The 57,746-nt window shown below is 38.4% G+C and overlaps 6 protein-coding genes and 1 long non-coding RNA gene across 14 annotated transcripts; 4 read left to right on the top strand and 3 right to left on the bottom strand.

Moving 5' to 3' along the window:
- Positions 1-6,040: 6,040 nt before the first annotated feature.
- Positions 6,041-7,764, top strand: LOC103981583 (adenylate isopentenyltransferase-like). The gene has a single exon (XM_009398334.3). The coding sequence runs from the start codon at positions 6,447-6,449 to the stop codon at positions 7,581-7,583; it is 1,137 nt and encodes a 378-aa protein (XP_009396609.2). The 5' UTR covers positions 6,041-6,446; the 3' UTR covers positions 7,584-7,764.
- A 4,567-nt stretch (positions 7,765-12,331) lies between these two features.
- Positions 12,332-18,551, bottom strand: LOC103980798 (universal stress protein A-like protein). The gene is made up of 4 exons (XM_009397301.3): positions 18,295-18,551; positions 18,013-18,104; positions 15,093-15,211; positions 12,332-12,652 (listed from the first exon to the last, which is right to left on the bottom strand). Exons 1-4 carry the CDS (start codon positions 18,488-18,490, stop codon positions 12,574-12,576), a joined length of 486 nt encoding a protein of 161 aa, XP_009395576.2. The 5' UTR covers positions 18,491-18,551; the 3' UTR covers positions 12,332-12,573.
- Positions 18,552-19,763: 1,212 nt separating this feature from the next.
- On the bottom strand, positions 19,764-31,611 carry LOC103980796 (uncharacterized). Of its 4 annotated transcripts, XR_010485824.1 has the most exons (13): positions 31,423-31,611; positions 29,662-29,854; positions 29,451-29,536; positions 28,775-28,859; positions 27,433-27,511; positions 27,062-27,189; positions 26,842-26,928; positions 26,588-26,700; positions 24,427-24,557; positions 24,180-24,293; positions 21,965-22,177; positions 21,661-21,742; positions 19,822-20,060 (listed from the first exon to the last, which is right to left on the bottom strand). XR_010485824.1 is itself a non-coding variant. In XM_009397298.3 (11 exons), the coding sequence occupies exons 1-10, from the start codon at positions 31,485-31,487 to the stop codon at positions 24,181-24,183; spliced, it is 1,080 nt and encodes a 359-aa protein (XP_009395573.1). In that variant the 5' UTR covers positions 31,488-31,611; the 3' UTR covers positions 19,764-20,060; position 24,180. The 4 variants fall into 4 exon arrangements, 2 of the variants coding, with proteins under 2 accessions (XP_009395573.1, XP_064959158.1); XR_010485823.1 differs by lacking the exon at positions 21,965-22,177 and having other exon boundaries at positions 19,764-20,060; XM_009397298.3 differs by lacking the exons at positions 21,661-21,742; positions 21,965-22,177 and having other exon boundaries at positions 19,764-20,060.
- A 307-nt stretch (positions 31,612-31,918) lies between these two features.
- LOC135609634 (uncharacterized) lies at positions 31,919-39,794 on the top strand. 2 transcript variants are annotated; one of them, XR_010485822.1, is made up of 6 exons: positions 31,919-36,232; positions 36,349-36,414; positions 38,060-38,161; positions 38,552-38,671; positions 38,746-38,890; positions 39,293-39,794. It is a non-coding gene; the product is annotated as an uncharacterized LOC135609634 (long non-coding RNA). The 2 variants fall into 2 exon arrangements; XR_010485821.1 differs by lacking the exon at positions 38,552-38,671 and having other exon boundaries at positions 39,293-39,793.
- Positions 39,795-41,017: 1,223 nt separating this feature from the next.
- Positions 41,018-42,047, bottom strand: LOC103980794 (zinc finger protein GIS3-like). Its single transcript, XM_009397296.3, has one exon. It carries the CDS (start codon positions 41,809-41,811, stop codon positions 41,107-41,109), a length of 705 nt encoding a protein of 234 aa, XP_009395571.2. The 5' UTR covers positions 41,812-42,047; the 3' UTR covers positions 41,018-41,106.
- Positions 42,048-44,810: 2,763 nt separating this feature from the next.
- LOC103980793 (uncharacterized) lies at positions 44,811-51,418 on the top strand. Of its 4 annotated transcripts, none has more exons than XM_065103085.1 (9): positions 44,811-44,984; positions 45,183-45,249; positions 45,620-45,706; positions 47,666-47,713; positions 47,780-47,826; positions 48,448-48,514; positions 48,598-48,641; positions 50,119-50,176; positions 51,043-51,418. In XM_065103085.1, the coding sequence occupies exons 3-9, from the start codon at positions 45,644-45,646 to the stop codon at positions 51,091-51,093; spliced, it is 378 nt and encodes a 125-aa protein (XP_064959157.1). In that variant the 5' UTR covers positions 44,811-44,984; positions 45,183-45,249; positions 45,620-45,643; the 3' UTR covers positions 51,094-51,418. The 4 variants fall into 4 exon arrangements, with proteins under 4 accessions (XP_064959157.1, XP_009395568.1, XP_009395570.1 ...); XM_009397295.3 differs by having other exon boundaries at positions 44,818-44,963; positions 45,039-45,249; XM_009397293.3 differs by lacking the exon at positions 45,183-45,249 and having other exon boundaries at positions 44,812-44,984.
- Positions 51,419-52,532: 1,114 nt separating this feature from the next.
- On the top strand, positions 52,533-55,776 carry LOC103980792 (AP-3 complex subunit delta). The gene has a single exon (XM_009397292.3). The coding sequence runs from the start codon at positions 52,640-52,642 to the stop codon at positions 55,523-55,525; it is 2,886 nt and encodes a 961-aa protein (XP_009395567.2). The 5' UTR covers positions 52,533-52,639; the 3' UTR covers positions 55,526-55,776.
- Positions 55,777-57,746: the final 1,970 nt, after the last annotated feature.

The following is a 57,746-nucleotide window of genomic DNA, read 5'->3' as shown; positions in this document are numbered from 1 at the left end:
GGCAAAGGACGTGTGCATAAACAATCTCACATGCTCCTCGGTACGATAGTGATAGCTCGAATGCGACAGTACACCATTAGGTGGGAATTATATTTCTAATATTTATTATATCTATATAAGTAATTGAATCGAATCAAACTCGAATCAACGGAGGCCAAATAATGAATCGAGGGAACAACTCGAAGAAGAACATAGTAGTAACATCCAAAAGATCACCTTCCTATTTCTCGGCTCAACCCACCCTTCAAATTTTTTGCTCTTCTTCAGCCCACAAATTTAACCCATGCAACTCCCTTGTTATGTAAGTTTCTCCTTGGCAAACGGTAGGTAGGTAATAAAGGCAAAATTCGATCCTAAAATCTTATCATTAATTATTATTTAAGCTAATTAACATTCTTTATAAAATTTGCTATTTGATATTTCATGGTAGAAAATCTTTAGCTTTTGTTTGATGTTCTTTATTATTTTGTTTTCTCTTTGGAAGTCTGTTTTAGTTTTTGCTCATATCGTTCAATTTTCTTTTTATTCTTTTGTTTATCACTCTAGTTTCTCTTTTCTTTTGTCATTTTGGATCTTTTTCATAGGCTTTATATCATCATTTCAATTCCCTTCAAATGTGTGTTTTGTTGGGATATCATATATACAGAGATATCAATGTCAAAAGTAAATATAAGAAATGAGCACTTTAATTAAAATCGCCTCTATAAAAAAAAGTTACTTTATCGGTCAAAATATTATTAGGGATAATCACATCAAATTTTACAAATCAATTTAATTTTTCTTCTATTTTTATCGGAAGAAACTAAGGCTTTAAAAAGTAAATATTTTTTATATATGATTATAAAATATTATTTTAGGATTAGTTTTCTTTATAATTATATTTATAATTGATGGGATATAAAGCGAAATAACCTTTGTATATGAATAAATACTAGTAGACCATGATATACAACAGAATTAAATGAAATCATAACACCAAGATATACGTGGAAAACCAAAACGACAAAAGATAATCCAAGAATAATAAATATACAAATCTCAATCTCTTACCCTAAACCCTAGCAACAATCACAAGAGGACAATTGGGATACAAGGATCACGTCACTGTCCACGATATCTAAAACCTCCCTAAGTAATCACAGCAAGAGTCTATTGTAAATTTGATCTAACCTGAGATTAGAACACTACTAGATGATTAAGAACAGTCTCTCTGTGTTGTCCTTGTTTTCTTTCCTTTCTTTCTCTTATTTTTCTGTCTTTTCTTCTCCTGCTACGAAGATCACCACGTTGCTGTTCTTTTCTGCCCAAAAAACGCAGCCACCACACCCCACTTATATTGATCTAGGGTTAAGTTAAGAGGTGGTGTGAGCTGTGGGCTTATAAAGCCCACCATGGGCTGAACTTACTTTGGGCTTTCAGCCCAACAATAATAAGGTGTCCAAAGGACTTCCCTTCGTCTAAACCGAGAAAGAAACTCACCTCAACAGGATAAAGCTTGCTTGAGGTCAAACTCGATGAGCATACTCTATTAATAGTCTTCTCCAACTCATAAACCAATTCGGATGATCTCTCGCTCTCAGTGTCTGTCTGACGAAACCGAGATGTTAGGAAGTAAACTTCTTAGTACAAATGCACAATGTTTTTAGATCAAGTCGGTGTTGCAGATGTGTTGACATTAGTAGTTGGGTGTCTCCTTAGTCTAAACTAATACAGAAACTCCACAGGCGGTGGTGATGGTCAAACATGGAGTCTTGGTAGATAGCCAGATGCTTTCACCTGCTATCCATCTAAAGCTGGTTTCCATGTGCGAGACATCAGAATAAGAAAAGACAGACTGTGTTGTGATGGAATCGTTCGGCTCTTTCCTGGCTAAGTTTCCAGCCTCCTCCTCGTGCCGACGACTCCCATCTGGTGTAGGTGTGATCTCTGCGGAAATATTCTTTTATTATTATTATTATTATTTTAGATAAATTTCTTTAGATTTATCGTATGTCTGATCTTTATAATTATCACGTAATAATCTCTAATATATTTCTATGAATAATATCTTTCGCCTGACCGAAACATAGAATAGATGTTTGAATGTTCTTCGCAAGTCGGAAGGGCGGACCGGACTCGTCTCCGATACATGAGATGAGATGAGACGAGACGTACAATAAACAATCGGAAGACTGCCTCACCTATCAGACGAAAGCAACATGTACGCAGTTAGATCACACCTTCACTTAATGTTCTTAATTGCTGCTACCTATCACGACATAACATCATCCATTAATCCTCACGCTAAGAGGAAGATAATGTTCTTAGCGGATAACTTTTGGTATGTGTTCCCTTGTTTGATGAACGGATAAAAGGCAGCAGCAGTAGTGTACACTAAAGCTGAGACTGGCAGCATGCAAGTTTAACAATGAAAGAAGAGGCCAAACACATCACAAGTTAATGCCTTGATGCCATTACCACATTCCTACCTGCGATTAATCTAAGCTTTGGCAGTAGCGATTACAACCGGAGCTTGGTTGTTTAGTGGTAGGAGAAAGCAGGCGCACAGTCAGGTGTCCTCTTTTGTTTTGCCTCACTAGTGCTGCAGTAGTTTAGTAAGTTGTACATGTTTTAGGAAGAACAGAAGGATGTCCTATTCATGTCAAGAGTTTTCCAAAGAGGGTGAAGCGTTCATGGAACATACAACAAGAACATTAATTGTCCATATTCTACAGACACGCTTTCCAACATCAAGCAGGAGGAAAATGTCGTGCGTAGAACTTTGGCTGTTCCAAGCCAATTGTTTGGGGACAGGTGAACGAAGACCATCAGACGACAGCTGGATCTCTCTGGTCTTCGAAGCATATCCCAGTTTGAATGCACTGAAGAAGGTACACTCCTCCTTGTGGTGAGCTAAACTAGTGTAATTATATGGACCTCAATCCCGTCACCTCAGTCCCCTTTGAGCATCAAGGATGATACTTTTAAGCTCTCCCAAGTGAGGAGGACCCTCCCCTCGTCCGTAGAAGCAATAGAAAAGGGAACCCGTGGTGCTTATGATAAGAAACCTGGCACTAACCTCTGCTTTTTGTGCGTACTATGTTTCAGCCATCAAAGTCGCAATTGATTACTTGCCAAACTTTCCGATAGGAAGAGGCCAGTCTTCAAGAGAGGGAGTTCAGCTTGTGGGTACTGCGTGCACATTGTTACTTGTACTGAGCCTGCATGTGGATCATCATGGCAGCTGTTAGATATCAGTGTAGATATGGTGTGAATGATAATGTATCCTTTTCGGTCTGCACATCCTTGGAATGGATATGATGCAATGTCTTCTGTCTCTAGATACCAAAGAAGGTGATCATTTGGAGTTTCCTCAGGATCTCACCAACAAAAAGACACAACCAGTGGTCTGCAAACTGTAGTGAGACTCTCTAGCTTGTGTCATGTCTTTTGCCTTTCCTTCCGGGCTTAGATTCAAACTAGCAAGAATCGTCGTTAATGAACTATAATTTATTGTTATAAATATAGATAAAGGTACTTTCGATGCTTGTAAGATCTTTTAAAGTAGATTCAGAGAGAACCGAGAAAAAAAATTATCCAGAGTTTATGTGAGAAAGTAGAGAATCACAAGAATATTTCTTCTATCGAATTTCTGAAATTATTCTCTCCTACTTTCCTTCCTAGTTTACCATTATCTGCACCACCACCTAAAACCAGATGTGCTACTTTGATAGGAAGGATGGTGCAAAGTTGCTGTGGTTGAATACATCCTCCTGATCACATTGTAATTTCAGAACAGTGGCATTCTGCCAAAAAAATTTCTTGAAGCTTTCATGGTCAAGAGTAGGTGTAGAAATGAAAACAGAAGGAAGTGATGGGGATGTGGAGAACATGGATTTGGAGAATTTAGATTGAAAGTAGAGAGACTTCATAGATGCCATGAATCTGCAAGACACATCACAAGTGTCTTGTCTTACCTACTGCTATCCTTTTTCACTTTTTACTGGCATCTTGGTGTTTTGTAGGAAAAGTATACAAAAGTCTACCAATCTAGCTAAAACTCTGAGTTGACTATCTTGAAACACAACAACTTATCCCATCTTAATTTATATTTCTTGAAAATATTCTTATTTTATTTCTTCTTTATATATATATATATATATATATTATAGTATCTATTATAATTAAATATTGCTCAAGAATTTTACTAGAGAAAAATCGAAAGTCATTAGTTGCTTTGCTTATTTGAGTGAATGAAAGGCCAAAAAAAAAATATTTTTAATTAATATTTTGTATTCTAATTACATATATTATTGCCTCATGTTATCTACACCATATGAGTTCTATGCAAGACATATAACATGATTCATAAGATGTGATGGGACAGCTTGTTATACTTGGATTTTTATCTAAGATTATTTTAATTATATTTAAGTTAAAATTAGTGAAGAATATTTTTAGTGATTTAAATTTGAGGTGTGGCACATCTTAAGTGAAATAAATAAATATAGAAATAATTTGGGAATTGTCATTAATTATTTAAACCAAATAAGTTGTATTAAAAGTAATTTTTTAATTCCAATTCTAAAAGTAATGGTTTAGATTTCCCCATCAAACGTATCTATTTTGATTTGGAAAAGGTAGCCGTCGGTGCTTTGGGTAAATTAGAGAGAGAAAGAGAGAGACGGCACCATCTCGAAAGAAAGAGACTGCAATTAATGTCAAGGGTCACATTCTCATGGGGGGGGTTAAGGTAAATTAGAGAGAGAAAGAGAGAGAGAGAGAGAAAGAGAGAGACGGCACCATCTCGAAAGAAAGAGACTGCAATTAATGTCAAGGGTCACATTCTCATGGGGGTTAAGGTTAATTGCATTTGCGCAAGGAGATCCGAGACACTGATGCATGCATCAGTGTCTCGATGGGGTCATTCACGTATCATCAGCTCCTGAAAAGAAAGAAGGGACAATCCAATGCTCGGACTCAATGAAAAGATGCATGGAACCATGTGATGTGAAGGCCACTACTGCATGCAACCCTCATGGATGCATCCACGGCCCGACTTAAGTCACCAACCTCGATAAATGCCAAGAATCTAAACTACATTCTATCTCGTACACATACATAGTTTTGATCTTTCCAATACAATGATGATGACAATAAAAATTGATAATTCAAATCTTATTGAGGTCATTAACTTTTAGATATATGAGTTTTATAAGATCGATATTTAAATATATTAAGTTTTTATAACAGCTAGTTTTCTTGGTATTTAAAAAGAGAAATTTTGATACTATAATACGATTATTTATTTATAAATTGGATAATTATAGATAATCTCATTATTTGTATGCCTCAAGTCATTTACATTGATCTTCTCCGAATCGTATGCATTAAATTATCTTTTACTATCTAATTTAGTATCATATCGAAAGTCGAAAGTGAGAAAAGAACGAATTTAATATTATAAGCTTAATAAATGGTATTGGATCATATCTCATGATAAAGAAATTAAGAAAAAAAATATCTATGATTCAACATATTACAAGTTATAACAATTATAATGCTAAGTGACTGTAACTCTTTTCGTCATATATTTTAGGAAGAAAATCTTTGTATATATTAGTCGTCTAGATCTACTAAAAGTTTCTTTTCGTAAAAAAGTCACACCTTTGAGTGCGGATTTTCTTTTAGTAGTATTTTTGGTTTGGCACCTTCTATTTATTAATATAATAATTATTTTTTTTCTGAAAGAAAAGAAAATATGATTTTTTAAGTAGCAGTATAAAATTGTAGGTAGCTAAAACAAAGCACAAACCATATTCATGATTTGTGCATGCTCAACTCAAAAAGCCTTTTTGCTGGAGTGCTCAACACCATGATGAGGAGCGTAAATTTAGGCCCTGCATTAGCATGTGTGTGCCCCAAACTGGGCATGGAGGTGTCTTCTCCCTCCCCACGTCATTAAACTATTCTTTGGGTATGTTCTTCCTAGTACCTGCACTGCTTGGGATTTTGAGTTTTATGGAATGGAATGGAATGGAATGGAATGAATGAATCCAAGTATGTTTATGGGGATACAGAACACAAATATTTATCTTGGAGTGTCTGGCATGGTTAATGGCAATGATTAATTGGATTAAAATAACAAGGATGACTAATACCATGCCAAATAAAAAGGGCATCCCCTCCCACCCTGTGAGCCAAAACGGAGAGGATGAGGAGAGGGAGAGGGAGAGGGAGAGAGAGAAGCTGCAACAGCGTGAAACAGCATGGATGATTTGAGAGGATACCCAACTCGGTTGCCATTTCTATTTCCCAGCCTTGCCTTTCCTTTTGTGTGTCAACCCTGAAGGCCAACAACGCACCTGAAACTGTGGCATGCCACTCTTCTACCCCTCCACCCATTTCTTGAGCTCCATCGACACACAAATAGGTGGCCTTCGCCAAGTGCTTGCTTGCTGGGCTTTATGAGAATTCTAGTCCACAGCGGGGCCAGCGCAGCTCTTCTTCCTTGCCTTCTTCGGCCGGCGTCTGCGCCTTGCGGTCTCACGTCGGCCACTGTCGCAGCGGTGCCGCAGCAGAGCCGCCAGCACCATCTGAACATGTGTCGCAGGGGAGTGCTTCCTGAGCATTATTGCGTCGAGGGCAATGGTGATGCGTGGAAGGAGAGCGTGGTGGTCGTCATGGGCGCCACCGGAACGGGGAAGTCGAAGCTGTCCGTCGAGCTGGCCACGGTGTTCGACGGCGAGGTGGTGAACTCCGATAAGATTCAGGTGTATCGGGGCCTCGACATCACCACCAACAAGATGCCGCTCGGGGAGCGCTGTGGCGTGCCGCACCATTTGCTGGGGGAGCTCGACCCGGCGGCGGGCGAGCTCGACCCGGCTGGGTTCCGGGATATGGCGGCGCGCGCCATTGCTGGGATCGCTGGCCGAGGACGGATTCCGGTGGTGGCTGGCGGGTCCAACTCCTTCATACACGCCGCCATGGCGGGCAGGTACGACCCGCGGCAGAGCCCGTTCACGGCGGGGTGGCCGCGGCGGACGACGAGGAAGGAGGCGGGGGCGCTGCGGTACCGGTGCTGCTTCCTGTGGGTGGACGTGGACGCGGCGGCGCTGGCGGAGCAGCTCGACCGGCGGGTGGAGGAGATGGTTGCGGCGGGGATGGTGGAGGAGCTGGGGCGGTACTTCGCGGAGGAGGCAGAGGCGGAGGCGGGTAAGTCGAGGCACCCAGGGCTGGACAAGGCGATCGGGGTGTCCGAATTCCGGGAATACTTCCTGGGCGAGGGGCGGGGGACGGAGGCGGCATACGAGGCAGCGGTGGTGGCCATCAAGGCCAACACGAGGCGACTGGCGGAGCAACAGGCTCGGAAGATCGAGCAGCTGGTGGAGTTGGGGTGGCCGCTGCTGAGGCTGGACGCCACCCCGACCGTGTTGGCGCGGCTATCAGGGACAGCGGCGGCGGCGGCGGAGGCAGAGGCCGCGTGGGAGAAGCACGTGGCGGGCCCCAGCGCCGTCGCGGTGGAGCAGTTCCTGAATGGAGACGTCGAGGCGCATCACCACCACCATCACCACATCATACCTTCTCCTCTGCTTTATATTTGAGAGCTTCTGGTCACCCGGTCCCGGTGCTTCGTTTTACACGTTCACCTCCCTCCCTCCCTCCCTCCCTCCTGTCTCTGCTTTATTTTCTTTTTCCCTTTTTGTTTGTAATAGGTAAAAAGAACAAAATGAAAGTAAAGAACAATATAATGGAAATAGAAGCTGTGATTTTTATTTGCATTTATATTTTCTGTACTTTTTCTTTTTCATTATTATTTTTTTGTGACTCATGAGAGAGAGAGAGAGAGAGAGAGAGAGAGAGAGAGATACCATTGAGGGAGTTGAGGGTTCAGAGCAGAGCAGAGAAGAGCAGTGGTGTGAAGAGCAACCCAAACCCCACCCTGCTCAAGGACGTGTGGGCATTGGGGAATACTCCACATTCTTGATTTCTTCCTAATTCACAACTCACTCCTCTGCTTCTGAGTGCCAGGATCATCCAAACTCCACATCGAAAGCCAATCAGAAATGCTTCGAAGCTTTCATCCTCTGTTTCTTTGCATGCAATGCTCAATCTCCATATAGCTGACAGTGGGAAGCTGCGAGCCAACGTCTCATTCCTACATAACATCCACAACTGATCTACACAGCTGTTAGAGAGAGAGAGAGAGAGAGAGAGAGAGAGAGAGAGGGATGCGTGGCTCGTAGCTGATCTCCAGAGCTGGAATGGCAGCGGCAGAAGCATCATCATCGACAGTCCCATGCAACCAAGGACAGATTGGAATAACAGATCCTTTAGCTGCGTCCTCCATAGGATGATGCGAGAAGCTACAGAGCAGGGGCCGAAGGCGAGGTCTGGCGCTTGCGATTACGAGGAGGAGGAGGAGGAGGAGAAGGCACGTGAATGATTGGGAGGTCCCGTCGTCGAGGTGTTCAATGAAGTTCCCATCCATCGTTCTTCCCCTCCCTCGCCGATGGCTAGTGATGCGACGTGAACAGAGACGGCGACGTCGACGATGGACATGAACTCCTGGGTACGTGGCAAAAGGACGTCCCTGTGATCGGCATCACAGCATTCCACCGCGCCATGCGAGGGTGGAGATCGTTCTCTCCGTCATGGCATCACTCGAACCTGTTGGACTCAGTACAAGTCGTCGTCGTCTCCATCGATCGAATCAGACACGTATCAACAACTTTACACTATTCAGACATGCTGATCGTTAGCATACTATTTTGTATTGATAGATCGCATATTTGTATCCGTGCAAGAACGCCTTTTAATGTAGTCTAATAAGACGAAGAAACCTATTTATTGATACAGAGGAAATGACACAGACATTTGGGCATCGACAAGTTCTGACACTAAATCGGTGTTGATATTATGTGAACCTCAAATGTCAGCCCATAACGTAGTTCGTAAGACTATCCACTCGGTAATAATTTGGATAACTTTATGTAAATGATCTCATAAAAGACTTATCTACTTCATAATAGCTAAGCCTCTTTAAAAAGACAAACTATGTTCTTCACATGCTAATATAGTCAACTATTATTCATATTTGAGCGTTGATGATAGTTTTTGCATGTCGTACCATTACAACACCTACTTTACGACAAAAGTAGTGTCGAACTACGTTAGTTCCCTGACGTGTATTAATAGCTTATATGCAACAACAAAAATGATGTTAATAATGTTTAAATAATAATAATAATAGCTTATATGCAATAATAGTAGAGTAAAGTCATGAGTACGATATTCTTTTTGTGTCCTTGTCAAGGGAAGTCTTATCCACTGGACCAAGGTTTTTATTGTATGATGAGATTCATCCATTGTGACAAGTGATTGGAATCCAAGTGGACTCGTTTGTGTCGGATTGATCCTTAAGATCGAGTTTAGATTATTTTAGATCCATCTTAATTCCAAGGAAAATGAAATGAGCGTGGACCTTATGGATGGATCGCCATTGTCCTCGACCTCGCCATCACTATCATTCACAACTGTACATTAGATAGAGATGTATAGAGTAGTGTTTCTGATGATACTTTTATTTGAAGTCGATGATTCAAATGTGTTTTTCGTTGGTGATTGACCAAGTCAGATGTGGAGGATCACAGCCAATTTGGTACCTTTCTTATCTATCTATAGTAAATGCCACTCGATTGAGTTTGGGTGACACTGTTAAGCTGAGGTGGATCCTATTAAGTGAGATGCAATAGAGTCGAGCAAATCCAAAGCGATGTCCGAGACGAGCATCGAGAATCTCTATCGCTTGCGTGAGAGAGGAAGAGATTGTCCAGCCTTATCTATTGTAAGATGAGGTTCTCGAAATCTTAGTCGTGGAATACATTATGGTCGTCTAGTTTTAATGGTGTGGCAGCCAATCCAACTCAAGCTCGACTATGACGGCACCCATCAAGCTGACTTGGAGAAGGTTCAACCTAAGTTGATCCAACTTATAATGGTGTCCTCTGAGCTACGTATAGCTATGCATGGTATACGTCGAGCTTAGTAGAGTTACGGATGACAAGTTGATGATGAGTTGATCAAGCTGAGTCATGACGATATACATCGCGTTGGATGATGATATGTCGAACGAGTGCTTCGTAAGTTATAATGGTATTCGTCACATTGACCTCTATCATGACTCTTTATTCTTTTATTTTTCCTATATCAACAATATATGCATTTACAAATTACTTTAGATTTATTTTGCTTTCACCATGTATTATTATTTATTTGCTAAAGGAAAGTAATATGTTGGTAGCATTCCATTTCTACGTACAAACGACTCTTCACCCAACCCATTCCTATCCTCACCTAACGCCAAATCACCATTATTTGTTGTTGGATGGCTCCACTAGAAAAGTATTGGACATCGAAATGGGGATTTAGTCTTCACTCCAACCCAACGGACATATCATGTGGTTTTGGAAGCATATTTACATAATTAATGGCACCCTATTGCACTAGAAGATTCGTCTTTGTGTTCTTTCTAAAAGTCCAAATCGCTCTCTCGGTGATTTCTTTTTCGTTCCAAAATCTTTAGTTTGGAATTCCCTCGTACCAATTTCATTAAATTTGAGTCCAAGACTCGGTCTTCGATCTCTATTGATCATGTTGTTCTTCATTTTTAACACCACGTGGATGGTGAACATCATAGAAAATAAATCATGGTAGGTCAATTTTTATATCCAAGAATCCATGGCAAATCCCCTCTTTGATCCTTATTGTTCTTAATATATCTCTCGGTACTCCCTTTTCTTACTTGCGAAAGCAATCTAAATGACACGAATTATTAGAGGTCATGACTTATAAAGAATTTAGTAAATGTATAAATTGAAAAGCTGGATTTTAATTTTAATGGATGCAAAAAAAAAAATTTATGTTTCATGTTGATTTTTTTTGTTTTGTTTTTAAAATGTGGAATGAGTTCCAATCGAAGATAGATTAATTATTTATCCATATCAAAATATACCAAAATATAAATCGCATGAAAGCACCTATTCATATTTGATTGACAACGACGACACTAAAGCAATAAGTTGCCGACGGATCAAAAATGAAACAATTAGATATATTTTTATTTTTCAACATAAATTTGAGAATCAAATTAAAGTCGAAAGTTCTTTTACTTAATTTATATTTTTCTTTTCATATTTACTTTGATTTCAATTAAAAAATTAATAATATATTAAATTTAATAACTTAAAATATTAACTAAAAATAAAATACGTTCAGTTCAATACACGAGACTCGCATCAATACGAAGTCATCTCCAAGAAATATCAATGTAGATTGTTGCGATATCAAGCGACTAAAATACTAACAAGTGGAAGAAATATATATCATCGAATGTCAAAGAGAGGAAAGAAAAAAAATAAAAAATATTAATCGCATTCAGAAGCAAAGATAAACTCGTCGAACATAATCCAAGAGAGCCACTAAGAGCTGGCACCGATACGAAACAAGCAACCGCGACGAGAAACCAGGAACCCAACCTGGAAACCATGGACTTGGATTTGGACTGAGAGCTCTCTCTCTCTCTCGCTGTATCACTATCAATCCCTCCTTATCGATGCCGTCAATCTCACCACTGTTAAAGCACTGTCGACCCATATGCTATCAGTTCACACCATGCAATTGTGGGTTTGGAGTTTACACTCCACCACACTAAATGACGATCCAACAACAGGAAACACGACCGGGACGTCTGAGGAAGCGACACACTGAGCTCGCCTCATTCCATGCAACGAGATGCCAACATCTTTAGACGTTTTGAGAACTCGTTGGGTCGACTCGAGACTTACCCGAGTTCGATCTGCTCTCTTCGTGATGCCGTGTCGGTCGATTCGTCCTCTTGCGCAATTCAATCACTATTTTAATGGGTTAATCCGATGGGTATTGTTACTATTGTCCATTAATTATCCCATTTGTTCTGATTGGAGGTACAGCCAATTTATCTACTCACTTCCTCCACTTGCAATCTCATCTCTATATAATTTTTACGACTCAAACTTTGATCAGCCAATTTATCCGTCCTCAAAATAAACTATATATATATATATATATATATATATATATATATATATATATATATATATATATATATATATATATGTGGTTTTAACAAAAAGAAAAAGAAAAGAAAAAAGTTCCACATAAACACAAAGCCGCATCACAGCAATAGTTGGATTCCAAAACAAAACAACATGAACAACTCAACAATCGACTTTAGAGCCCCCAATTCGGATATATTTATTGGGCTTTAAAGCTGCTTGAAAGTATTAACATAATAATAATTGCTTCAAGTGGCTGATCAAATATTATGCCTCCATAAACAAAAGATTACATGCTTGCCCGATTTATTTTAATTACTTCTTCCGGCTGTCCAATTGCCGCAGAGCATAAACATCGAACAAATCGTGTTCTGTCTTAATATGCATACAATCTTTACAAGGCTGGCTTAATTTACTATATTCCACTGCCTGATGAAATATCAGTGTAGTCTGTCACATAACACCATCAACATTTATTTCTGTTTCGATGAATCAATTTTCATACAGACTTCTTCACGACGAGGACAGGGCACTTGGCATTATGCACACAGTAATTGCTGATGCTCCCCAGGAAAACCCTGTTGCAATCAATAGACACAATTAGTCGATAAATGATGAAGACATCAAGATGATGATTTTGTGCATAATCTACACCTGGAGATATATATGCAAGTGAAAAAGCATATGCAACAGTCTCCATAACACTACTCCATAGTTCATATATAGGCTTGTATCTGAAAAGAATTCCTTATAAGAAGCAGCAACAAAATGATCAACTATTGATATGGCTCGTTACATGAACATAACTGTTTGGGATTATTTAGCCTTCGGTTTTGGATTTTGCGTAGATAACAAGCATGTTCACTTAATGATCATATAGGAATATCACAAAGGGGCAACTTTCTAGAGTAGACGAGTCTCCACATGCTCCTGCAACCTGGTAATAACTGATCTCAAATAAGAAGTAAGACCGTGTCCAAGGACGGCAAAGGCAAGCTCTTTCCCTGTGATAGTAGAGATGGTATAATCTTGGATAATGCCTTCTTTGGTCATAGTTGCAGATTTTTTTTTGAGCTCACAACTCAGTACACATGCAAACTCCCGAGCACTAGCTATCTATGATTCATGTTATTCATACTTCAGAGGTGGCATATCCTGCAAACAATGCTTTACTTGTGATATCGATGAATGTGTCAATGCTGTCTTCCCTTACAAGGTGGTGCATTTGGTCCATTGAACAAGAAATCTCATGCAAACATCACAAGTAGCCTGCCACAAACAAGCAATTCTTGATGGACTACTGATTCAGTGATATGATTTAAAGGTAATAGATCCTGTTTATACACCAAAGAATTTGTATTCCTCTTTTCTGGTGGTGTTCAACAATCACGTTGAACCAGTTCAAACCAATAAGACACATCATTTGGACCTTACTGGTCTTAAATATGAAGACAATGCTGAGACATGTATAGTCCCCATATTCTTAGACTTACCCATTCAGATCAACTAAGGGGTAGCACTGCTACTTTGGAATTATTAACAATGAGCTCTAAAGTAAAATTGGAGAACTACCCCAATCTCAATCTCACTTAAATTGCCTTGCACTTATCAAGCCTAATCAGACCACATAGGGTATGGCCACTAACAATAGTATGATATATTATCATCCAGAGACAAAGGTTAGACTATAAGGGGTGACTTTAATCAAGGATAAAAAAAAATCATTTTGGTTTTGACATATAAAGAAGAGAACAACGAATGCACTGGATAGTAAACACATCAACACGAATAAATGGTGAAAGGAGAGTCAATACAAGACCTAAAGTCCCCATCAGAAGATTTGTTGGTTCTCAGTTTGACCAATGATATTGCCTCAAAAGAGCATGACAGCAGGAAAAGAGCCAAATAACTGACCCCCAAATAGCTGGGATCTATGACTTTTGCTTCTTGTTGTTCCTAGATTAAAGTCGCACTATAAGGGTTTGAATCACAAAAACAGTCTCTTTAAATATTTAAAGCTAAAACTACGTACATTGACCCTCCCGAGATCTCATATTGGCGGGAGCCTCGTGCACTGTGTATGCATTTATAAAGATGAAAATTCATGATGTGGACCCTGAAGCCCTTTGCAGAAAAAGAGCAATAAAACCGAACCCAAATAGCTAGGAAATATGGCCGTCTTTTTTCTTGTTCTTAGATGAAGCTCACACTACAGAGACGAAAAATTCAAGATGTGCAACTGGAAGCCTGAGGGGAAGAAAAGAGCCATAAAACCAACCACAAATAGCTGGGATCTATGACCTTCTGCTCATATTGTTGTTAGATGAAGGTCTATACCACATAGATGAAAATTGAAAATGAGTATTTTGAAGCTTGTCACCGCTATCTTAATCTTGAATGTAAATAGTTACAGCTTTAAGAACTTTAACAATTAGGATCGTTATGCAAATTGATGGAGTATCTTAAATCTCAGTTGATAAAATACATTCTGGATTTTCAGATAATGTTGTTGATAGGCATTAGACAATTCAAAGGCTAAAGAATACAAAGACGACCATAAAGGGAGAGTATGGGCATGCAGAAGAGAGAAATACCAACTAACTTGTATCATTGCAGCTCGATCAACAAAAGTGAGCGCAAAGTAGCAGAGCATGATTCGGAATTCTATTAGTTCCACCTTATAATGAACACATGTAGTTGACAGTTATTCTAGACCAGCTTTCATTGAATCTAGGAACCAACGTTTCTTCTGTTTTACTCCTACATTTTTCTAGTTTCTAAGAATAGATTGGTTCTCATGTTCTAAATATATTTAGTACCTAAAGCACTTTGTCACATGCATGCCCTAAGACCTTATTGCTACTCCTTTAAATGAGAGAACATATACTGCAATGGACTTGTATCATTTGAAGAGGAGATACAAAAGCCCATAAATCCATATTGATTATGAAGTAAAGCATACTACAAATCTTAGACACCAAAAGAGAGAAGATATGCACATAGAAATAAAATGGATACCTCTGTATGGCTCCTTTACCATGGCTTCCCACAATAAGCAAGTCAATTTTCAACTTTTCAACTGCTTCACATATGGCTTCTTTTGGATCTCCTACCTCAGAGATTGTTTCTGCAACTACCTAAGATGCAAAATGAAAATTATTAAAACATGCTCCAAGAATATATCAACAGTATTCAAGCATGACTGCACGCACACATAGGTGATAGGACAATCTTTTATAATTTGTGCGGTGAAAGATGTTGACAATTTAATAATATACCAGCATTAACAACAAAGTCTTCATGGACTGCAAAATATAATTTGGTATTGGCCTAGAGGATGTGAGATAGTTAGTATAAACAATAAATGCAAATTTAGCTGATATGTGGTATATAGGACTTCAAATATAGCAAGCTAGAGAATATAAAATACTGATATGGCACGTATAAGCAACTGGACCTTTGTATCTGCTAATCACTTTATAGCCTATCATCTAACAGGAATGGATTACATCAAAGAGACCATCATTTAACCACAAAGAATTCTGAAAGCATGCTGTTGATACAACACAAAAAGATAATAATGCACCAAGATCACATCAACGATGATGATCATTTGATGAGATAACTATTAATGCCATCATACTAAGAAACTACTCCAGCAAACTCTTATAGCAAAGCATTTTATTGGTTGGTCCTCAATAGCTTTTTAGCAGTAAAGTAAATGATCAATTTATATATGTTTAACTTTTAAGAAACATTCTCTTATGATTGATCAATAGGGGACTTTACATCGAGAACAGTGACAAATTTCAACACTATGGATATTATGCAGATTGTAACTTTGTTCACATGATTTTTCAAATGACTCATGTTATTCTGCTGAAACAGAACGATAATTACTATCTTCCTTGATAATGCTCACACACAAACAAGCGCAGATTTTTACACAATCTCATTGGGCTCAAACTGCTTTGATGAACTCTTGATAGAGTTCCTCAACAAGGAATAAAGTAATACACCATCATTCGAGCAATTGTCCTAAGCATGCAGCCAAAGTTGTTAAAAGGTGCCCAGCCGCTTGCCTAGGCACTCAAGCGAGGCGAGACGAGGCCCGAGTGCCTCGCACAGTGCTCGAGCGACACGTTTCAATGAAGTGTTGTCTGGGCGCTTGCCTCAGCCTAGGTGTCGGGCACCTCGAGCGAGTGCCCGATTGAATGTGAACCAGATTATCAACTGGTTCAACTGAACTAGGCGTTAGTTGGTTCGAACCAACTAAGCACAGTAAACAAACCCCTCTCCTTGTGCGACCCACACATGCACAGTAAAACCCATGCCACAGTAAGACTCGAACTACTATCGCCGCCCCTGACGCACCTCTACTCCGCCACCACTGCCTCCGTGTGCAGCTCTCTCCGCCGTCGACAAACAGGTCTGAAGCTCTCGCTGCTGCAGCTCTCGTGGGTAGTTCCCCTTGCTGCCGTTACTTTCATGTGCAGCTCACTCTGTCGCCAAGGGGTTGGTTTGCAGCTTTCTCCGCCACTGACTGATATATCTGAAGCTTCCTCTGCCCCCAATGTCACCATTCACAGCTTCCTTTTCCCCCGACGTCGCCCACCATAGCTTTCTCCGCTGTCGTCTGCAGCTTTCTCCGTCGCCACTATCGTTGACTAAAGGTTCCTCCCCTTCCTCACCTTCCACCGTCAATGACTCATCTTCTCACTACTATGCACTGTTAGAACTATTAACCCTAATAATTCTTTAAAACTGATATTAATCCTTAGAACTATTAACCATATTTAGAACTAATTCCTATTTAGAACTACCAATCTCTATTTAGCACTATTAATCGTTATTTAGAAATATAATAAATCCCTATTTAGAACTATTATTAGGGTTTAGGAATAATGACAAGTGTACAAAATAATTTAGAAGAAAGGATCCTGGTTGGAAATACAATTATCTAAAGGATGATGTTGATAATGACGATCGAATTTGATGTAAAAAGTTATTGTTTTGAATCTTTTGACATTTTAATTATTAGAAGATTGACAAAGTGACTTGGTACTAAATTTCAATTTATTATCATATTTTTATTTTTAGAATCATATTTATCAATCGTATTATATTTTTTTTATATTTTAATATTTTAGAGTGCCTCACTTCACAAGTGTGGGCACTTAGGCAAGTGCCTAACACGGTGTTTTGGGACCTTGGTGCCTAAAGCCTTTAAAAACACTGTATGCAACATTCTTCTTTCTCACATCGAGCTAAAATAAATCTTGTTATATTTGACGTACCAGCTTGGTCAAACTGTGTCAAAACACTCTTGCATATGATACCTTCCATCTCTAGCCAGTAACTACAACTGGAAAATTCACAAGCTGCAAAATGGAAGTCGATGACATAAGATTAAAGCCAATGATTCATTAGTTTGTCAACTGACCAATTATATTTTGTTCTTATGCCAATGAGTTAGTCAAGTCTCATGATACTACAAGAATTGAGCCGTTGTGTCATTTGTGCCAGGGGTGGATATTTTTTTTGGGACAACAAACTATGTGCTTTATGCAAAGACATGCATCAAAGCCTTTAAAAAGCTAAGGCACCAAAAAATAGAAACATAAATCCCAATTTAAGATTTTTGAAACCTAAAAATGCTTCACTTGTCAGTTACAAGATCTTTCATCGACATAATAATAAGTCTCCAATTCACAAAATAACAACAGGCAACCAGTCACAATTGAAATTGTTTTATTTGTAACCATGATTAATAGACTAGAATTGGAAGAAAGCTCACAAGCATCAAAGATCAATTAAACGGCCATCAATTAGATAATCAACATATGTAAAGAGGAAGCACGCTTCATTCTAATGCAAACATACAGTCAAGTTAAAAAAGAGGGAAGAACAAAAATAGAGAAGAAAGTATGTGACTCACCCCATGCTGGATGCAAATCTCCTTCGCCTTCTCAAGCAGAGAAAGTGCAAGCTCTTTCTGGTGTTGTTGCACCGTCTGGATCAACTCCATAGCTGAGGGAAAAAGGAAAGAAGAGAAAGAAAAATCACAACTAGAACACATCAGGATAGTTTCCTCGAACATGCAACGATCGAGAGACAGAACATTGTGACCGCTAGAGATCCAGTCCTCTCCCAAGATAAAATATTTTCGAAACTAATCAATTAGTTGAAGGGAGGACCCATCGAGCTTGGATGGACATACGAGGAGCGCCGAAGGAGGCGGCGTTCAAGTAGCTGATCTCGGGGTAGGGCTGAACCGTGAAGACGACGAGAGGTGATGAGGAAAGGGAGCTGCGGAGGTTGGAGAGGACCCATTCGAGGGCATAGTGGCTGGATTCGCTCTCGTCGATGGCCACCATTACCCTCTTCGCCTTGCCTTCTGCTCCGCCTTCAGCCATCGCTATGCTATTCCTTTCTTCCCAAGCAATGTCAGACGAAGAAGAATGATAGGTTGGATGACGGCCTACGGCACGGAGTATATATATACACGGCTCGTGACACAGAGGCGTTGGAAGTTTCCTGGCCACGTTTCTCAAGGCAAATTAGTGAGTTCGTACTTAATACTTTTCAAATCTGGTCTTTTATATATATATATATATATATATATTAGAAAAAATTATATTTTAGATATTTCTCAAATCTATATTTTTAACCTAATATAGTATTTTGACCATCACAACAAAAACACTACAAAACCTTCTTAAAAATATTATAAATGTTCTAAAAAGAGTCTTAACCTTAATTAAACTAATTATAAGCTTAAAATGTAATATTAAAATGACCTATAAGAATAATAATTAAAAAAATAATATGATATCACCTATAGTTTTTTCAATAGTGTTTACAATATTTTAAATACATCAATAAAATATTGTAAACATTATTAAAAAAATACTATAAACGAGCTAAATAAAAATACTATAGTAGTTAAAAAATTAGTGATAAATAAATAAATAAATTTGACAAAAAATTTTAAGAGATATTTTGGATATTTTTTGGATTTGAGGTATTATTTAAAAAAAAACAAAAAAAATACTTTTGAGAAATAACTCAAAATATGAGTATTTTATAGGGAAATTGCCCTTTAAGACTTGTACCTTCAATCACTTGGTCAGCTGATTAACTTCTACCGTTACAATGGCAAAGAATAAAAATATTTCATATTTTGTTAATTTAAATTTAACTTCTTACCACCATGTTTAAAAATATTTAATTTGAGTACAAGTTGCCCGTGGACAGGAGGATCTTTTATAGCATTAATTTCAGTGGATAGATGTGATTAAAGCTCTTATCCTCCTCCGCCCCGACAAGTGCTGCAAGAAAAACAAGAGTATGGAATACATGGGATATGGAAGCTACGTGACATTAAGATGTTGCAGAATCCTTTATCAGCAAACGCTATTCTAAGAAATTATAAGGAAAACCCAGCAAACTTATTTTAGTCTCCATTGACTTCAATATTAAGGTCAAAGCAGACAGGGTTCCACTTCTCCAGCAAACTTCTTTTAGTCTTAATTGACTTCAATTCCACTTCTCCCCCTTTGCATGCCTGGGCACTCCCTACGGGGCTTTTAATAACTCCAGCAAGCATCCGTCTATTTGAAGGTAGAATATATCTCAGCAATCCACAACTGTATTATTAAAAATGAGACAGATGCATAATTCCAAGAGTGAAACCAATTGGTTTATCTTCCAACACGCCACAACAATACAAGAAAGAAGCAAGACGTGAACATTCAAGTGCTCTTTTGCAGTATAAACCCCAAGATTTTTACAGGGCAGTTATTGTACATAAGAATAGGAACAATTGCTCTAATCAATATCCTAAAACTATGGTAATCATGAGTTCATTTCGCACAGATGAAAATTCAGTTTTGAGCAAAATCATATGCACTGCTCTGTACTTGACTATCTCGGTAACTGGTTGAGAAAATTTACGGTGAGGCGTAATGAATCTTCTGTATGTTACTGCACGCCACGGTAATACCATATTAGTTCATAAATAAAGTAATAATAGGAAAATATCATGGTTACTCTAGAAACAATAAAGCAAAATGAACATTCAAGGATCCTGCAAATACATAGGAGTAAAATGAGTACAGTGAAAGCAAAATAAAAGGGAAATGTGTATTACCAAATGAAGAAGACTAATTCAGAAAGAATAGTTTTGTTATGTCTAAAAGATGAAACATAGCAGACTGGTAGGTAGCTTCCTCAAATTCTCTATGGAATACAGCATTAGAAAATATTAGGTAGGTTTATTTTCTGGTTCAATTGATGCATCTTTAGGTGGTTTCCAATGTCAGTGGACAATATCCCAATAGCAGCAACAGCACACTTCATATAATGCATATCCATATTATCCGCACAAGTTGCAATCATAAAACTTGTAACTACATACAGAACAATGCACCATCAAGTGTGTCGGATAAGAAAGACACACTCTGATTTGAGTAATAAATGGGTAAATAACTGTCGGTAAATCGAGAATTTCTTATGGGATGATGTTACAGTAATTTAATAATCTAATTAAGGATATCTAAGATGAAATGCAGATACATGAAAATTCAAGAGGTCCAGTTACTCCAATCATGACCCATGTGCTATAACATAATGCAAAAAATAATAAAGGTGCAATGAGAAAGAAGTACAAGTGATTGTATATATGATAATATTACATCATCATGGTTCATGTATTATAACAATAATGACAATATAAGAAGCAATGACAATAAGGTAACTAAACAAAGAATCCTGCAGGAAGCAACTTTTAATGCTATATAATCACCACATATGGCTGCATCATTAGCAGAGAGATGATTGAATATTCAAACTATACTACATGTGCTGCTGCCTGGATATCATTCCACACCTAAGGTTGAGGACTTCTATGAAGCAGTTTGTATAGGCGGTCAAATGAATTTACAGTTGAACACCAATCAAAACAAAATATGTTTTCATCTCAGTACTCTGAATCCCAAAGCAGAAAACCAAGCTGCTAACAGAAATGTAGTATCAAACATAACTGGCACAATAATTTTATGAATGATAAAGATTAAACAGCACCAATTTCTGCATCTTTCACTCCTAGAAGGTTTGGCCATTCCTTTTTGGACTGTAGCTTGGTTCCATAAGTATGAATTAGATATACGTAAACAGACAGCAAAACAAAACCGCAAAATGCTCATGCAGTTCCCAGGTACGCACGATACCCAATTATAGAATCAACCAGACCCTTACAAGTGAAATTTGCATAACATAGATGAAAAAATATGAATTTCAATTCAAGGTACTGTGCTCAAATTGAAATTATATTATTAATAAATGTCTAATGGATATGGTTCATGTTCGATGCAATTAAATGGAAGTTGCTGTTGCGGCTATATTTCTTGTAATAAATATATGTATTCAGTCCCATCACTAGTTTCAATAGGAAAATTAATAAAATTAACTGCTCAATTATCTCCAAAAATGGCACCAGCTAAAATGGAACAAAAATGATTGCTTTCACATGCCCATTAATTATCATATACTGATGTAAACATATGCTATGTACTTCTGCTTGTACCTCAGGAAAGAAAATTATGCATCAACTTCGCCACCAAATTCAAATTGATATGATAATGACAGAACAGCTATGAAAATAAATCCTACAAGAAAAGGAAGTTATTGTTAATACAATGTAGTTTACTTAAAGAAGCTATTGAAATGAATTCATAGAATATTAGATGTCTTACATAATTTATTTAAAAAATACAAATGATCAATTAGTTCTACAAACCATTTGGGATAGTGTTTTCCCTAAATGGAAATGCAAGGATATCATAGACATTGCATAACCTACAAATTTGATATAATAGCTGAAGGATTACCAAATTTGGTGATGTCAGTGGAACTTGTTCCAGTCGACTAACTTCCCTAGCGAGACAATTAAGTGCATGCTGATACATAAATTTGCACCAGCTGGAAAAGGGATGAGTAATTCCCAGTGTGAATTTCCAGGTGCAAGAGACAGCGACTTTGTAACGGAGTGGCATTGGACCAATCCCTGCCTTCTAGTGCATGTGGCATCAAGGATTACTGTGCTGTGATATCCATGGCAGATGAAACTTTTAGTTTGATCTATTTTTAAGAACAGAACAAGGATAAGGAAAATAATTCTCAGTACTCTTACAAGCATAGGAATGCTTTCAGGTATGCATCACTCACTGTTTGTCCATTTGTCCCAATCAGATTTTGTCTTATCATGATATATAGCTACTGTTATTAAACATGAGCGAATGATACCTGTTCACAAGGCTACCAAGTTGAATAATTGATGTTGATACAAGGGAGACGACACACATTGCTTATCCCCACCACCAATCACTCTTTGAGAGCATTTATTCACCTCCTCTATGGACTCCCTCCATGTCGATTGTACACTTGAAAATATTCATAGGCTTGCCCATTCTTCCAAAGCCTTTGCTCAAGCCACCCATGGACCAGCTCATCTAAAGGTTAGGTCTGAGCCAGAAACATGGGAGTCAAGACCTTGGATATGAAAATCCAAGCTAATTTGCTGGATGGCCTGAACATTTAGTCTTACTAAACTTGAGTGGATCAAATGAAAAAGGCGAACCTAGTGCACAAGGCTCTGTCAACTTAAGGTCTAGGAAAAATCGATATATGCAGCATTAGTCCTGTAAATATAGATATTTCTGTATATAGGTAGATCAGTCTGAAGTTAATAATTCAAAATTTTCTCAAAAAAGGGTAGATCTTGGTGTCGCAGCTTCTTTATGAATATGGTTGACCGAGGTTTAAGTCACAGAAATGGCCTCACTGCTAGTGGAGGTAAGGTTGAATAACATTAACCTTTTCTCAAATGCCATGTTGGTGGAAGCCTTATACACTGGGGATCTCCCTTTTCAGTATTCAATAACTCATTCAAATTCCTTATTTTTTGATAAAAAATTGAGTTTGGAATATCATAGAGTCAATTGTGATTCATTTTGGTTGCTGGCTTTGTCTTGTACAAGTATAGGTCTCATGCTATAATTTGACAAAATGCATTTAAGTACGTATATCTACTGCATCAATGCACCTTTACATTCAAGTAAATATAAATATAATAGATTTTAAATTTATGTACAAGAAAAACTGAAATTTAACATGTTGAAGGATGTTAACATACCAAGTAACGAGACATAAATTGAAGTCAGCTATATCACTACTCTGTCCTTCTATATGCCTCGTTACTATTTGTGTGATTTTTTGAGGATAAAAAAATATATGATACTCAAACAAATTGCAGTATATTCCACTATACCAAATCGATCAGCAACATGCTCAAACATGCGAAGCCAATAAGACTTTGCCAAATTACCAAACTAGTGCACTTTTTTGTCTCTTCAATAGAGCTGACATGTCTAGCTTTAGGACATCAAAAATTCTCTTAACAAATGTAAACCATTCCATGCTAACTGTTGTGCAACTTATGCCAATTACCTATATGACAAAAAGAGATCAATATGATTTTGAGTGGCTTATAACTTTAGAAACAATTGAAATTCTAATTTTTCTGAATCTTATTTCCGGAAGCCATTCCAAGTATTTTAACAGATAACCATTTCTGAATATTGTGCTACCTACTCAACTCAATATGTCATCCTTATCACATACAATTTAGCTTATAATAGATCAATCTACTGGCTGAAATCAAAGAGCACCATTAGAAGTCACAATATTTTATAAATATCATGGACATACTGAAGTAGAGTTGTACAGCATATGAGACTATCATGATATCAATATAAAACTGAAGAAACAAATCAAGAAAGGAAAATTCCAAAGTAACAAAGAATAGGAAGGTGGATAAGCATACATGTTCTCCAGAGCAAACTTTTCTTTAGACTATTCTCCAACAACTCTTCCAAATAACAATAAAATTTATATTCCATGATACAATTTTAGGTATGTCAAAGGATGACCATTTTCTTATAAGCAAAATAGATTTAGATGATGTAACATCATGAGGTAAGTATATAAATTGGTAAATGCTTTGTGGATTAACATTAATCATATAAAGCAGGTAGAAGTACATACATCAGCTAGGAAGTGAAGACATCTGCAGTTGGTTCTGAAAAGCCTCCTCTGAAGCATCTTGAGATTCTAAAGGACCTCTTCTTGATCTTCCCAAAGAGGTTGCTTCAAAAATACCTAGTGAGAATATAGTATGATCAAGATCAAAACCATAGTATAGTATGATCAAGATCAAAAAAATACTATCCACGATACTCCACAAACATTCTGGAAAATAGAACATGCAGCAAAATAGGAAACAGAAACATACCAAATCCCAATATTAAAGAGCAAGTCACAAAACCTATTAGGGAAAAATCCATTTGGTATAAGATCTCCATAAGGATGATAGACCCTCCTGAAATCATGAGATGCCGTGGAGAAGAGAAAACAAGATGCAATCTGCCAAAGATTAAACCTCAAGTAAATCCAACTAGACTTCAAAAGAACATAAGACAAGAAAAACATACCTAAACAAGATCAGGGAGAAAGGGTAACCGATAACAAAGTTTATATATAAATGGCAAGAAATACATTCTTTCTGATATTATTGGTCCACTATTAACCATTCAAATATATTCGACAGACATAATGTTAGATGTCAGGTGGTTAGGCCTCCGAAGAACATAAGACAAGAAAAACATACCTAAAAAAGATCAGTGAGAAAGGATAATCGATAATAAAGTTTATATATAAATGGCAAGAGATGCATCCTTTCTGATATTATTGCTCCACTATTAACCATTCAAATATATTCAACAGACATCACGTTAAATGTCAGGTGATATACATTTATATTGGGAACTGATCATGGCACCACAATTTTTTTTCTACAATGTCAAACTAGTTCAACTCAGTTCCAAGCATGTCATTCCCAGTTCTATTCTAATTCTTAGACATATACATGAGTAATCACCTTATGGTTATAAAGATCAATATAACATAGCAATGTAGTCACATTTAAAGAGATCTCATCGTTAAAGAAACTTGGCTTCAATGCTCAGAAAGTTCCTTGGAGGATTTCAGCAATATCTAGTGTAACAGCATCATGGTATCTTATGACAATCATTCAATGATTGTCATAAAAACCTAAGGATCACAAAGTTCCATAAAAAGACACAAAGCTGCATATGTAAGAGATAGCAACTTAAAATAACTAACAACCAATTAAAATGATAAAATTTGTTTGCTTAGTCAGCCAATTCTCTCAAAAGCTTTGTCTATGGCCAATATCACCATTTTTATCCGTGCTTATGAGTTATAACCATGTTGCCTAACAAACTGTTCTATACTTCTAATTTCAGGTTTCAACAGTACACAAACATGTCTACTTAGTCAGATAAGGATGTATAGTTGAATAAGCCTAAAATATTAGCTGGTCTCACAACTTTCGACAATAAATATAACTGCTATACTTGATTTAATTTATGAAATCAAACCGGGATTTATATTTTATACTTTCAGTTTTATATTGTTTATAGCTATGACAACCAGACTACACAAGCCAGTTCAACTGCAAGAAACAGAAGCTGGACCCCCTCCAGTCCAGTTCCAGTTAGAATAAGATGTGCTTCTTACCATGGAAGAACCATCAATTTTACATGAACCATGAGAACCACATGGTTTAAGAAATGGTCTTTTCGTTATAGGCCAAAGACCAAAGAAACACAAAGATTTAAAAATTCAAATACCTAGAACCAAGGCAGTAGCATTAGTAAGTTGCACACACCCACAAAACCCTACTGAATACTCATGCCCCAAACCTTTCCCATCTTCCTCAATCCCTTTTCACCAAGCCTCCGGCATCACTGCCACCACTCCGCTTGTATCTGCCAATGGCAGCAATGCCTTAGAGGCGAACCACCACACCTCTTTTCGGCGTGCAAATTTTACAACTGCCTCTCCACAGACAATGATAATGTCCCATACAACATATGTCATATCTCTTTAAGAATATCACCTTTGTCAGCATGAGTCAATAAGTTGATATTGAGCTCAGCAGAGATGGAAAAGGCTCTCAACTATGGTTAGCGTCCATTAGGGTTGAGTTGACTTGAATTGGTTTTTATGTATGGTCTTGAGTTGACTTGGCAAACGTGGGTCAACTAGTAGGAGTTGACCATTTTTTCTGGGTTGACCCAACTCTACTATGCAAACTGGTTCTGAACTGACTCTCTGGAGTTGATCCAGGCCGTAGAATCATACTATCCAATGGTTCAGATCACAATTTTGACAATCCACAAAAAAAAATACATGGCTTAGAAATTCACATTTCCACCATGTCACCTAAATAAACTGTTTCAACATTGCAAATGCTAAAAGGATATAAGATATGCAAACAATGAACCATAATGATAGAAGTTAAATAGTTCTATAGAGATTTTGTGTTGAAGTAATTAAAAAATAGTATGGTGATTTTGTTAACAATGAACCTTTCTTCCGCAATGTTGTCGGCATAGAATACAAAGATGATTCCAAAGAAGACAGTACTCAAGTATGCCCAACTTGGAAGCTGAAACTTAACAATGCTATCAGATGTTGATCCCTGCAGTCAATCAATTACCAGCACACATGAATAAACTAGATAAACAGACAACTTTAAGACTACTGGAAAGTATCACACAGAAAAATAATATTTCTCAACTTTTAATTACATATAAAAAACAATTTCATAAACTGCACTTACTAAGATAGTGTCCCACATGGCAAGAGGAAAAAGAAAGCACGTTGCAGAAGCAATACATATTGCATGAAGTCGCCTTTTAAGTTGATTCTAGAAGAAATAATCTACAGGGGTTAGTTATTATAAATGTCTAACTTTTGTTTCACATCCACAATTTAATAGGGGACATTCAATTTCTACCTCAAAGATTGTACAGAAGTTTTTCCATAAGAGATAATAATACCTTGAGTGACACACGGCGAGCAATCACCCGTCTCAAAGCCGATAAAATTCCAGCAGAAATGGGTACTGCCATTTCTTTAAATCCTAAAGATTGTTTTGCTTGCACTAGTGGTTCTTTGCCAAAGCTATCTATAAGCAGCGTTAACAAGTCAAGTACCTCTTATTACTAGCTTATCAAACTTCTATGAAAATGAATATATATATATATATATATATATATATATATATATATATATATATATATATGTATATATATATATATATGTATATATATATATATATGTATGTATATATATATGCCATTGTAACTTAAGCATAATAATAGAGAAGAAAGTGCAGACTGAGGTAAAATTTTTAGTTTGTAAAGGATACAAAATGGTGAGTTTGTTCTTGTAGCCCATCCTTTTGACAAGAAGTAGTAGGAAGCTAGCATTGCAACGAGTCCACCCACCTAGGCAAAAAAAATCGTCAATAGCAGACAATACCTCAATTTTTGTATTACATTCTTGCAAAATGTTGCAAAAGGCAGATCAAGCAGCCTAAGAAACAAGGATTATGTTTTGCAAGTTAATCTCTCAGAAAAAGGCCCATGAGAATTTTTTGTGTTATTATATTGACTTTACTGTGATAGCAAATGATGTATGGAATGTAAATACATCTTGCTAAAACATAAACAGAAAATGTCAACAGCATGATGAATAAGCAGGTGACTTGCAGCATTGTGGGGAAGAAAAATTAGATTTAATCCAGAACCTGACTCAAACCTAAATCAGACCGGCCAAACCCAGGGCATAGCCAGCCATATCAGGGGTCTATTGATGCTGTTAAGGGTGGCTGGCCTCATTGTCAGCAAGGCTGGTTACTAGGGAAGCATTGGACAACAAGTGTCAGCCTCGGCATGAATGATATTAGCCCCAAATTGATCAGGAGTAGATGAGGCACAATAAGAACAGAGAGCTCCAAGATACAATAGGAAAGGTATCCTTTCCAATCCAGCATCCTACAACTTGCATTAGGAGTGAACTCAAGTCAACAAAAACCACTCGAATTAGACTCGAGGACACCACAAAAGTAAGAACAGCAATCCTAGATCAATTAGGACTTGACTGAGGTCCGAAAGAGCATCAGGACAGAGGTAGTAGACAGAATAAAACACCCAATGCGGGACTGCAAGCCTGTGATTTCTGATCAAGCAGGCTAGCCAACTTGGAAGTAAATACCCAGCTCAATCTTAAGGGCTCCCAAGCAACCCCATGAAGCCATTGACAGGGAACTGGTCAGAACATATACAGCAGGGACAGCAGTTTGGAAGTATCCATAGGCCATTCTGGCAGGGAATTTTGAAGTTATTTCAGTTTATCATTTATAAATTGGTAGAGGATTCTAGAGTAAGTTCTTACTAGACTTAAGTTAGGACTGTTGGCATCAGTGGCACTCTATATATATGAGAAGTTTTGACTTTTTCTTCGTCGACCTAGAGAAGGCTGAGAAGCACAAATTCGATGGTGTATATCCTATCTTATAGCCTTTCATTGTCATCTTAAAATTAGATTGGCTCTTAGCTCACAAACATTAGGTGCTAAATTTGACAACTGGTCTTGCTCCTGCACATGCCTATGTGCACCAAGTGATGAAATAATATATTACAGTTCCAAAAAATTCATCATTGAAAATTTAATAGATGCATTACTGAATACCAAGAAAGACAACAAACCTTTTTCCAAATATGGACTTGCCGTCCATATAATGCTGCAGATAAGACCCCAAGAACAGCACCTGCATACTCGGCCAGTAGAGCACTGAAGTTGCAAAAGAAGAATAATGAGCAGTAAGAACTCAGCATAAATTTCCAATTGCAAAATGAGCATGCTTTATATTACCAGTACAAATACAAAAATGGTAAGTGCCTTACTTGTCTCATGTGGTTTTTTACTTTATTCAAATTTTCTATATGTAGACGAGTTGAAAATTTATTTATATCAAGAAAATAGTCAGATTAAAGTCTCAAAACCCTTTTTTTAAGCTAAAGTATAACATAACACTCATTATGGGTAAGTTGGGAGTCCTATTTCAACTAGTATATTCTGTTTCTAACATCACTTGGTCATCTATAAACAAGCATCTACCCCCAGTTTAACAATAAGTTGACTCCAATTTAAAGACATAAATATTAATTTCATCCAATATAGGAAACAAGTCCATCTTGTCCAATTTGAGGAATTAGAAGTCCATTTGCTTAAGCTTTATAAGGCAAAGAGAAGGGAGAGGACCTTTTTATCTCAATACTGTGCCTAGATAACCTTTTTTCTTGTGTTTCAGTCAGTTATTGCCAATAATACCACAAAAGAAAAGTTCAATCTAAATCTCAAATGTGTAGAAGCACAACTTACATTAGTGGTCCACATGATAAAAGTCCTTTTCCCCATAATATGAAATATAATGCCATTATTCCTCCATTAATGACAGTCGGTATTATCTGAAAGAATGCTGACTTCAGAAGATGAATAAAATGTGACAGATGGTTGCAAATTGCAAAAAATTACAGAAATGGCTAGTCTTTTATTTATATAAACTATAAAGAGCAAAAAGATCTTAGGTCACCTGTGAATTGGGTAAAGGCCTCCCTTTCCAAGGCTTTTGCAGCACCAGGAAAATAATAGAAGCTGGAACCAAGCAACTGAAAATAAAAGCTACTACACTATCTCCTTGATGCGATAGATAGTGATACAAGGAGTAAACAGACCATATTCTCATAAAGTTCCCAATAACATGTATTATCTGCAAGGGAGTGTGCCTACAAGAGCAATGTGAAAATTAACACATGTTTTATTGCTAGTTAAACCATGTTTATCTATGAACAGAGAATATCATTAGCAAACCAGATAGAACAACTGTAAGGGCTCACCATGACAATATTAGAGGAGCTTAGAATCTCCCACAGGAACAATTTTACAGAACACAGTGCTGAAAATGGATAAAGAAAAGTAGACACAAACAAGCTTACTATGACGTCTACAGAAAGGCAAAAACCATTATCTCATATAAAATAATAAATATCACCACATAAACCATATTCAAACTGAATTGGTATGAATTTGATCTCCATCATGGGCAAATTAAATGTTAAGTTCCTTGGACTATCAGTATCATATTTTTCATGTACAGACAAAATAAGAAACATATTTTCTAAGAGGCTGACGCGCTAGCAGACTGGTTTGCCAAACTTACTATGACTTCTGTTAGAGGCTAAACTTACAACTTCTTCTTTCCTAATTAGTTGTTCAAATTGACCAACCATGTACTGAGTGTTTTTAACAACTGACCAACAGATCAAAATATAAATCAGCTTGAGCTAACATCAACCCCTGATATTTTTGGTGCTAATAAATCACCAGAAGTGTCAGTCAAGATAGGTTTATAGGCTAGTCTTGGGCTTCTTGTAAAACCCACCAACTCTTACTGATATAGTTGGGCCTACATTGATGCCAATGGGGTTGATCTCAAGCATCCAATCCAATAGACTGATAACATTTTGTTAATCTGAATAATCCAATTATGATCCACAGTTAATACCAACATCAAACTCAATCATTTGGACCATGCTACTAAGAGATGTCCATTAAAACAGAAGCTCATGTGTCGCACTTCCAAAGGGTTCTGCAGCTCCCTTCACCTGCTTGCGTGCAAAGCCCCTGTTACCACACTATACAGATTAATTTCAAATAGCAAAATCTTGGACATCAATTCCCACAAAGAATAAGTTCGGCTGGTAGTATTCACAGCTGCAGCTAAATGTGTGCAGAACTAGATTTCTTCTAATAACATTGCACAATCACATTCTACGAATTTTATAGAATCAGCATATCTAGATGCAAGAGAAGCGAAAACAATTGGCATTGTTCTGCACCTAACGTCACTCCAAAGTCCAAAATATGGTGTTATTATGTCAACTGCAAGCGCCAACAACAACAAGGGCCTCTGTGGTGCCCTGCAGAAGGACAGTTTGACTATGTGATGTTACTTATGTGTCGTTGATTTATGAATTTTCTGTCAATTCCCACAAGCTGTTCTACTTTTTTCTAATTGCAGAAATCCTACAAATCTGAAACTCCGACGACATGCAATATCCAATACCAAGAATGCATGTAGGTCTCATTTGCTTTTCCTTCCGCGCCTACTAAGTCATCGTATTCGTGGGTTCAAGTCAAATAAAAAACGAAGACCGAACCCCATCAGAGATTCCCCCGTTAGGGTTTTCCAAGATTAATGCTCCCACACTCAAACCCAGAAGGAATAAGAGAAATCGATCGGCTTCACTACCCTAAAAGCACCGAGACAAGGGCGGGCGAGAGAGAGAATCACCTGGAACTGGAAGACGTCGAGCGAGCAGCTCGGGCATCGGACATGGGAGGCTTTGGGGACATCATCGTGAGATCTGGGGGCGTCGCGTTCTGTTTAGCCGAGGGATCTATTCGAGACGAAGAATTAGGAGGACTCGCTCCGGTTGGCGAAGAGGGACGAGGTGGTGCGACCGGTCTCGCGTCAAAATTTTTGAGCCTTCTTCGGGTTCAAACCCGGTTGTCTCCCTAAACGGGTTATAAGTCTCATCGCACTCACGCGCGTGAAAAGATTGACACTGGAGCGTCTATCGGGTCCACACCCGATTGCTTTCCTAAACGGGTTATAGGTCGCGAATTAAGCCAATTTGACTGAGACTGATGTCAAGTGACGTCTCTCAAATGGATTCGTTCAACCACGTCGATCTGCAAAGAGAACCCGTGACCGAGTGAACTTAAACCATGCAATTACGACTTATTTCCCCGAGCAAGTAATCACAGTAATTGAATGCGTTCAAATTGATGATCACCGCTGATCTGCGTGGCTTGTTCTTGTCACAATCCTCGTTCCTGAGCTTTGAGATTTGAATAAGAATAATGATTTCTGCTTGATTCAGTGCAAAGTTTTCATCGAGGCTCAAGATTAATGTGGTAGATTGATTACATTAGGAAAAGGAACGAAGAAAGATGTTGTTTGATCTTTCACAAGAGATTTGGTAAGTCAGTATACGGAAAAATCGAAATCGAATGATAGCATTTTTCATTTTACTGTGGGGTTCGTTGGATTGGTTTTGGAGCGAGGGAGGAGAGAGTGAAAGGTTGCGAGGGTGGCGTCGAGAGGATGGAGGTTCCTTCGGCGCCATCCGTCGATCCAGATCTGCCGTGCGTGCCGAGAGATTCGTCCGATCACGAGATCGGGACCGCTTACGAGTTTGTAATCTTCTCTTCCATTCATTGCCTTGCCCTGTCTTCTCGGTGTGTTTGAGCGGAAGGTCCTTTGGTTTCTGATCATTTGATGGTGGGCAAAAATCTACTGGTTTCTGTGATCGTTCTTGCCTATATTTTGTATTTGGATCATGATTTTTACTGCGTTTGTAATTGACAAGGGAGCATGAAAGGCAGAACATGGAATAGGAAACTGGAATTACATGTTACAGTTACTGAAATTGGAGAAAGTTATGGCCTTGTCAAAAATTACACAAAGATGGATATAACTCTTCCTAGGCATGAATGTGTCTAGCTATGGGGACTCATGCTTCTGTCATCATAATTACTTGATTTGCTCTTTTCCATTGCTTCTGTGTTTAATATAATTGTTGAATTATTATTTTTTTCTTATTTTTTTTATGAATAACCTTTTGTTAGAGAATAACGTGTACCATAAGTAGTTAGGTCAGGAACATGTGAGTTGATGGGAAGCGAAAGGGATGATTAAGGATGATGCCGCTACATCAGAAAAAATTTTGCTATGACCAATCTAGGTTAGTAAACAATTTAGTGCCATATCATATTGTCATGACCAGTGTGGATCTTTAATGTCATCAATATAATTTTATGTTTGTAAGAAAACACCGATTAAATAATATGATAATATGTTACAGTTAGCATGATATGCTTTTCTAGGTTGTCTCTTTTTCAAATTAGCTTTGGATTCCAGAGGCATAAAATGAAAGCCTTTTCTTAAGGCATTTTGGTGTTTGGTATTTCCTTTGGTTAGAAAACTAGAGATAAGATGCTTTAGCATCAAACTTTCTAGTAACTTTTGTTGCAGGTTAGTGATGGTGTCATAGGTTGCACTGTGAAACTCTGAGTTGCCACTCGTCTCTAAGGAATTTGTGTCTGTATATTGCTTTATCATGGGACAAACAGATTTTCTAGTCCTTCTCTGCTGCAGTCTATACCTTTTTGATATTTATGTTTTTTGCACATTGGAACTTCTATTCTTGGTTTTTTTTTCTTTTATCCTGTGATATAGAGCCTTCTCACAGTTACCCTTGAATGGTTTATAGTATTATGATAACTGGCTGCTTAGAGGAAGTATAATGCATAACTTAGTAAAATATAATGCATGACTTGGTGAAAAGGGCATCAGATTCACAAGTTCCTGAACATGCTAAGCATCAGACATAATTGTCAATGGCAAGTGGTTTTTACATACAGTTGTTAGTTAAGTTACCGAAGTGATCTGGTAAGAGACTAAAGCAGTGAGAATTCAGTGCATGGACAATAAAATGATCTGGTTACATAATGGAGGAAAGTTTTTTTATTTTAAAAGAGCCTTTGTATTCTATAAAAGAAAAGGTAAGTATTGGCTGGTGGTCTAAGGTTGTTTGGTTTAACAAGAATTTCAAAGGTTGCTTCTGTGCCTTGATGAGCTGTATGAGGGAAATAATTGCTGATCCCAAATAGATGTTTGATGCAGTGTTCTGTCTGTGCTTAATAAAGATGCTGAAAATGTTGACCACTTGTTTTTTATTTGTCTTGAAACTGGTAAGACTTGGAAGGACATAGTGAGTTTCTATAAGATCGGAAGCAAGACTATGCCATTAGGGCAGGAGACCACACGCAAAATATTGATTCAATCTGAGAAAATACATGGTTGATTTAGAGCCACAATCTATGATCTCTAGATAGAAGGAAATCATAGCACAAACCCTCACCAACCAAAACAAAAAGGAAAAAGAAAAATTTTGTGAGAACCTAGCATATGCCTATCCAATTAGAATCCAATTAGGGGTGCTAGACTCGTTGAGCATCCACCAACACATCCCTATATGATAACAAGACAAAGAGATCCATCTGGAAATCCTTGCCATTGGCATCTTTGTTGAACCATAATCGAAGAATGAAAACTTAAGTTCTATATGTTCACAATGTAACAGTATGTAGAGACACAAGGCATGCTGATGAGAATTTAATTGCTTTCAAGGCTTCCTTTTTTGCATAAAAGAACCTGAAGATTATAAGAGCACCTCTCTAATCTGCTGCATGGCCTGACTTGTGTTGTGAGGAGACAAACTGACAAACTTTGCATGAAATTTGACAAGATCTTCAAATTTTAGGTAGTAGGAATAGGGTCTACCAATTGACAAACTGTTCAATTCTTTCTGCAGCAGATTGCTGGCTGAAATCTTGCTTAAGGTAGTTTGCAGCATGTATAGAATTGTCACAATAATGTGAACACTGGTCTTTACTGAATTCATGCTGGTTTTTTCTTGTGAAGGTGAAGATGTGCATTTGTATCATTTTTATTTTAGATTGAGATCAAGGGTGAATTATTTAACAGTGGTAATCTCCAAGCGAACACTTGTATTTACTAAATTCATGCTAGTTTTCTCATGGATGGTGCATTTTTATCATTTTTAGATTGTAGATGATGGCCAAGGGTGAATTCTTTAATTGTGGTGATGCTTCAAGTTCCTTAAGACTTGCTATCATTAAGATAGGCTTGATATTTTATGTCAATTGTGGTGGTAGGTTCTGAGTTCATTGGGCACTCCATCGTATAGCAGCCCATGTTGCGTGGAACATTAAGATAACAATTCTAGCGTTGATCATAATAGTCATTTAGTTTGAAATAGTCTCTACAATATCTTTTGGCATGGTCAATCTTTTTTTAGAGATTTTTGTTTAATGATTTTTTTTGCCATACGAAGGTATGTGGAATGTAAATAAGATGAGAAAGAATTGTTTTAACTTTTAAGATGGTACAACATATTTTAAGAAGCCTTGTAATATTCTAAAAGAACAGTTGAGACAAATAGTACTAGTTTTGTGAGGAGAGGTAGAGGGAGATAAAAAAAATTTCCTAGAAACTATAAACAATTTTTTAAATACTCTTAGTTTAACAAAAGATATCACCTTGTATAAAGCCCAATAATGGAAAAAGATCCAAGTTCGGACATACAAAGTTATATTTAAACTATAAAGTTATACAAGGTAATATCTTTCGTTAAACTAAAAATATCAAATAGTTGGGACATTAGGACTTGTTCTCTTTGCCATACAAAGTTGCCGATTCTTGTGCCAAGTCGATTGGGGTAAACTGTATTTTGAGTTTAAGTGGTATTTCATAAATACTTCTGTGATCTAGATTAACACCAAGGAAAATCATGAGCAAATTGATTGGCTAGAACTTAATTCTAAAGAAGTGAAGATCGCAACATAAACAAAAGCAATACAAATTGAAAAAGTAGAAGAGGAATTTTTATTTGATTTGTTTTTGTTAGGTTACATATGTTTGCCCTGTGTGATGTTAGCTCTACCTTAGATCTCAATAGGTGAATGGTCAACATTATGCTAAATTAGAGAACCCACTCAAACCATATGAATCTAATTGACCAGAATTTGGAAGATCCATGAAGCAAGAAGAGAATAATGGATCGAAGGGCTGCTGCTATATGCCACCATAGAAATGGAGCAAGATGAACATGGAAGGGTTTGGTAGCACCTATCAGGGCAGAGAACTGTCAATCTTACTGTCTGTGACACTCTGGTATTTTTTCTCTTCTTTTATTAGAAAACAGTTTTGGAGATCAATAGCTTGTCAGGTGAGAGATGGCAAATGAGCAGATTGGCAGTAGAAATGATAAAGTAGTGTTACTTGTTGCACTTGTTCCCCAAATATTATGTTATCTTTTCAGTTATTACAACCAATGTTTTATCCATTATTGATTTGCACTCTGCACAGGTAATTCATCTGACACTGTCATTGTCTTAGCCACTTTGCCTTGAACAGAAAGCAACTGGTGGCCTTGGTTCTAGGTAAGGAGAATTGTGTGTTCATCATGCCATCTTTGAACGGAGAGGTGGAGAAGGAGAATTGTTATTTCTAGGTAACATGGTGTGTTCATCACGCCATCTTTGAATTGTTATTTCTGGGTATATAGATGCAAAAAGGGAGTGGAAGTCTTTGGTAAAATAATTAATGCTTTGATCTTTGTTTGTGCAGTTAGCAATGATGAAAGATTCTGAGGCTGCTTTCTTCCAAAGGTTGGAAGATCTCCAACCTTGTCAGGTCTCTGAACTAAAACCTTTCACCCACATATTTGCTGTTTATGGATACCAATCTTTTACTGCAGTATTGTTTTGGATCCCTATATATATACACACAACCATGAACCAACCTTCTTCTTCCAGAGGATCAGTTTGCAGACCTGCTGCATATACTATTGAGTTTTGTGCCCAATAACACACAAGGATACCAGTGAGAAACTTAAGAAAATGCCTAAAATTTTAGCAAAAGAAATGACACAATTTGAAATAGAATATTGAGAAGTATTAACTTTTGGTTTTTGGTGATATCAATTCGAGGTGCATCATAAATTAACATTTAATTTTCTTATTGTTGTGTAGACAGTTGCATGATTTCAGGCGGACACAAACAAGTAGATCAAGAAAAAATATATAAGTACCTTGCGTTAAAGTAACTTAAGAATGTCACTTAAAGATAGTTTCTTTTTGGTCATTTGGAGCTGGATAGCATCTGAACTTTTACCTTGTTCTAGCTTGCAGTTCTTTTGATTAGTTTTTTATCTTTCATTTTAAATAGTGATGGTGAAGTTTGACAAATCAACTATAATACCACCTCTATCTTTGTTAACATACTTGCATATTTTCTTTATACCATGTTCCTAAATGCATTTTTATATAAATATATTAAGATGCTATGTTCTAACCTGAACTGAATGAGATTAGTTCTTTCTAGAGTTTATATGGTTTTCTGTTTATGTACTGTTCATTGTTCATTGCAGCTAAATGAACTGCTGAAACAAAGAGATTATCTGCACTCCTAGTTACAATAAATAAAATTGTGATCAATTATAGTTGGGATGCTAGTAGTGGCAAAATTTGAGGATATTAGATTCGATAGCCCAAATGGAAGTCCTGATGTAAAAGACAAATCAAAGGAAAAAAATGGTTCCAATTTCAGTCTTACCACTATGATTGGAAAGATTGAATTGTTCTACAGATTTGGTCATATGATGCCAGATACCAATTCAACCAAAAAACTTAGGCTTCTAGGATATGGATCAACCTAGTATATCATCACATGAATATTTCCGATAGTTATTATGTTAGTGATGAAAGGGAAAGAAAGCCAGTTGTGCTCTGCAATTGTCTCACTTGGTGTTTTATCTACATGGTTGAAAAAGAAGTCATTGGGTGTACATTTCAGTAACCTGATATTTTGTTGCTTGTGGAAAATTTCAATCTCTCTGAAGAATGCAAATATTGTTCGTTTCAGAGAATTAAATACAACTGTTCATTTCTTATAGTTTCCTCCAAACCTGCATACAACCCTTTCACATACTATCAGTCGTCATCTGATCTAATCTTGATATTTCTTGCCTCGTTACTTATTAACTAGTGGGAATTGTTCACAAACTATAAGTATGTGTGCACATTTAGAAATTTGTTAAGAGAATTGTCTAGTATTTATGAAAATAAGATCTTCTTTACGTACCCATTAATTTTCTTGTATTGTGTGTCCATTATTGATAGGCTGGATTATATTACTTCAGCCTTAATCAAATGGCAATATATTTTTTTAGCATTTTAATGGTTATATTCTCTTGTTTTCTAGTGTTGAGGAACAATTTCTTCAAGTTACTTTTGTTTTCTGGGTGGAAAAGAGGTAAAAAAAAAAATCCTGCTTGCAGTGGCATTAGGCGTGAAGGAGTTGGTCTTCATCCATCACACAAAAGAGCTGTGAGAGAGCCGCACTCTTTTAGCATCATTTGGGCGATGTGGTACACAAAGAAGTAAGCTTCTTTCTCTCTTGTTCTCAAACATGTCAAGCTGCATCTTTTCGTGGGAACCTCCATTACCCACCCGCTGTCCCCAAGTTTCAAACTCTATGTTGACCCTCCTAATTGTCCCTTTTCCACTTCAAGTGCTCCACGTAATATGAATTCCTTATTTTATTCGACAACAAGACAAGGACTTGATGCCAGGATTATCTTTGTGGGGCCTGCTGCCATCTTAGTGTGGGCCCACCTTGGATCCCCGCCCAATTGGGAGCTGGGGACAGCTTGTAGAGAGCCTACACAAAACCATAATTAGCATCCTCTTTGCGTATCTTGCCTTTGTAGATATGTCTCTTTGGTGGCCATCTTTAGAGAAAGTGACCCAATCCAACCTTGGTGATGCAGGTCACTTATTTGACAAGAGAAAGAAAGGCCGTGCTCTTCCCTTATCAGGCATGGAATTGTGAGGGGGAGTGGTTGTGGACTTGAGATGCCTCACCTAGAAAACGACCAGAATAGGAACATGTGTGGCTCCACCCACCACTATCATTTGATGTTTTTGATGTTTGAAAGGCTGAATCTTTCTCTTGATGATGCAGTGCTTGTGGAGGTTGGGTGGAACACCTTTTCTAGCTCAAAGAATTTTGCAAAGTGTATATGGTGGGTTAAGTGAAGAAACACCAGAGAGGATTGGTGGTGCAGTGTTTGGTACTTTGCCCAAATGCCGGTCTATCAAAAGCTGGGGTAAGGTTTGGAAACTCATGTCTTATTAGTTCAACCACAAATGGCTTTGATCCTCAAGACTCTCTCTCCACTTGAGGTTGTCAAGCGGATTCACAGATCAAGTGTGGGAAAAGCATCCCAGTTTGACTGAGATGCTTTTTCTTATTTTCTAGGGTCTTCTCCTGCAGAAAATTGTCACTTCTGTGGGTATATTTGACTCAATACCAAGTAAAGAAAAGAAATCTTAATAAACCTAAACCTGCAAAATTCAAGTTAAAACATATCTTTATGTTAAGTGTGCAACTTGCGTTCGCTTTTTGGTTGAGCGCTTGCAACTCTGTAATTGCCGGGAAATAAGTGAAGTAATGCAAATCAACTTTGTTGATCACATTAAGAGGATAAGATTTCTTTGCTTTTCTGCAGAGTGTAGTTTAATAACTATGGAGTAATCATCAAGCGGCAGGCATGCAACTTTAGTCTCAAGTGATGGATGACTCACTGAAATGGCCATTCCAGCACAGTGGAGTGGAGTGCTCACTATTGTCATATGCCTTTGTGATGGCAACTTTCTCAAGATGCGTTTGATTGAAGAATCTATAATAGAAAAATACTCTTGAATAAACTTGCAGCAGAGTCTTTTAATGGGTTTGATTGAAGAAGCATGAAGCATACTGTCGAGAAAGCTTGTTTCAAATTTAATTCGATGCAGTACTGGATGTTGTCAGCAAAATATAACACATGAAGCTTGTAGATCTTGTAGGTTGAAGGGTCGATATCAAGGGAAGCTGGTGGGGGCATGAAGCTGGACATGAACAGTTCTTATCCAAAGGTAATTTGTCGAGACCTATTCAAGCCTAATAGTTTAGGGGAGAAGCCTATTATTATTTTGGCTATGATATGTCCTGCTTATACATGCGACAGTTTTCCAGCAGAGGACACTCTAAAATAACAACACTGCATGATCTTTGCAACTCTTACTTTGCATAAGCCTTTTGTACTTTTATAATTATCCATAAATAAGTACTGAAATTATTGTTAATTATTATTCTTTTAACGAACTCACCTGACACAGCATAAGCTCTTTTTTCTATATATATATATATATATATATATATATATATATATATACTTTATACATCAGAATGATGCTATTCGGAAGCATAGGCAATTTGCTTTATCATTGTAAGTTTTCATCAAACGATTTAAACATGTCTTTTTACCGTGCTATAATTATGAATGAGAAATATATATAATATTATATATATATATATATATATATATATATATATATATATATATATATATATATATATATATATATATATATATAACTCAGCAACAATATTAAATCTCTTAACTCCATTAATCAAGTATTTTTTGAGAATTAATTATGATTAATACAGTTACTTATCACTACATTTCATATCCAATTCTTTTATGTAACTGCATTTCACAAATTATTATTAATATTTTGTTAACTAAAAGGGGACATTAAATTCTTTTTTATTGTTTGTATTTTTTTTCCTCTTTCTTATCTTTCTTTCTTTTGTTATTCGTCTTCCACTCATGTTTGTAGCAACAATTCCTCTTATTTTGTGATGAGATGAATGTAAATTATAATTTTGTGGAACCATTAGAAGAAAATTAATTGAGAAACATAGTGTTTGACATACCACATCTTACAATTCATACGATAAAATATATTCGATATTTATTTGTTTTTTGGAGCTTTACAGGGGAGAAAACACTTGCAGTGGCAACGCACACGCGTACAAGTCCCTCGCTTCAAGCTACATGGGAATGGTACTTCGGATTCCATGGAGGCTGTCGGGATCCGACCCAAAGGTGGGCTCAGCCACTTCTTCTGTACTTCGTGTCATCGTCCGCCTCGTGTCCTTTTGACGTTAGTGATTGGTCGAGTGCGTCGGCCGTTGTACGCTGGTCGAGGCAGCTTCTGAACCACCGCACTCACTGATTCCGCGACGAGCCGAGACACCGAATCCGCTCGTTTCGTTCACTGAGCAGACTCGCTAAGCTTTTCTTCTAAATCTTTTTGTGTTCTAGAAAATCTTGTTGGCGCCATTCAAGTATGGGGTTTAAATCACCCAGTGGAGAAGAGAATCACATGGAAAATTGGGAAATCAGAAATTTAGGGAACTAAAAGTCCAATAGAATTCATAGAACTCGGTCGTACGACACAAAAGAAAGCACGGGAGCATCGCCGTGTCGAGACCGATTCATGAACGAGCGGGAGCGAGGCTGAGGTGGAGGTCCAACCCGTACGAGTCCTCCGCCCCACCGTCCGCTGGAGCCGCACCCTGGAGAGTGGGTCCACTGGTCGGTCGGCCATCGTCGTAGAACAGCTCGCTGCCACTGTCTTCGGCGTAGGAGTAGTAGGTTGGTACCGCCCGCGGGACGACGCAAGCGCGCGACAGGGGAAGGGGCGGGGCGGCGCGAGCATAGTAGACCCAACTTCCGGCGGCAGTCGCCTGGAGGCCCACAACCGTCGTCATCGTCGCCGTCGTAGCAGGGGAAGGAGGTCGAGGAACAGGCGAGAGGAGGTGCGGCGGCGGCAGGGAGAAGGCGGAGGCGATGGGTTGGTGGTAGAAGTTACCAGCGGGCGAGCGGTGTGGTGACGCCATGTGTGGGTGGTGATGGTGCACCTGGGCGCGCTTCATCTGCTGCCGCTCCTTCTTGTGGGCGTTCTGGTGGCCGCCCAAAGCCTGGGAGTTGGCGAACTCGCGGCAGCAGTACTGGCACTCGTACTTCCTCACGTCTCCACCGCCTGCGACGCTGCCGGAAGCAGAGGAGGAGCTGTCTGCTGCCGCCACATCCCCCGAGCCGTTCGTGGCGTTGTCGCTGTCGGAGACCTGGAATCCGAAGAGCTTAAGGCCTGGACTGCTGGTGGCCTTTGTCTGACACCCGACGCCGGCCATCTCCATAACCTATCCTTAATTGTGTGTGTCCTTCACAGCCCCTATGTTCTATATCACCTCTAGGCACACTCAGAGAGAGAGAGAGAGATGGTGCATCTGAGTTCATTCTGGGTATCAGTGTTTGTATTTATATACGAGGATCTGAGGTGGTTTACGTAGAGAGATAGACTTCATCAGACCGTGTGGGGGAAAGGGAAGTCACAGCCACACCTGCGCGCTCTGAGACGGAGATGAGATGGGATGGCTAGAATGAACTGCCAATACTATATTCCACAGTAGCTTGATTGTTTGTGCAGGTTCTACTGCTACTACTACAGGAGAACACAACCCACGAAAAAGTTGTGTAGGCTCAGATTGCGCTTGTCCTCTCTTCCTTCTTCATCATGTTACCTTCATACGATATTACCAGATCATCCCTGTACAGTCCTATATATCTGTGAAACACATGCAGCTGGCTTAGGATCTTTTGATTACAGTAAGACTGATACTTCTGCTGTAGTGATAACTTCTTAGAACGGTCCTCTTTGTCTAGTGCTTGTACGACTGGGCTTACAACTACTGCTACAATGGAGCTGAGAGGGTGTCTTCTCTGGTTAAACTCTGGTGATGGAAATAAGCACCTCTTCTGAGAAGGTTGGGGAAATGTTAGGGTATAGGAAGAATCAAGAACAGAAGCTACAATGGTGTAGTACTTAACACACATCTCATGGGTCCTCATTTTCTGGTCCTTATCTTTGTCGCATGTGTGTAGCTTAGCTATGTAGGAGAAGGTGGATTATTGGTGTCCTCATTTTCTAGATCTCGTTTGATGCTCCTCTACTTAGATGACTGAGACAATGCAAGCCTAAAAGTATGGATGATGGACAAGCTCTATTAGCGATTAGAATAAATAGGGTATTAATCAAGACTTGGTGAAACAATAGGATGTTAGCAATGCTATTGTAGCTGCATGGTTCACGGCTGACACGGAAAGCAATGGCATAAGCATTGAATTATTGACTTCCCTAATCATAGACAACCACCCGAGGGTTGACACGCACGTGAGAGCTTACGTCATCTCTCGTGGCGATCGACGAGAGTGTGATCCCTGAAAAGATCACATGAGTCAATCATCGATACATTGGTAGTCAGACCCATTCTTTTGTTTTCCCCCTTAATCGAGTCATCGGTCACCAGAGATCTGTCGCTCTCGATCATGATTTCAAAAAGGCTCACACGGCTGATCATAGGGAGCATTAATCCTAAACGACATGACTCAACTCTCCTATTCAAGTGCCTGACACCGAACTCTATCCATGCTCATTTTAGGTATACTCCTGTCCTGACAAATGATGCGCTCCCAATTGTCCTTTCATAATATAGTTATCAAGAAGATATGTTCTGAGGGAACAAATAATTAGTCATCCTTCATCCACCAATTAGGTATATAAGCAAGTCTTATAGCCTAGAGGGGCAAGGTTATTATTGTGATCATCACTCTACTAACTTTATCATGGATTGGGTCGGGAACATCTCTCGACGCTTAATGCTTGTGCAGGAAGAGCATAAGAGCACCTCAAGGCAATGCTGATCCTGCTCGAAGTGAACAGGAAACATCTCGGGTCGACACCAATCGGATCTCTTTCTGCTATTTCCCTCCTCTCGGAGACCTCCTGAGTAATCTTATATCTCCGGGACCGGACTAATTCGGGACGTCGCCATTGGTCGCCGGCATCCACGCATTAACACGGGCGAAACGCCTCTCCTACACCCAAACAGTCATTTCACAAAGTGAAGAGCGAGTGACTTCAGTGTGCACTGCATGCGGTTGACGAACCTGCGTTACACCCACTCCAGGTGAAGACTTGACCTGATAGCCTCGTTAGAAAACCCATGATGACTGTGTGTGTGAGAAAGATATATATATATATATATATATATATATATATATATATATATATATATATATATAGAGAGAGAGAGAGAGAGATAGAGAGAGAGAGAGAGATTTCAACATTAGTGCAAGAATCAACTCTTCCTTCAACTCTGCAAATTCAAGAATTGGCTTACAACCTCCGGTGTCGTAACAAAGATCTTTCTCTCAGAATTGTCATCCACAGTAGTTAAGGTCTTCCTGAGGCTGCCTATGAGGTTTCTCCTCTTCACACCTCTGCAGTTTCCTAACATACTAATTGCTTCCTCGTTCATCTCTGAGGACCTTTTCCCAGGTCAAAAGTTGCAGGAATGAGTGGTTTTGTACAAATACGACACAATGTATGCGTTGTTGACTCACAAGCTTTGATTGAAAGGACAAAAGATGGGAGGAGAAGACAGCAGAGCTTATTTGTGCCGCCACCTTTACGCGCAGAGCCGGTGAAGTGAAAGTTGGATGGAGATGTTGGCGTGATTGACGTTGTATTCGTCTCTTATCCGGTTATTATTATTATTTTGTTCTGAAATAAAAAAATGAATTATATTATTTTAGAAACCCGATTCAACTCTTGATCGATGGTATTATCACAGTTCCAAGTTGCAGACACGTTGAGACATATAGTGACCACCAAATATTCCAACATATCGTTTGTAAGGACCACTAGATCTAGGGAAACTTTCATGACTCTTTGACAGTCTCACCGTGACACCAACTAGAATCAACTCTGTGGTGGTCTCCATGCTCATGAGCTTGGAGACACTTGTAGGTGCTAGGTAGGGTCCCTGCATTGTTCAATGCTCTACATGTATCCTGGATATGGCTGTCTCTACCCCACAATATCACTAGGCCTATAAACGTCCCACTAATATATATATATATATATATATATATATATATATATATATATATATATATATATATATATATATATATATATATATAATATGTTGGAAACTGGATTATAGTTGGACTTTTATTGGGCCATGATATGCCCAGGCCCATTAGTTTGGTTAACAAATTGGGTAGGGATTGGGCTGGTCTGAGCGAGCTCCTGAGCCAGAACGGCCCAAAACGGAGCCCTTCCTCCCTCCATTTTACCCGTTGCTGCCGGCCGCCGTGCATCCTTTGGAATTCATCCTTCTTGACGCCACTAGCGAATCCTCCTCGTTGGAAGCCGCTGTTGCTTATTACTCCACATCACGAGGCTGAGACGCCCGAGGACGACATCGCCGCCGGCCGCTGCCAGGTTCGAGTTCTGCAGCCTGAGGTAGCCTGCTCCTCTTCTGTGGTAGTCCTATTTCTTCTTTTGTTTATGCCGTAGGGGATGGATGAGTCCCTGATCAAGAATTGGGATTTGGAAGCCAGATGATTTCACAATCATACCCCTTAAAGCAAGGGGTTAGGACTAACTTCCACCAAATTCTTGAACCATGTTCTCAACCCCTAACTTGGCTTACCTTGGAAGCAATCGTTTTCTCCTCCCCGCTGATACGTCCCTCCGTCGGCGATTAAGACTTTGAACGAATAATCAGGTCTTCTTTGTGTTATCAAACCCTCCTATCTGTTTGATTATTGGTGTCAAATGATTCTTTCGCCTTTTTGCATGATTTCGCTGGTTCTTTCTTGTTACTAAGTTGAATATTTATTAGAACGATTATTTGTTGGTAACCGGCTTAGGTCTTCTATTGTAACAGAAAAGAGAAAAATATTATCTTTCTATGCCAGTAATGATTCTTAAGTTGGAAATTCTTTTCATCCAAGTATTCTTAGTTTCATGGCATTTTAGAGTTGGATGTAGAATGCTTTTTATTGATATGTCTAAATACATTTACATTTCAATTCTCTCTCTTATTCCTAAGTGAAACTACCGGAGGCCTGCAAAACTAATTCCTTTTTACGTAGGCTTACTGTTAAACAGAGAGAACAATGGATTCAGGTCAGTCTTTTCGCTTCCCCGTCGCTCACAATGCAGTTTCTTTGGATATCAAGGTTTGTTGAATTTTAAAATTGGTGATATGCTATGATTGTAATGGCAGTGATACGTGACTTCTAATTATGTTAAATTTCTTGCCCTTATATGCTTGATGACTAGTTGTAGAAACTAATAAATTTCTAATTTTACAGTCAGGTAGAATCATTATGAGCTCACATAATATTTTGAATATTAGTTGCTGATTGTTAGGCAGTTAAAAATCAACATATACAAAAAGTTTATGTGTGGATTTACTAGAAATGATAGAAAAAAAATTTAGGTATCACTTCGATAGCGGATAAAATGAGATAATTGTTTAAGATGGTATGGACATATGCATAGGAGACATATGAATGTGATAGTTAAAAAAGATGAATTGATTAATATTAGTGGTACGAGGAAAGACAGAGGAAGACCTAAAAAGATCTTAATAAAAATTATAAATAAATATTTAAATATTTTAAACTTAACTAAATATATGATTTTTTATACTCAATGGCGAAAAGGATCCATGTAGCTGACCCTAAATAGTTGAAATTTACAGTTTTGTTATTGTTGTAGTTGGTGCAGTTTCAATTTTTGTTAATTAACGCTTTTATTCTCTAGAATACATATGTAGTCTGTCATTTTAGTAGGAATCATTTATCCTGTAATCAAGAAATTCATCATCTTCACCTCATATCTTCCAAATTTTGTATGCTCTCCATTTCTTGTTATTTGTATGAAAGTCCCTCTAATTATCTTTTGTTGTTCTCTCCAATGTTAGTACTTTTGTGTATTTTCTTCTAAGTTTCTAACTATTATCAGTTTAACTCGACCTAACCTATGAAGAGATCCTTTTACCTCTAGGTCAAACTCAAGTCAGCTTATGACTTGACAAGCCAAGTCCAAAATGATGAGCATGTCTTAGGATTTGGCATGTTGAGATATATAAGACTCATATTTATTGGCAAAACAGTCCAAGAATATTTTGTTTTATTGATAAAAATATCCTAGAAGATGATGATGTGAGTAATCTAACACATTTTTTTAAAATATTTTCCCAGATTTAATAGAAGAGACTTGTTTGCACAGGTTAAGTGGATTTAGGGGACTTTCATTTAAATAAGAACCGAGGAACTTATATGAAAAATTGAAAGGATTAGGGGAGAAAAATAAAATTCTTTTGGATTTATCTAGCTTCTTAGGAGCCATTTCATGAACTTGGAGTGGCATGTGTCATGTTATTCCTTTTAATGATTCTTTGGTGCATTATGTTGCTTACATTGACTCTTCTATGTGCTCAGTGTATCAGGAACTGTGTTTTTTTTATCTCTCTCTATTTATCTTTTTATTCTATGAAAGCATGATTCTACACTTCTTTTTTGTTTTGATTGGCTACTGCCATGTTTAATATGGTCTATTCTCATGACTTTGTTTCATATTCATAAATTTGGTCTATCCTTGGCTTTATATAGAGCCCAATGGCAGCAAAAACAATATGTAGTCAACCCCAAATAGTTGGGATATCATGGCTTTGTTGTTGTTTTTGTTGTTATAAATATGGTCTATCCTTTGCCTCCTCTTCATCCTCCTCTTCCCTCTCTCTTTTCTCTTGTTTTCTCTAGTCTAAACAATATCGACTTGTAACAAGTGTTGGTACCTCTACCGGGATCATTCTGTTTCTTCTACCGATCCATATCTGCAATGGACCGATATTGTAAACCTTGTGTGTTTTCTTGTTCAGTTATATTTATTATTCATCACAAACTAGCATCCAATACTTTTGTTTCATTTCCCTTGTTTAATTAAATTTGACCTTTTGGTGGCTTTAGTGTGAACATATTGTCCTCCTACTTTGTCTGTATCCTTTATATATATTGGTTGCATGGCTTTATATGATCCAAAATTATGAATACATGCTTAAAATTTATTGACATACATTCAACATTTATCTTAAATTTTGTGGCCTAAATGATGCTTTATTTGCACTGTAGGGGAATAAAACAGAAATTATAATCTGCAAGTATGATGATAAATTTCTGGTTAGTATGATTACTTTTATGCATATCTTATTTGAAGGAAGGTTTGGTGCTAAAAAACTGCCATAGGTCATAGTGACCCAGATTGGATGCATGGGGACAATACTGCATGCCAGGTCAGCATTTTTTTCCTTATTGTATATTAATAGTTTTTAGTACTAATGACAACCTTTGGTATCCATATCTCTACTCATTATTCTGGACCTGCCACCAAGTTCCATGCCTTACACGTTCAGATTCAGACCCTGATTGAAATTATAGTGAGATAACCTTAGAATTTGGCATATAAGTGAAGAGCGGACAATGGATGAATTTGAATTGTTTTCCTTTGGTGTTAATGTCCTTAACTACGGAGAGAGAGTGTTCTATGAATGTTAATATGATTGTGCTTGATTACTTTGTTGTTCAACTTGAAGGTGTTATGACTGACAATTTGCTGATAAATGGTTAGCGGTTCATAATAGGATTCCATGAGCTAAATAAATATTTCAGGTATTCAGTTGAATGAGACAGTGCATAGAAAATATATCAAGCTAATCAGTAATGATCAAGACTAGCATCCATTTGCAGTAACATTGAAACAGTTTTGATGTAATCACCTGCTTTAGAAGAATACTTGCATCTCTTGGTGATGCTAGCTAACATCAAAGTCTCTTTAATTGTGCTAGCTAACTTGCATTCCAGAAAGTCATAATTCTTACTTAGTGACTGATGGTAAATTTTCATAATGGAGACAGGAAGGAGGAAAGTGTATTGACCGATCCAACTTACAGTGTCTCCATTATATTTGGTAAAAGAGATGAGGTAAGTGTAGATGTTTCAGGATTAGTCAATGTTACTATTGTCTTGTTGGGTTTGATGATAATGGGCCTTCATTTCATACACAGCCATGGCTTATTGCATGTGGTCGCCAGTTGATTGAACATATAAGGTCAGTTTTTATCTCTGCGTGTTAAATTTTATATATCCATTATTTCCTAGATGGAGACTATGTAATAGGTATGCCCATAATCAACATTATTTTTCATTTCACTTTTTTGCGGCTACAGTTTGTTTCCATTTATGATAGCAAAACTCGACCTTCCAAAAAGAAGCAGATGCATTATCTGTATATCACAATTTAGAATGGATTTTTAATCCCAGCATTCTATTAATAGTTCGGGAGTTGAGATAGCATCCACCTATTAAATACTGTTATAGACTTCTAGCATGGTTGTGGAGCTAAATTGTTGGATTGAAGATAACATGAATCACGCCATCCTAATCAAAGTTTTTTTGTACTATTAGACCATGATTCATGTGTTGACCTTTGGAGCTGAACTGCTCATGATTTTACAATAAAGGCCCTATTTAATTTAACTCCAAATAGCCATTGGGACAAAGAGGAAAAAAAGGGTAGGCTAGAGGCTTCTAGTGATGTAGATTTAGGATGGTCACGGCTTAAATATAGGCAGACTTAGCCTTGATGAAAACGCTGTGGTTCCATGACTTGAGTCATAGCTTTGGTACCATGTCAGAAAGGAGAAACCTTATGTGGTACCAAAGCTCACTCTTGAACGGTCTTTTGGAAGTAGATATTGATATATTAAATATGATGATCATAATATGCTTCTTTGCTATGACATTCTTAGGATTTCATCTCATCCCTCTCGTTTTACTGCCCTTATTTGGACTACTAGAATCCATCACTAAGTGCTAAATCATTGGTTGTAAAGTTACCTGCTTTTGCATGTTTTTTTTATGTTTGTGACTAAGTGTTAATAGATTCTTGTAAAATTATTATCTTATCTCCACAACAATGTAGAAATCACTTTTTCTTCAGAATTCTTTTTTTTGTTTTGATTTATGTCAATAGATGCTTGTAAAATTATAATCTTCTTTCCACAACAATATAGAAATTGAATTTTCATTGAAAATGCTTTATTAGTTGTGATGATATTGTGCTGAATGGAAGAGATCTGCGATTAGATGATTTTGCAAACGGAGGAGTTCCATATGTTACATAACAGTGTTTACAATTTTATATACATGTGTAGTATTGTTTGCTTGCACTAAGGGTTGGGTAGCATTGGCTTGTTAGCCTACATTTTCTCCTTTAGATTAATACTTCATATCTGAAACTGTCTTCTATGCTCTTGATCGAAAAATATAAGAGTCAAAAGAGATTGCTCTTTCCTTGCATGAGTTCGTTTTGTAATTGTTTTCATGCAGACGAATTAAGTCAGTCTCTTGCCCAAATTTGCTTTGGTTGAAAATTTGGCACAAGATTTGGATGTTAATATTGCATTGCTAGTTACTAGTAAGATCTTTACAACGTTTCTGTGCACTTGTGAAACTGATATTAGCAATGTAATGCCTCATGTCACTCATTAGATGAGTACCATTATAATTCAAATTTACTTCTGCAGTTGCTCTGGCTCTTCTATGCATTTGGTGCTTTCTCTTGGGCTGAAGGATCATTCTCCGGTATGATGCGCAACAATCTGTTTTTCCCTTTTAGTTTTCTGTATTCCATTTTGTGCTCATCCTGAAATATCACATATTCTTTTGTTGATGGCCATCAAGACTTAATGTGCATTTGGGAACACATTTAAAATATGCATTGAAGGTCTAATGTATATTTTAAATGTGATTTGGTGTTCGATAAGTTTTTTTCAAATTGTATTTGGTCTAGATACTGCATTGCAAATGTTCAAAGATGCTACCTTAAGATAACATTAGCATTTTAGCATTTGCAGGATGTTAATATAATTTTTTAGATTCCTAAAATACCATATAGAGTTATCCAAAATCACAAAATTATCAACATGATTTGATGAGAAACTAATATGATTTATGTCTTTTATAAGGTAAAATTTTATTTATTTATTTTTAAAATTATTTCTATTTATTTATATAATTATATTTATTTTATATCTATGTTATATGAAATTTTTTGTAAGATTGCATATATATATTTATTTATTTAAATAAAAATAAAATTTTTATTTTTGAATAGATATTCAAAATATTAGAAGGGTAAATTTATTACATAATATTTAATCAACTTTTGAAATATAATTTTATCAAATAAAACTCACATCAATGTATATTTAAGATATAGTTTTCATCTATTATTCATCAAGCATTGAAAGCATTTCACAACTTCATATGTATTCAGACATTCATTTTCAAACACAATCTTAGTTGCACCCAAAGCAAAAATGATTACTTCTTTTTCTGGCAGATGGACTTCACTAATGGCCATCAGATTAGCTTAGCAATGACAGTAGTTAATGCCGTCATCTTATTTGCTTAGCAATTTTAGTTGAATCCTGTACTTTCACCTGCAGGAAACTCTGAAGGATGTCACTCTAGCTGTCATCGAGAATCGCCTATGGTGAACTGCATTGCTATTCCTTATTAGCTTCTAAAGCTTCAGACCTGGAAACCATATCTGGTGCTTTTTTGCCAGCATCATCGCATGCTAAATCGACGAGGTAGGTTATAGATCTTCAATGAACCGATGTTTCTAAAATATGCTTGGCGTTGCATTGCAAGACTATTTACCAGAGTGATTCCTGCTATGTTCACAATGAAGTGAAACTTTTGGAAATATTATGTTTGTACTATAATGAACGTTACAACTTCTTGATTTAATAGATGGCTAATAATGTAACTAGAGAATGATTGTTAATTTCATTATGAAATGATAGTTAGCCCACAGAAGATGAACGTAATATCTGTTATTATTTAATGTGCATGGTGTATGAGGCATAACAAAATCCCCTGACATCACCAGAGTCATTACCGTGACAATTGTCGTTGTCACTTTCAAACATAATGCAGAGCCGATAGTGTTCTCGATGGAGTTCAGTTTGAAGTTAGCTTCTTCGATTCAATTTGTTACAAGGTTACTCAGTTCAATTATTCACGCATGATAATTTGATCATAATATTTGAGAATAATAATAATAATAATAATAAATTTTATAATAAAAATAAGGTGACTCATGGTTGACGTGGAGAGTAGGCGTAGGCGTTGCGAGCTGGACAAAGGAAACTATAGGGAGAGATGATTCGTTAGGAGTGGCTCAATTTTTTAGTGGAGTTGGGCAGCCCCCTTTGCTTGACAGTCTTATTGCGCCTTCGGGCTACATTGATGATTTTGCATAATAAACATTCACTCGATGTGTCTTAGGCTCGATGCTTTCGATGCTTAAGCCAGAAAACCAGAGGGGGAGGAAAACAATAATATTAATAGTGTGTCTTGGCTCGATGCCTTCGATGCTTAAGCCAGGAAACCACAGGAGAGGAAAACAATAATATTAACAGTTTCCTTTGCTTGCTTGTCTTGACTTGGTTCGATGCTTGAGTTTTATACTTAGACAATAAGCGATCTAGATGTGCATTCACCGAGGCCTCGTATGATGAAGGTATTAATGAGGGTGATTTGTTGACATATATCCTCTAGTGTCCACGGTGAACCGTTGTGAGGATGCTTCTGGACTTACTTTCTTATCGCCTTGGGTTAGACATAGAGTAATCCCTTCTCGTCGGTAGGGAAAAAATGATTCGTGAAGATGAATTATGTTGCCAATTATTAATGTCGAGGTATGGCGTCACCCCTACTCCAACTCCGTATGCATTTGGTTTTAGACATTATCTTTTGGACGGTGTGACCCCTACTCAGTGACACGAAGAGGAGCTGAGGATTGTCCTATCAAAAATTAAATTAAATTTCTAATTATCTGTCATTCAAATTTACCAAGAAAAGGATTACAATGGATTGACACCATCCGACATTATTCATCTTGTATTTCTTCTTATCGTCAGCATAGTCTCTGTCAAGAAGTATCAGATGTACCGATCGGCAAAGGCAACGTAACGCCACAGTGACGCGACGATCCCAAACCCTTTTTGGGCTTCCTCCCGCCTCCTCCTTCCCTCCATGGCGGCCGCGTCTGCGTCGTCAGCCTCTCCTTCTTTGATCGATACGCTGTTCCAGCGATCCCTCGACGACGTCATACGAGTCCTCCGCTCCTCTTCTTCCGCCGCCTTGGAGGCGGCGGCGATCGCCCGCGCCTTGGATGAGATTCGCCGCGAGATCCGATCGCCGGACCTGGACACGAAGGTGGTGGCCCTCCAGAAGCTGACCTACCTGGCCTCCCTCCACCACTTCGACATGTCCTGGGCCGCCTTCCACGCCCTAGAGCTCCTCCCCTCCACCTCCCTCCCCCAGCCCCGCGCCGCCTACCTCGCGGCCTCCCTCTCCTTCCACCCCTCCTCCACTGACCTCCTCCCCCTCGCCACCCACCAACTCCGCAAGCACCTCGCCCCCTCACCCTCCAATTCCCCCGCCCTCGCCGCCCCCGCCCTCCACCTCCTCGCCCTGGCCTCGTCCCCCGACCTCGCCCGCCACCTCGCCCCCGACCTCGTTCCCATCCTCTCCAACCAGTCCTCCAACCCCCTCCGGCCCAAGGCCGTCGCCACCGCCCTACGTGCACTTGCGGTCTGCCCAGACACCGCCCCGGTCCTCTTCAAGCCCCTCGTCGAATGCCTCTCTCTGTCATCGGATCCCCGTGCCGTTTCCGCTGCCATCGGCGCCTTCTGCGAGCTCGCCCTTGCGGCTCCCGACCCCTCTCCGTACCTCCCCCTCGCCCCTGAGTTCTACCGCCTCCTTGTCGACTCCCGCAACAACTGGGTCACCATCAAGGTTCTCAAGATCTTCGCCCGTCTCGCCCCCTTGGAGCCCCGCGTCGCCGCCCGCATTGTCGACCCCGTCTGCCAGCTCCTCCGCCGCTTCACTGCCAAATCTCTTGTCTTTGAGTGCATCCGCACCGTCTTCTCCAGTCTCTTGGATCACGATGCCGCAGTCCGGCTGGCTGTGGATAAGATCAAGGAATTCTTGGCCTCCGACGATGATCCCAACCTGCGGTACCTTGGCCTTCAAGCTCTAAACATGCTTGGACCGGCGCACTCGTGGGCAGTGGAGGACAGCAGGGAGGTCGTGATCCAATCGCTGAACGATACCGATACTAACATACGGCGTGAAGCACTGCGCCTCATAATGGGGATGCTGTGCGACAGCAACGTGGTCGATATCTGCAACATGCTAATCAAATATGCCATCAAGTCCGACCCAGAGTTTGCAAATGAGATTCTTGATGAGGTGCTTGCAACCTGTGGGAGGAATGTGTACGAGCTGATTGTGGATTTTGATTGGTATGTATCTCTCCTCGGTGAGATGGTGAGGAATCCACATTTTGCCAAAGGGGATGAGATCGAGAGGCAGCTAGTGGACGTTGGATTGAGGGTGAGGGATGCGAGGCCGGAGCTCATCCGTGTGGCTCGGAACCTTTTGATCGATCCTGCTTTGCTTGGGAATCCTTTTCTCTGTAAGGTGCTGTCTGCTGCTGCTTGGGTTTCAGGCGAGTATGTTGAGTTCTCGAGGAACCCGTTGGAGCTAGTAGAGGCACTGCTGCAGCCAAGGACTAATCTCCTGCCGCCATTTGTAAGAGCTGTTTATGTTCAAGCTGTGTTTAAGATTCTTGCCTACTCTTTTATTTCTTTTATCGAGCAAATACAAGCTGGCGAGTCACTGGCAATTGGCAATTCCTTAAATCAAAGAGGAGGGAAGCAAGAAGGATCTGATCTTGTTGCTGCTAAAAGCTCTAGTGATCAAAATAATGCTTTTGAGATTGGAGATGGTGTTGCTACAGCTGATAAGGCCATCCTCTTTGATTCAATTGAAAAGCAGGAAACTTTCAAGCATGAATCTATTTCTTGCCTGCTAAATCTGATTGAAACAGTGGTGGGCCCGCTGTCAGAGTGTGGTGAAGTGGAGGTTCAGGAGCGAGCTAGGAATGTTCTTGGTCTAATTCTCATCATACGGGGAACTCAATTTTGGAATATCGAGGAGGGACATGAATTAACAAGGGATAACAAGATCACTAAAATGGTGGAACTCATGGAATCAGCATTTTCTGAAGAGTTAGGTCCTGTCTCTACAAATGCTCAGAAGAGAGTTTCAGTGCCTGAGGGTCTGATTCTGAATGAAAACCTTTCTGAACTTTTGGACATTTTAGGTGATGATGATATCAATCCATGTGCATCAGTTTCATTTTCCTTACGCAATCATCATTCTACAGAGACTAACCAGGATTCTGCAACAGCTATTGAGCCAAATTCTTTGCTTGCTGAACATCGTAAGCGACATGGGTTGTACTATCTTCCCATGGACAAAGATAAGTCTGAATCAAATGATTATCCATGTGCTAATGAACCACTGTTGCCTGTCAGTCATGGGGAAGACACTGAAGACATTGTGAAGCTCCCTGCACAATCACTTATTCCAGAAAAGGCAAAGCCCACGAAACCACGACCTGTGGTGATAAGGTTGGATGAAGGAGATGGTGTTTCGAGTTCTAATTTGAGTACAGCTAAGGAATCTAAGGATGATATGTTATCTGGCGCAATCAGGGATGTTCTTTTAAGAAATGAAAAGAAACCATCATCGACACATAAAACATCATCGGACAGAACTTCTCAAAGAAGAGAGAATGATGGATCTGAGAATAGTGAATTAATTTCTCAGCAAAAAGAAAGTAACAGTTTTGGTGATAGAGAACATGGAAAATCAAGTTCTAGGAAGAGCAGACATCACCACAAGGAAAGGATTGAAAGCTCTGGGCAGAACAGGGATAATGAAGAGAAGAGTCATAGGCACTCAGCAAAGAGTAGCCACCATCACAGAAGGCATAAGCATAGACAAAGAGGAGATGCTTCTTTGGACATTGTTCCACAATCTCCAGTTATCCAAGATTTCCTTTTGTGATTGTTGTTTGTCTACTTGCTGTTATAAGGTTTTGCCTTTACATATGATTTGAACACCGTTTCCCTTGTTGTCAAGGTCAGCCTTTTTTGATGCCTGTACATTTTATTGCCGTACTGCTTCTAGTTCTTGTATTGTATCTTTAATCTCTTAAAAGTTCAGGTATACTGTGTGGTATGTATGAGTTAGACAAAATATGGCAAAACGGCTACATTTGAGTGAATTTTTTTAATGGACAATATAGTCATTTTCCAGATTTAAGGTCTTTCTTTCTTCCAATAAATGTTAAACTTTCTTTGTCTGAAGCTAACTTCCTAGATTCTCGAGACTCATAAGAGTTCATTAGAGTATTTTATGCTTTGGGGGTCCAAAAGAAATAATATTTTAGTATCTAGAATCTTTGTTACATGTCTGCAGTTGCAGGTGCATAATGTTCAGCAGCAGATATTTCCCAGTGTTTTGCAAAATAATCACAGAACAAATAATAGAAAACAAATCTGTTCACTAGGAGGTGAAATCTGACTTTTGGTGAGTCTTTCTTTTATTGATTATAGTGCATCTATGTTTTGACATGAAAATGATGAGTAGCGAGAGCAGAATGAATAGTTTCTCATATAGGAATTTTGATATTAATTTGTCTCTGTCAATAAACTTTTACTTTTAACAAAAATATGAATAACCTTACATCTAGGCCCATTAACAAAATGCTTTAGTAGGAGAAATATATCTGACTTTAAGGACATCAAGTGATTGATAGGTTAACCAATCAAATGTGCTCTCTGACAGCTTGATCACACATAATTGTCTTCACGACATAAGGAAAATGGTTCATATCAATATGATCATTTCAACTCTCTTGATTTATGCCAGTGATTTAAAAAGGCACTCGGGCGAGGCGAGGCGAGGCCCGAGCGCCTCGCTAATCTCCCAGGTGGCGCGCTTCAAACAGGCGCCGCCTGGGCGCTCGCCCGAGCCCAGGCGTTGGGCGCTTCGGGCGAGCGCCTGGGTTAACCAAGACGACCGAACCAAGATTTTAGGTTTGGTTCGGTCCTGGTTCGGTCTCTGATGGTTAGTTGGTTCAATCGAACCAACTAAAATCGATATAAGTGAGAACCCAACCCTAACCCTCGTCGTTGCCGTTGCCGCTCCCGATCCCGATCTCGCTGCTCGCCGCTGTCGCTGCTCGCAAACGCTGCCTCTGTCGCCGCTCGCGCCTCCCGCTGCTCGCCGCTCCTGCTCCCGCTGCCGCTGTCGCTGCTCATAAACGCTGCCTCTATCGCCGCTCGCGCCTCCCGTTGCTCACCGCTCCTGCTCCTGCTCCCGCTGCTCGCCGCTGTCGCTGCTCGCAAACGCTGCCTCTGTCGTCGCTCGCACCTCCCGTCGCTCGCCGCTGCCGCCGCTTCCTCTTTTCTCAGTCAGCAGGCTTATACTGTTAATATTAAGTTTATTTGAAATGATTAATTTTCAATACTGTTAATAGATTAATAATATATTCTTTTGATTTTAAAACTTTTTGTTAATGTGATATTGTGATATTGTGATTTTGTATCTTAGATTTTTTTTAATTTAATAATATATTTTTATTTAAAATTTTAAATAATTATATTTATTAATTATATTATATATTTTTATATTTTAGCGCCTCGCTTCGCTCGGGCGAGCGCCTGAGCGAGTGCCTAGCACCTTAGGCGTTTTTGGACCTTGGCACCTTTTGGCGTCTAGCGTTTTTTAAATCACTGATTTATGCATATAAATCTCCCAATATGCTAAAATTTACATATGTATAATCAACAAATAATTTTGTCTCTCCATGTGTTTTCTTCTCCTTTTTTGCTTTTTCGGTGATAAACAGTCATGTGATAGCCACAATCTTATTTAATTTCTTATTTCCATCCTTCATTAAATTTCCATCATTAGATGGAGAATTACCTGCAAGAATCCATTCTCCAAATTGCTTGGTCAATGAGGGTTTAGTCGCCTTGCAACCTGTTCATCGCCTTCACTGTCAAAATAAAATATCTTGAAAGAAACTTTTTTACCTGGACCTAGGATTGTGCTTTTCTTAGTTGAGCATTCAATGGAATCTTCGTAGTGAAGGCCTCATGTATCAACTTTTCTGCAACTTCTGTTCTCCAGATTTTTTTCAGGTTTGCCATTCAATATTTTGTTTCTTTGCTCGATCAGATTTTCAGCTAGTACATCAGCAATGAGATCTTTTGATTCA

Source organism: Musa acuminata, chromosome BXJ2-4 (assembly GCF_036884655.1).
Source record: "Musa acuminata AAA Group cultivar baxijiao chromosome BXJ2-4, Cavendish_Baxijiao_AAA, whole genome shotgun sequence".
NCBI lineage: Eukaryota > Viridiplantae > Streptophyta > Magnoliopsida > Zingiberales > Musaceae > Musa > Musa acuminata.
Note: the sequence above shows the minus strand (reverse complement) of the source record. Positions and strands in the feature narration are given on the sequence as shown.

What these genes read in the sequence shown, in the direction of transcription:
- LOC103981583 (XM_009398334.3), top strand. Translation starts at nt 6,447, where the DNA reads ATGAGAATTCTAGTCCACAGCGGGGCCAGCGCAGCTCTTCTTCCTTGC.
- LOC103980798 (XM_009397301.3), bottom strand. Translation starts at nt 18,490, where the DNA reads ATGGCTGAAGGCGGAGCAGAAGGCAAGGCGAAGAGGGTAATGGTGGCC. An exon ending in AGATTTGCATCCAGCATGGG is followed by an intron (nt 15,212 to 18,012) that starts GTGAGTCACATA and finishes TTTGCATCTTAG; the next exon opens with GTAGTTGCAGAAACAATCTC. An exon ending in GGTAAAGGAGCCATACAGAG is followed by an intron (nt 12,653 to 15,092) that starts GTATCCATTTTA and finishes TGATTGCAACAG; the next exon opens with GGTTTTCCTGGGGAGCATCA.
- LOC103980796 (XM_009397298.3), bottom strand. Translation starts at nt 31,487, where the DNA reads ATGATGTCCCCAAAGCCTCCCATGTCCGATGCCCGAGCTGCTCGCTCG. An exon ending in TCGACGTCTTCCAGTTCCAG is followed by an intron (nt 29,855 to 31,422) that starts GTGATTCTCTCT and finishes TTGCTCTTGTAG; the next exon opens with GCACACTCCCTTGCAGATAA. An exon ending in CTCTTTAATATTGGGATTTG is followed by an intron (nt 24,294 to 24,426) that starts GTATGTTTCTGT and finishes TATTCTCACTAG; the next exon opens with GTATTTTTGAAGCAACCTCT.
- LOC103980794 (XM_009397296.3), bottom strand. Translation starts at nt 41,811, where the DNA reads ATGGAGATGGCCGGCGTCGGGTGTCAGACAAAGGCCACCAGCAGTCCA.
- LOC103980793 (XM_065103085.1), top strand. Translation starts at nt 45,644, where the DNA reads ATGGATTCAGGTCAGTCTTTTCGCTTCCCCGTCGCTCACAATGCAGTT. An exon ending in TATTTGGTAAAAGAGATGAG is followed by an intron (nt 48,515 to 48,597) that starts GTAAGTGTAGAT and finishes TTTCATACACAG; the next exon opens with CCATGGCTTATTGCATGTGG. An exon ending in GGCTGAAGGATCATTCTCCG is followed by an intron (nt 50,177 to 51,042) that starts GTATGATGCGCA and finishes TTTCACCTGCAG; the next exon opens with GAAACTCTGAAGGATGTCAC.
- LOC103980792 (XM_009397292.3), top strand. Translation starts at nt 52,640, where the DNA reads ATGGCGGCCGCGTCTGCGTCGTCAGCCTCTCCTTCTTTGATCGATACG.